This window comes from Boleophthalmus pectinirostris, unplaced genomic scaffold (genome assembly GCF_026225935.1).
Source record: "Boleophthalmus pectinirostris isolate CB_2022bp ecotype Guang Dong unplaced genomic scaffold, ASM2622593v1 HiC_scaffold_16, whole genome shotgun sequence".
Lineage (NCBI taxonomy): Eukaryota > Metazoa > Chordata > Actinopteri > Gobiiformes > Gobiidae > Boleophthalmus > Boleophthalmus pectinirostris.
The window spans coordinates 33,913,563-33,984,830 of NW_026571095.1; the positions used below are offsets into that span (position 1 = coordinate 33,913,563).

Here is a 71,268-nt window from a genome sequence, read left to right on the forward strand (position 1 = left end):
GACTCTGTAAATTTCTTCCCACACTGCTCACATTCAAATGGTTTCTCTGCTCTGTGGATTCTCATGTGTCGATAGAAGCTGCTAGAAACTCTAAATTCCTTCCCACACTGGTCACACTCATATGGCTTCTCTCCCGTGTGGATGCCCATGTGTGTTGCTAAGGAGCCCGACTGTGAAAAGGTCTTCTCACAAATGTCACATCTAAACGCTTTTTCCCCTGTGTGGACTCTCATGTGTCGTTTTGCAGGAACGAGATTCTGTAAATTTCTTCCCACACTGGTCACAACTGTTTCGGTCTTTCCCCCGTGTGAGTTCTGTAGTGTTGTTTCAGTCTGGCAGGTTTTGCATACACTTTTCCACACTGGTCACATGTGTGCGGCATTCTGTTGGTGGATCTTGTATCTCTGCATTAGAACAAAAGAAAGGAAGTGTCAAAATAATTATAATAAATACACATAAAATCACATCTAGTAAATCATTAGGGGGTGTAACGATATCCAAGTCTCATGATACGATATTTATTGCGATATTTTCTGGAGGCTAAACAGCTAAAACTGTTAATATGCTACTTTTTCCTCTTAAAATGCCTTAAAAAGACTTAATCCAAAGAATTAAGGCTTAAAAGTGCTTAGAACTGTTATTTCTTCTTGTAGTCTGCACTGAAGTGGAGCAATTTGGTATATGGCTACACATGATTTAGATTCATCAGCTGGTTTCACTTTGTGGAAACCGTCTGACCTCGCAGCAGGATTTAGGATTTGTTCGCTCAACGGTAGGCGGATACTTTTTTTTTTCACTGTTATTTGGTCGTGACGTATGTAATGCGCCAACTCCCGTAGGAAGAAGGGCAATAACATCTTTCCCCTTGATAAAATTCACCAAACACTCTCTTTGTTCCGGCTTTAAATCCTCGATCTCGGGAATCGTCGCCAACACAGAATGTCTGTCTTTGTCTACATCCATCTCGACGCTTTGTTTACTGTTGTGCTGTTCCACAAAAGGGACCCAGACAGGCGCGACGAGTTTGACGTCATGACTTCACAGCTCTTCACTGATTGGCTGGTGTGCGGTCTACAACTTCCGGGGTTTTTGCGAACTGTCTAGTGTATTCTGATTTCTGACCTAGTCACTGGAGAGAAATGAAATTGAGCAGAGGCACTAGATGGTGCCAGCCTGGTTAACACTCATTTCATCTATCCATGCTTTTACTCATATGGTTTATAATTCACTTCACTTAACATAAACTATGAACTATTTGTAGTTCTTTGCAAAGACTGAAGATTGAAAGCATTACAAGTCCTATATTGTTAATAATAATTACTCATGTCCTAAAACTTCTAATTAATGATTTAAATAAACTTTGTTTATACTGTACATATTTTGCTTCTTGTTTTGTTAACTAATGAGATTTAAAGTTAAGATATCACCGATCTCCCTTTGAATTGTTGAGGTTTATGTTTTTAAATGTGCCTCTACATCCCATTTGTGGAACTTGCTGTAAAAAGTGTTTTTTTTTTTTTTTTTTTGTGCAAATACTTTTTGTTATCTGGATACGTGCTTTTAGCTACATAACAACGAGCACTAATCACAAAAACAGTACACCGATACCTGCTCAGTAACTCACCGTTCAGGAAGATGCGGTTTGGAATCTGAAAAATCCACCAATTCACAGATTTGTCCCTCACGCTGAGCAGAATCTGAGCCACAGAGACGCGCAGGAGACAAATGACCCCCGAGTCTAAAGGAACACGAGGCCGCACGAGCAGGAAGTAGAACATCAAAATAAAAGCTTTATTTTGATTGATTTTTATTATTAATACTTCAGAACCCCAGATGCAAACAAACACAAAACACAACAAATGCACAGAAAAAAAAGTTCATGTACAAAGGGCCCTGATCAAAGAAACAAATCGAAATCATTCATAAAAGATACAAGAAACCTGGCCTCTTTTCATTCATCAAGTGATATATATATATATATATATATATATATATATATATATATATATATATATATATATATATATATATATATATATATATATATATATATATATATATATATATGGTCTGAAGGACAGCACAGAGGCTTTGATCCTGATCCTGGCTGCTCAGGAGCAGGCTCTGGGCACGCGAGCAATAGAGGCCCAGATCTACCACACCAGACAAGACCCACGGTGTAGACTGTGCAAAGAGGCTCCTGAGACAGTCCAGCACATAACTGCAGTAGTCCTGGTGTAGTCCTGTTTAGTCCTGGTTTAGTCCTGGTTTAGTCCTGGTTTAGTTCTGTGTAGTCCTGGTTTAGTCCTGGTTTAATCATTGTTTAGTCCTGGTTTAGTCCTGGTTAAGTCCAGGTTTAGTCCTGGTTTAATCCTGTTTTAATCCTGGTGTAGCCCTGGTTTAGTCCTGGTTTAGTCCTGGTTTAATCCTGTGTAGTCCTGGTGTAGCTCTGGTGTAGTCCTGGTTTAGTCCTGGTTTAGTCCTGGTGTAGCCCTGGTTTAGTCCTAGTTTAGTCCTGGTTTAGTCCTGGTGTAGTCCTAGTCCTTTTAGTCCTGGTTTAGTCCTGGTGTAGCCCTGGTTTTAGTCCTAGTTTAGTCCTGGTTTAGTCCTGGTGTCCTGGTGTAGTCCTGGTTTAGTCCAGGTTTAGTCCTGGTTTAATCCTGTTTTAGTCCTGGTGTAGTCCTGGTTTAGTCCTGGTGTAGCTCCTGTAGTCCTGGTTTAGTCCTGGTTTAGTCCAGGTTTAGTCCTGGTTTAATCCTGTTTTAGTCCTGGTGTAGTCCTGGTTTAGTCCTGGTGTAGCTCTGGTGTAGTCCTGGTTTAGTCCAGGTTTAGTCCTGGTTTAATCCTGTTTTAGTCCTGGTGTAGCCCTGGTTTAGTCCTAGTTTAGTCCTGGTTTAGTTCTGGTGTAGTCCTGGTTTAGTCCTGGTTTAGTCCTGGTGTAGTCCTGGTTTAGTTGTGAAAGCAAAAATGACAATAAAATGAGGCAGACTTGTATTTCGTGATCAGAGCCTGGTTTATGGTTCATGAAAGTTGCGTTGCCCTTATCAATCTGTAAGGAAAAATAATAATAACTGAGGTTTATCGAAGACTCTTAAGCCCTAAGAAAGTTCTAATCTCACACTTCTCCACACAATCTCCTTTTTACTGTTCTTTTTTGATTTGAACTGGTCGTCTGGTGGGGACACGGTCGTAGCCCTGCCTCTCTTCTGCGTGAGGGAGGAGTCATCGCGGCTCCAGCTCCACTCACACGAACAGAAGGAGGACAAGGCCAAACGGAGAGCATGGTCTCAACCTGCTGCACCAACATGGACCAGAGGAGGAACCAGAGGAGGAACCGGAGGAGGCGCAGGCAAAGGAACCAAGCCAGAGGTCTGTGCTAAAAAAAAAACAAAACAACAACTTCATATTACACTTTGATTTATTTTGTAAAATAATTTCGTGAACATTTTTCTGTTCTGTTTAATCGTCGTGTTAAATCATCTCGTCGACTGTGGGAAAAAAGAAAACACAATAGGTGATCTTAAATGATTTTCAAAAGTACGGTGTGTGATTCGGGAGGTCACGTGGAAAATATTTGGAACATTCTTGATGAAACTTTTATGCCGTACTGTGGAATATTATCGCCAAAAAAAAAAGATGAGGAGCATTTTTAGAGCAAAAAATTCACCAAAATGAAACAAACAAACTAAAAACTGGGGAAAAAAAAGAAAAGCGTTTATGTTTCCAATCCATTTTTTGGCTTAAAACGTACAAACTGTGGCTTACGGAATGTTTAAAAAGTGAAAACTTCATAAATAAAACATCAAATAATGTGGGTTTGGATCTAATAATCTAAAAAAAGAAAATAATCAAAACAAAAGAGTCAAATCTAGTTTAGACTAATGCTTTTGTTATCAGTTCGTGCAGTTTGAGAGCAGTTCTAGACCCGTGCTTTGACTTTGTCTCGGGGCAGTTGTCCTTTTTCTGTCGTGAGGAAGAGGAGGAGGACGTGTGTGTGAAAGCTGTGACAGACTGAAGCTCAGCGGGACCCACCACTTTAAACAACAGCCGTAATCACAGGCTCTTATGTGGATTAAACAATAGATCCATAATCCTAAAAGCCCCAGCAATTATCCCGCGAGCAGCCCGGAGTGTCCAGCGTGTGTCCAGTTGTGTGTCTTATGCAGCCTGTGGTCCAATGTGTGTCCATCATGTCCACAGTCCAGCCTCTGTCCAACCTGTACGTGTCCAAAGAGCATTTAGGCATGATTCTTTTGCTCTAAGGTTGATCAAGACAGTAGATAATGAAGGATAACTATTCTGCAGCTCAGGACAATGTTAAATAAATTGTATATGGTCTGTGTTCTTACAAATTACAAGGATGCCACCTCTTTTAATGTAAATAAAATGTTCACCCTACAAATGGCTTCAACCTGAAAATCCTGAAAATGATGTGGCAGGCTTGTCCATTTTGCCATTTTGTGCATGTTTGACAACGTTGTGGGACTCTCCCAATGAAACGATGGATGGTGTCTTGTGGGATGTCCTCCCAGTTCTGAGTAAGAGCATCACTGAGCTCCTGTAGAGTCTGAGGAGCAACCTGGCAGTGTCTGATGGACCCAAACATAATGTCCCAGAGGTGTTCTATCGGGTTTAAATCCGGTGATAGTGAGGACCATTCAGTCGTATCAGTTCCTTCATCCTCCAGGTTCTGCCTGGAGACTCTGTCCACGTGAGGCCAGGCATTGTCATGTATCAGGAGGAAACCAGGACCTACTGCACCAGTGCAGGGTCTGACAATGAGTTTCAGGATTTCATCCTGATACCTAATGGCGTCAGACAGGCATTTTTTTCTAGCTGGTAAAGGTCTGTGCATCCCTCCATGGATCTGCCTCCCCAGAACATCACTGACCCACCACCAAACTGTTCATGCTGAACCAGCAGTGTTCTCCTCGTCTTCTCCAGACTCTTCCACGTCTGTCACAGGAGCTCAGGGTGAAGCTGCTCTCATCTGTGAAAAGCACAGGGCACCAGTGGTGAACTTGCCAATTCTGGTGTGGTCTAGCAACATCAGTGGATCTCCACGGTGCCAGGCAGTGAGCACAGCGACCACTACAGGACATGGCGCCCTCAAGCCTCCCTCATGAAGTCTGTTTCTGATTGTTTGGGCAAAGACATTTACACCAGTGTCCTGCTGGAGGTCGTTCTGTACGACACAGGCAGAGCTCAACCTGTTCCTTTTGCACAGAGGAGCAAATATGGGTCCTGCTGATGGGTTGAGGACCTTCTATGGCCCTGTCCAGCTCTTCAAGAGGAACTGCCTGTCTCCTGAAATCTCCTCCATGTTCTGGAGATTGTGCTGAGAGACACATCCTGGAGAAGTTGGACAATCTGAGTAACTTCTGTTGGGTTAAAGAATGCTCTCATACTCCCAGTAATGATAATCACTCCAGTCAAAGCAGCACAAGTGGAAAACCAGCCAAACAAAACCAAGAGAGAGAAACTCTGGTGTTAAATATGACACAATTATATAACTGTACATGTAAAAATAAAACAAAAAAATATACCTTGTATCTGTGTCAGTTTGAAAGTCACCTGCTTAAATGTAAACCATAAAACAACAGGGAAAGAGTGTTTGTAACTGTATTTTTTATGCTTCCAGCCAGCAGCAGTTTCAAAGCGATGGACTTTTCGGGACCACACAGGTTTGAAACTCCACTTTTGACCAAGGCACATCCTCCTTTCTGGGGCATCAGACCGAGAACTGAATCCCTCCAAGGCAGTGAAGCTACAACGACAGCGAGTCCAAGGTGATTTTTAACTCTGTCACTTCCATTTACACTAGTAGTAGTTTCCCCAAATACTTAAGCCACTTTTTGGACCACAATTTTGTACTTGAGTAATATGATTTTGAAATTACGTTGAACATTATTCTTACTTCAGTACAATTTTTGTCTGCTCCAACCATCAATATCCAAACTAGAGCATCAATGGACTTCACCCGAGACCAGATCCTTCAAGATTCTCAAGAAAAAGACCAAAGAGGAGGTATTACCAGGACAAGGAGCGATGAGACCAGGACCGAGCCCGGTGGTCCTGCTGAGCCTGCGCCACCCCGGGCTGAGGTTTAGGTGTGAGCGTCCACACGGGGGCGCTGTGAGGGGCGTGGTGGCGCTGCTGGAGCTCGGGGGGAGGGTGTTTGAGGGCTGCGGGAGGAGCAGGGGCGCGGCCAAGGCTCGAGCTGCTGCCTGTGCTCTGCGTGCGCTCGGCAGTGTCGGCCCAGGGTCCAGTCCAGGGACCAGTCTATGGTCTCGTCCAGGGTCCAGTCTAGGGTCCAGTCTATGGTCCAGCTCAGGATCCAGTCTGAGGAGCAGCACCGGACAGCAGCTGCCACAGGTATCCTCCTGCTCACACTCACCCTGTATTTAGAATAGTTGGGGGGGGTGTAAAGCTCCATGATGGAAAATTCAACTGTTACCATGGCAACATAATGCACACAATCGCACAAATGCTCTCAAAAAGATCAAAGACCGTCTGAAAACACTAGAGAAAACACAAAGTATACTTACAAAAGCACATTTTCAGGATCCTGTGATCAATAGAACCTAAAGAAAAAAACGCTGAATTAGAAAGTGTTTCCAAACTTTTGACTGGTCCTGTATAAAAACTGGTGAATAGTTGTTACCAAATTATAAGAAAGGATCAAAACCTCACAGAATTTACACAATAATTATAATTTTGTGAAAAGTTTGGGTTTAGTTTAAGTTTAGACGAGAGATTATGGATAGGATCAAGTCAATAATGTCCTAACGTATTTCTTTATTTGTGTGTGTGTTTCTGTGTGCTTGTGTATGTGTTTGTGTGTGTGTTCATTTGTTTTTGTGTGTGTGCATGTGTGTTGTGTGTGTGTGTGTGTTGTTGTTGTGTGTGTGTGTGTGTTTGTGTGTATGTGTTTGTGTGTTTGTTGTGTGTGTTGTTTGTTTGTGTGTGCATATGTGTGTGTGTGTTTGTTGTTTGTTGTGTGTATTGTGTGTTTGTGTGTTGTGTTTGTTGTTTGTTTGTGTTGTGTGTGTGTTTGTTGTGTGTGTGTGTGTGTTTGTTTGTTTGTGTGTGCATATGTGTGTGTGTGTTTGTTGTTTGTTTGTGTGTTGTGTTGTGTGTTTTGTTGTGTTTGTTTGTTTGGTTGTTTGTTTGTGTGTGCGCATGTGTGTTTGTATGTGTGCATGTTTGGTTCTGTGTGTGTATCTGTGTGTATGTATTTATTTGTCTGTGTGTGTGTGTGTATGTGTGCATGTGTTTGTTTGCTTGTTTGTGTGTGTGTGTGTCTGTGTGTGTGTGTGTGTGTGTGTGTCAGCTGTTTGCAGAGTCCATCTGTGGGCTGGTGACAGAGAAATACAGAGAGCTGAGCCTGTCCTCTTCCTCCTCTCCTCATCCTCATCATCCTCCTGTCAAAGGGCTGGCCGGGATCGTCATGACCACAGGTGAGTGACACGTGAAAATGTGTTTTTTTAATTTAGGTTTCATAAATATTTCTACATAATTATATTGTATTAAGGCCTGTTTTTCTTGTCTTGGTTATATAGTTATAATCTATGTCACCTTTGGATCATTATGGTATAATTTTGACATTTTAAAATCACAATATTAATCTAAAAATACTTAGTACAAAGCACTGAGCAAGTTTGAGAGGGTAACTGAGAAGAGGAAATACAGTGTAACATGGTTAAAAGTCAATTTTGCACTCAGTCTGCTTTAATATAAAAATGGTGAGTGGATTTTCTCAAGGAACAATGGAATATTTTCACTGCGCCCAACAGCGGTAAAGTGCAAATAAATAATACATCTTATTTAAATTTTCACGTGACATAAAAACGGTGTCGGTGGCAAGTGGGGGCATTTGAGGGCCGTGCCCCCCCTAGCGGCCACTGGTGCCCCCCACCCAGCACAGGCCGTTATTATGACTATTTTAAAATGATTTTGATTGGCGCATTTCACTTCGGGCACAAACTTTACTGTGACACCAATGACGTCACAGTCTCTGTTTATTTCGTGTAGTGTGATTGGACAACTGTCCCGTCACGTCACGTCAACCTGCTGCGTCAACTCGAAGCAGCTTCACGATTAGCGGCAGCTGCTACTTCAGCCTAAACCTCCACACAGGAAATGGCGAGAACAGAGTCAAAGACACTGACAGACCCGCCGCCGGGACCCGGGGCTGTCGCTACCACTGCTGGGGCTGGGACATTCTTTGCCGGGACCCGGTGTAAAGGTTTCAAACTACCCCCGGCTTTAAACTACCGGGGGGTAGCTTGAAGCTGGTTTCAAATTACCCCCCGGTAATTTGATAACGGTTTCAAACTACCCCCCCCCCCCCTTAAACCCTAACCCTAACCCCCGATAATTTGGAACTGGTTTCAAATTACCCGGGGGTAATTTTTAAAGGGGGTAGTTTGAAAACGCTACACCAGGACAGTCGCTGCCGAGTCTGGGACAGTCGCTGCTGGGACCCGGGACAGTCCCCGCCGGAACACGAGACAGTCGCTGCCGGGACTGGGGCAGTCGCCACCGGGCCGGGGCTCTCGCTGCCGCCCCCGGGGCCACGGCAGTCGCTTGCTGCTCTATCCGCCTTTGCCCGCTCGTTTCTGGGTGTAAAAGTTTGACCTGAGCATCGCGCTCAGAGGCATAATTCTACCTGGTGTCCTGGTGCTGATATGGACTGACCGTAACTTTCAGATTTAAGTGGGAGGTGGGATTAAGACTAATTTTACAACCGCTCGTGCACTCGGCTCCTGGACCTCGCGTCACGGACCAGACTGGACCAGGATTTGGACCAGTTTGATCTCTTCATATTGGACAATAGACTTTTGGAGACAGAACCAATGGGACAGTGGACAGAGGAAACATTCTGCTTCAGTCTCTGGAGAAGGTAAGAGGCTGGTTTTCATTAGTTTGTGGCAAATCTGAACTTGGAGCCTCACAGGTAAATAGTGTTATAGTGTTAATAGTTAAATAGTGTTATAGTGTTAAGAGTTAAATAGTGTTATAGTGTTAATAGTTAAATAATGTTATAGTGTTAATAGTTAAATAGTGTTATAGTGTTAATAGTTAATAGTTCGTAAATGAGCTGGTGGGTGCGATGGAGCTGCTCTGGTTGTTCTGTCGTGTGCTGTAGGAGCAGCATCTGTGTTCATGTTGTGATCGTAGTCTCTTATTGTAGTTTTGCTGACGTTGTTGGGTCTGGGTGTGAGCGGCGTGTTACGTTGTGTTGTTGTGTAAAGTTTGCGCTTGGCTGTTCATTGTGCTCTGATCGATACTGTTCAGCCAATAGTAACCAAAATGTCTGTTTCTGGTATTTGTTATAATACTACAGCCTATATATATAATACATATATTATTCATAATATATATTTATAATTTTGGCATTGGTGCCCCTCCCAAAAATTATACCACCAGCCGCCACTGGTCCTGGTTTAGTCCTGGTTTAGTTCCGGTCCCTCAAGTCTCAGGTCTCTATAGGACAGGAATGGACGGCGTTACCCTCGTGTACCACGCCCACTACAGCCCTGATGCTGCCCGACGCGTGGCTATTTCTTGCCCGGTTGCTTCTTTCAGTGATGTTCTTCAGGGGTGTTTTTGACGAGAGGCTGTTGTTTAATGTTTACAACCAGTGGCCTTATGGTTTTTTAATAAACCTCAACCTTTTATTATTCTCTTGTGTGCGTATCGTCTACCACACAGCCTCAACAACTATTGCAGCTAATAATAATAATTTTAATACAGTAATGCTAATAATAACAACACATAATTAGCCCAATACTGTTAAAGAAAAACGTGTTTGATAACATTTCTGCTGTGTATGACTCCACCGCTTTAAAATATTTCTCAAATGGCAGTGCCCCCCCTGTTGGTGACCCACGCCCCTCCAGTAGATGTGCTCTCACGCCGACTCTGCATAAAAAAGCTAATGTCGACTTTTTGTGACCTGTCCTGACCTTCTGACCTCCTTGTGCCCAGACATGGACCTCAGCTCGGCGCAGGTGGTTGCCTTGGCAACAGGGACTAAATACAGGAGCCTGGACGATGGCGAGGAGGACGACGGGCTCAGAGTCGGGGACGGTCACGCTGAGGTTCTGTGTCGGAGGGCCCTGCTCCGCTTCTTCTATGACCAACTGGAACTCCTGCTCCAGTAACTCCAGTTTCAGTACTCTTTACAGCTCGTCTCCATGGAGATGATATTGCTTTGCATGTAATGTTCCGAAGTATGGCCTTTAAAAAAATCTATATTTTATATTTTTGCATTTGAACACCCATGAGTAAAACACATCAACTTTTTTTTTGCTATTAAACTGTGTATGTGATGTTCTGTTTCTTTTTTGTGGGACACTGGGAGGTCAGAAGTATAGATTCTCGACCTGCGCATGTGCAAAGATGATTCATAGAACCACAGTTACATACGTAGCTCTTGTTTTAACATGTCTTTTCTTTTTAAATTTCACTACACACACGGCTTGTATTTAGAGCTTTGTGTTAAAAAAGTCAAAGGCTGAGTATGTTCTGACTTCAGTGACTGCAATTTCAAGAGTTTAAACCCACTTTAAATGCAAGATAGAAAAGTTTAATGCCGCACTGTGGACCATTCTGTGCAAAGAAATCTGAGCCAAGTTGACTTCTACACTTTTAAAAACATTAGGGACAATTATGCAAAACATTACTGTCAGACTGTGATTTGTTTAGTGCTTTCTTGATAAGTTGGTCCTTACTAAGTGTGTGTGTGTTTCAGGAGCCCCTCGGATGCAGGGGCCCGGTCCGTGTTTGTCCCGGTGCCAGGAGGGGGCGCTGTGTTCCGCCTGCGGGACCACGTTCACCTGCACATGTTTCTCAGCTGCCCTCCGTGTGGGGATGCCCGCCTGCACTGGCCGTACCACAGCCCTGCCCACAAGAGTGCATATGAATCCTGTCTATATCCTCTATTCTCTATATCAGGGGTGTCAAACTCATTTTGGTCCGGGGGCCGTATCCAACCTACTTTGATCCCAAAGGGGCTGGATCAGAAAACTCATGGCATATATACCCCCAAAATAGCAATAAGTTCAAATATTTGAGCAGAGAAACGCAAATCTATTACAGAAATCTTTTTTAGTTGATGAACTCTTTCTTTTACAAAATATTATAATATTATGAACAACCTGAAACTTTAAGAAAAATGAAATTTCAACACAAAGTTTTAACTTGAACTTGTATGTAAATAAGAATAAGTCAAATTTTCTTGGAAAATCCTGCACTCGGCTCCACTTTTCTCATTTTTGACATTTTGTTGATGAGGGTGTCACGGTCAACAGTCAAAACGATCGTCCTTTAAGAGCGTTTGGAAAGAGACAAGTCTTCATTTGTGCTGCTCTGGTGGGAGGGGCCACGTACAGAGACGCTGGAGACGCTGCTGTGATAAACACCACAGAAAATTAACAAGATTTTAATAGAAAATATAATTAAAATATTTTAGTAGAAAATCAGCCGAGGGCCAGATTAAAGGTCTTGTAGGGCCGCATCTGGCCCCTGGGCCATATGTTTGACACCTGTGGTCTAGACGACAGGCACTTCCCATAAAATATTTTTGTTGTTTTTACTCACAAGCGTTCTTGTGTAAACAGGTCCTCAGTTTGTAATTTTTCTGACATTATGATTTCTACACTTCTTCTTCTTTTTTTTAACTATAGCTGTCATTTCAGTGCCGACCAAGAAGTGGCGCTGTGGAGTCCGGGTTAAGGTGCACGGGGGAGAGGGGACAGTGCCCTGTTCCGCACACCGGGACCGGCAGCACAAAGCCAGCGTGTCCTGCACTGACAAGATGGCAAAGTGAGTCGTTCTGCTTCTGTCCCACAAGATAAGCTTTTAACCAAGGTAGTGGCTATTTTCTGGCTCATCTCCAGCTTCATCTCCATTACCCAAAATCCCTTGACTTGTTTCACAGGTGGTGCGTAGTAGGCCTACAGGGGGCGCTCCTGTCTCACCTGGTGGAGCCCATTTACCTGCACAGCGTTACCATAGCGACCCAGAGCCACCCCGGGCACATGGACAGGGTCATGTGGCAGCGCCTGGCACCAGTCAAGCGGCTGCGGTTTCCATATCGACGGAGGCCATTCCTGCTCGGCTGTGAGTGCCGCCTGGAGCTCAGAAGGCTCATATGACCTGATTTAACTCACGCAGAGTCACAGTAACCTCTGTCCTGATTCAACCAAACCAATACAAACTTTTCAAAACAATCTTCTGCTGTGGAGGGAAAAGTGCAGAGTCTCGTTAACAGTTACAGAAATTGTTTGTTTGCAGAGTTTGCCTCAAAAGGTTGTGCAATAAAATATTAAGTAAAGGGTACCATCATTTTTGTCCAGGCCAGTTTCATTATTTTGTTTTTTCTAATGATTCTGTTGAACCACAGGTGAAAAGCAATGTTTGATTTAAGTAGAACCATTTTCAGTAAATGTTTATTTATTATTGCCTTTATCAGTTTAAAAAAGTTATTTCAGTGATGATTGTTTGTTCTGATCGTTTACTCTGTGCTTTGTGCTCAGGTGTGGGTCCCTGTCATCTTCTGGCAGGTGGACAGGGGGCGCACGTGAGCATGAGCTGGACCTATGGACAGGGCTCAGAGGTTATTAACATGAGAACTGGACTGCAGGCCCGGTCCGAGGCGCCGTCTCGACTGTGCCCACGTGCCATGCTCCTCCGCTGGGCACAGCTTTACTCACAGGTAAATCCAACTCAGCCGTGCACAAACCAGTTTGTGTACGGTCTACAACTTCCATGGTTTTTGCAAACCGTCTAGTCTATTCCGATTTCTGACCTAGTCGCTGGAGAGAAATGAAATTGAGCGGAGGTGGCGCCAGCCTGGATAGTATAAAACCTCTTCAGGCACGTTTTTGACAAGGAAACTGCTATAAAATGGCAGAACCCTCCAAAAAGTAAATATTGCATAATACCAGAATTTTCATTAGTGTCATTTAACAACTAGATAGATAGATAGATAGATAGATAGATGAAAAAGTGTATTTCCATTCCATTTTTCACATTGGCATATTTCCAGAGACTCTGAAAACTCTCTGATGATGTGTTTGTTGGGTAGATGCACATGGACCTTGGTTGTTGTGTGGATATAGTGTGTGTAGCAGGAGAAGCAACATTTGGCTTTGGAATAAGTGCTGCTGCATCTCTCCAGCTCTCACTGTGGCAGCTCGAGTCAGAGACCTGCACCAGGTCGGGCACCCACGGATTTAAGAGAGAGAAAACCTAACACGAGCACGCGGAGCAGGTGTCTGTAAAGTGCAATCGGGCGTTTAAAGGTTGTATAGAGGATTTTCCAAGGAACGAGAAATCCAGCGACTGTTTGTCCTTTTTCAAATGTTGCGCATGCGTGAAACCACCCCCCCTCCCCACAGCTCCCTACGTAGAAACGCCTCCTCCTGCCTCCTCTTTACGCCAGAAACAGGTTTGTTTACAGCCGGTGCGCTGCACATGACTTGTAAACAACTAACTACAGTGTTGGTTAGGCAAGACGGAGAAGTGAGGAGCGGGGGGAGCGGGTGCGCGGACATTTCGTGCGCGGACGAGAAGTAAGGAGCAGGGAGAAGAGCGGAGCAGGGAGAGGAGAGAGGAGAGAGGAGAGGGAGCGGTGCGCGGAGATTCCGTGCCCGGAGAAGTGAGGAGCAGGGGGAAGAGCGGATCGGGCAGCGGGGACAGGAGCAGGAAAGGGGTGCAGAGAAGAGTGCGCGGAGATTCAGTGCGAATGAACTAGCTACAACACGCAGCAGCAAGCGGACTCTTTCTTTGCATTGAAAATTACATTTTCAGACATAGGATATCGCTTTTGTTGTCCTGAAAAACGTTGTCTAGCTCTTGGAAATAAAGTACGTTTTCATAATAAGCAGAAGTGACCTGTCCAGGAGTAATTTGGCGACCAGTGCGTCAGTCTTTAGACCCTGCGTCTGCTTCAGTTGCGCCATCGCTGGAATGAATCTACAAGAATCACCTTAGTTTGGCTTCGCTGCTTTTCCCCTTGTCTTCTTCTTTCAGCGATCTCAAAAACGGACTTTCTTTTGCGGCTAACTGCTCCTGGATTCTTGTCGCCATTGCAACAAACTTTGTGCGAACTGAGAGGAAGATATAGGTCAAAAAAAGCCGCTAAGAACTGTTGCGTTGGTGGAGTAAACAGCGTCTGTGCATCTTGCGTCTGTGGACTGCGTGACAGGCGTACGTAAGCCACGTACCGGCGGCGCGCAGGCAAGTCAGTTACGCTAGAAACGTAGGGAGATTGATTGACAGCCTGTCAGCTCACAGATAACGAGGCAGTGTCGTTATCTATTGGCAAATGTTTAGCCCCACCACGTCCAGAGTTGATGAATTTTTATTCTCTTTTTTTTGGTCATCATAATTACAAGGCTACTGCATCTCTATAATGCTATCATTGACAATTTGAAACCAAAAAAAATCCTCCATACAACCTTTAAGTCCTTACTCCTGTCTCAGATTTCAGGTGAAGATGCTGCCTCCAGGATGAGCACAGAGCAGAAGGAGACACCCGTGTGGTACCAGCTCACCCTGGAGAAATACAGGAAGGGACTGCAGAAGGCGGGGCTACAGGAGGCGGGGCTACAGGAGGAGGGGCTACAGGAGGAGGGGCTACAGGACAGGAGGAGGGGCTACAGGAGGCGGAGCTACAGGAGGAGGGGCTGGCTTTGCAGGACAGGACTCCCTCCCTCAAAGATGGGGAACAGCCTCATACATGAAACTATTACAAGTTGGCAATACATGCATTCTGAATTTTGGACTTCCGGTCATTGCGCAATGCATACTGGGAAGGATCGTCCGAAAACGTGAGCATCAAATCACCATGTTTGTTTTCCCAGTGGGATGTGTCTATTGTCAAAGCTGATCTTTTGAAGTCTTTTGAACCATATCACTTTTGTTTCTGGTTCTGATATTGTCATATTTTAGTTTTGGGATTCAGACATCATAATTGTGTGATTGTTGGACCCTAACAGTGGAAAATGGGCTTTGGAACTTCGTGAACTCCATAAATGCAAAAGGGAATCAGATGTGTGTGGCTGGAAACCTTCGTTCAAACTGTTTTTCTTCCCAACGAAATTGAAAAATAGAGAAAGGCGAAGGGCAGGATTGATCCACAGGAAGAACCAAAAAGGAAACGTTTGGCTGCCTAAGAAATCTTCCCGAGTTTGCAGCAAACATTTTGTATGTGGAGCGACAACAAAAAAAATTCTGTTTGTTAAGCGAGAGGTGGAGAAGACAAACAGACTGAGCTCGCACTTTCTTGTTCAACTTTACAGCAACATCACGTCTTGGTCTCTTTGCAGTGGAAGGTGTTTCTTGGTGCCTTTCGCTTTGGCGTTGACTTTTTAAATTCATAATCAAGGCTGAGTGAGGGATCGGGGTAATGTTTTGTTGTCGCTCCACATACAAAATGTTCACTGCAAACTCAGGATGATTTCTTAGGCAGTCAAATGTTTCCTTTTTGGTCCTTCCCGTGGATCAGTCCTGCCCATCGCCTTCACCTTTCACTATTTTTCAGTTCCGTTGGGAAGAGAAACAGTTTGAACAGAGGTTTGCAGTCACACACATCTGATTCCCTTTTGCAGTTATGGAGTTTGCAAACTTCCGAAGCCCTTTTCCGCTGTTAGGATCCAACAACCACACAATTACAATGTCCGAATTCCAAAACTAAAATATGACAATATCAAAACCAGAAACAAAAGTGATATGGTTCAAAAGACTTGAAAAGATCGACTTTGACAATAGACGCATCCCACTGGGAAAACAAACATGGAGGTTTGATGTTCACTTTTTCGGAGGATCCTTCCCAGTATGTATTGCGCGATGACCAGAAGTCCGAAATTTGTGATGCATGTATTGTCAATGTCAATATCCTCATTGTGACCAAGTCTACAACTGACAAACATTTTATGTTGACAATATTGAATGATTTGAACATTTGTGTTTCATTCAGATATGATCATATTTTTTATATTTAAAATAGACCCACCAGATTGTGTGTGTGTTTATGTTTCTTATGATTCTCCTTCCAATTATATGAACTATATGAACATAAAAAATCTGATACAAATGTTCAAATGCACAGTAATTCCCCCAAATACCATTTTGCCATTGAGTAATTTCTTGGACCACTACCCACCTCTGATTTTACATGTCCGTCCTTTTCTTTTTGTTTTGCTTTTAAAAATAAATGTTAAATGAATGATTATGAACTGAACTATGTAATGACAGAACAAGGATGATAGAATTATACAACTTATTACTGTCAAAACAATCAAAAAATCGAATAAAGTGACGTATCGTTAAATAAAAATGACACGGTTTGTCTGCTCATCTCTTCAACATTGCCCTCACTAACACTAACCAAGGTAATTTAAAACATCTGTGTCTGTGGCACACACACATCTGTGTGTGCGCTGTGAATGTATTTTATGTAAAGGTGAACCAGATCCTACAGACAGCGGTGATGAGTTTGGTCTGGTTATGGTAGAATCTATTATATTTGCTGTAAACTGTAAAGAAAAACAGCGGTGATGCTGGATCTGATGATTTGACCAGTTGAGCTGCTCTGAGACTTTTGTTTGAGCTTAAGTGCTGCTGGTTTATAATTTGGCTTCTGCTAAATGATGCCTTGAGGACCAATAAGATCAGACCAATAAATCTGGTCTGAGTGAGGACATCATTTGGACATATGTAAATAAGTTTTATGGGGATTTTCAGCAGTTTTCCCAGATAGAACCAGAAGGTATATATATATATATATATATATATATATATATATATATATATATATATATATACATACACACACATATATACTTAAAAAAATTTTTTTATATATATATAAAAATGTGTTTCTCACCTTCCACGGTGGTAGGTCTCTCACCCTCATTCAGCTCGGGTCGTCTACCAAAGGCCTGGGAGCTTGAGAGTTCTGCGCAGTATCTTTGCTGTTCCCAGTACTGCACTTTTCTGGACTGAGATGTCCATTGTTTTTCCCGGTATCTGTTGAAGCCACTCTTCCAGTTTAAGGGGGTTACAGCCCCGAGTGCTCCGATCACCACAGGCACCACTGATGCCTTTACTTTCCAGGCTCTCTCCAGCTCTTCCTTGAGCCCCTGGTATTTCTCTAGCTTCTCGTGTTCCTTTTTCCTGATATTACCATCGCTTGGTATTGCGATGTCCACCACCACGGCTCTGCTCTGTTTCTTATCCACCACCACTATGTCTGGTTGGTTCGCCATCACCATTCTGTCAGTCTGTATCTGGAAGTCCCACAGGATCTTGGCTCGGTCATTCTCCACAACCTTTGGAGGTGTTTCCCATCTTGATCCTGGGGTTTCCATCCCGTACTCTGCACAGATGTTTCTGTACACAATGCCCGCCACTTGGTTATGTCGCTCCATGTATGCTTTCCCTGCCAGCATCTTACACCCTGCAGTTATGTGCTGGACTGTCTCAGGAGCCTCTTTGCACAGTCTACACCGTGGGTCTTGTCTGGTGTGGTAGATCTGGGCCTCTATTGCTCGAGTGCCCAGGGTCTGCTCCTGAGCAGCCAGGATCAGTGCCTCTGTGCTGTCCTTCAGACCAGCCCTCTCAAGCCATTGGTAGGATTTCTTGATATCAGCCACTTCAGTTATGTTCCGGTGGTACGCCCCATGTAGGGGTTTGTCCTGCCATGATGGTCCCTCCAGCTCCTCTTCCTCTGGACCCCACTGTCTGAGACATTCTCTGAGCACCTCATCTGCCGGGGCCTTGTCCTTGATGTACTCAAGGAGCTTGGATGTTTCATCCTGGACAGTGGTTCCCACACTCACTAGTCCTCGGCCCCCTTCCTTCCGGCCTGCGTACAGTCTCAGGGTGCTGGATTTGGGATGGAACCCTCCATGCATGGTCAGGAGTTTTCGTGTCTTAACATCTGTGGTCTGTATCTCCTCCTTTGGCCAGCTTACAATCCCTGCAGGGTATCTGATCACTGGCAGGGCGTAGCTGTTGATTGCCTGCACCTTGTTCTTGCCATTGAGCTGGCTTCTAAGGACTTGCCTCACTCTTTGCAGGTATTTGGCCGTAGCCGCTTTCCTTGTTGCCTCTTCGAGGTTGCCATTTGCTTGTGGGATACCAAGGTACTTGTAACTGTCCTCAACGTCTGCTATTGTTCCCTCTGGGAGTGACACCCCCTCTGTGTGGACTACCTTCCCTCTCTTTGTCACCATCCTGCTACATTTCTCAAGCCCGAATGACATCCCAATGTCTGTACTGTAGATCCTTGTGGTGTGGATCAGTGAGTCGATGTCTCGCTCACTCTTAGCGTACAGCTTGATGTCATCCATGTAGAGGAGGTGACTGATGGTGGCCCCGTTTCTGAGTCGGATAGCCAGTGCGGTCGATTATTTGGCTGAGGGGGTTATATATATATATATATATATATATATATATATATATATATTATATATATATATATATATATATATATATATAAATGTGTTTCTCACCTTCCACGGTGGTAGGTCTCTCTCACCCTCATTCAGCTCGGGTCGTCTACCAGAGGCCTGGGAGCTTGAGAGTTCTGCGCAGTATCTTTGCTGTTCCCAGTACTGCACTTTTCTGGACTGAGTTGTCCGTTGCTTTTCCCGGTATCTGTTGTCGTCTCTTCCAGTTTCAGGGTTACAGCCCCGAGTGTCTGATCACCACAGGCACCACTGTTGCCTTCACTTTCCAGGCTCTCTCCAGCTCCTCCTTGAGCCCCTGGTATTTCTCTAGTTTCTCGTGTTCCTTTTTCCTGATATTACCATCGCTTGGTATTGCGATGTCCACCACCATTCTCCAACACCTCAAAAGGTTGTTGAGAATATATATACATATACATATACATATAAATCATGCTCTGGCTGTGTCAATAAAAGTGTGAGCTAAGCTTCTCTACTGCAGTACCACGGACGACCAGTGGATGGCAGCAACACGCCACCGTGCTATATATATGTGCTATATAAGCTAGTTAGCTAGTTAAGTTAAGTTAGTACTAAAAACTCACTTTATTTTTGATGTGAAAGTGAACATTTTGTCAGTACAATCAGCTGAAGTCTCAGATTGGGCTAAAAGATCCAAACTAAACACGAACAGAAACAACAGTTGGTTTATTTTCAAGTTTGAAGCAGAACAGCAGCAGCGCGCGCGGACCGTTGGACACAAACATTTGACCAACCGCAGCTCTGATCCCCGCCCACGTACCGCCACCGGGACCCGAGGAGCAGAGCCGAGACACCGGTGAAAAAAACAACCAGACATGTCCGCAGGGTGGAGAGCGAGTGTGGAGGAGCGGCTCAGTGCGAGGGCCCAGGACATACGTGCGCTGTTTGAGGACACAGAAGCGGACTTTGAGGAGGAGCTGCGCCGCGTCAAACGGGAGAACCAGCGGTTACAGCGGCTCTTGGACTCGGCTCTGAGCGCCCTGAGCCCGAGGGTCCTGCTCGTCACGGCCGGTCAGTCTAAATATGGATCCTATTTTTTGTCCATGGTTGTTAAAAAAGTGTGAAAAACGCATCTGATGTAGAAAACAGCGCGTTAGAAACGTGCACCGTGGATATAACGGCAGAACCAGAACCAGTACGACTTCAAATATTGACGAAAACATATTTACAACTTCATGGACAGAAAAATTAACCATTAATCCATTTAGTAAACCAGGAAAAATACAAACCATGAGCTCCTTTAGCAGAGGAAACTCGGGAGGTTTAAAGAGCTACTAGATTCTCACAATTAAACCCCACATTAAAATCTTCTGCATAAATAAACTCAACTTTACAACATATAAACCATAACCAATATAGAGCCACATCAGCCCGTTTGATAATATAATTCAGCTCTGATCTCATTTGTTTACATTTTACAGAGACGAAACTAAGGTCTGCATGGCTAATTAGCATAAACTGTTAGCGGCGATAAAAACAGTTCGCTCCTTGTGCCGATGATGTGATTCAGCTTCTTTCGGACTAAAAGACACGACTCAGTGGATTATGTGTGTTCTTTTTGTGACAAAAGAGTCGCTAATGATTGTAAGTCTGTTCTGTGCGTGTATCGTGTTGGAGATAGTTCATGTTTTAGCTTTTCAGCGATCACACGAGTGCAGGTCGTACAAGTGCAGATTGTACATGTGCAGGTTTAGCGCAGCTCTTTATTTTACAGACATTTCACTCATGTATGGTCACTTTATTTATGTTGGTCAATTTATTTATGTTGGTCACTTTATTTATATTGGTCACTTTATTTATGTTGCTACTGTTGAGGTGAAAAGACTGGAAAGTGTTTGTCGTTTGGACACTTGCGCACTCAACTTTATGTTGCAGTAACCGGGATACTGCTTTTACATGCCACAGTATCCCGGTTACTATCAGAATATACCAGCTACAGTATCCCGGTTTCTAATAACCGAGATACTGCCATAACCGGGATACTGCGTTTTACATAACCGGAATAATGATGTGCATGTGTACGCACTCAATGTTCGTGCCACAAGACTGCATGTGTATATATAAGTGTGTATTCTCTTGTCTCCTGCAGCTGTCCAGCCCCCCTCTCTGAGCCCTGATGTGACTCCAAACATTAAACAAGAACAAAACATCAGACAGGAGGAGGAACAGCTGCAAGTGTGAGTCTCAGACACTTTCAAACTGCAATTTTTTATTTGGTTATTCTTTGATTCTTATTCATTTCTATTACAAATATTCAGATTGGGTCTAAAATATACAAATGTGTCTTATTTTTTCAGGTCTGTGCCAGAGTTTGGTGCTGTGAGTGTGAAGACAGAAGAGTCGTCGCAGCTTCAACAAAGAGAAACTGAGCAGAGAGAGGACGTCAAAGCAGAGCCACATGTCCACAGTGAGGACGCACAGAAGGAGGACATCAGACCAGAGACTGAAGGAGAGACTGAAGGAGAGACTGAAGGAGAGACTGAAGGAGAGACTGAAGGAGAGACTGAAGGAGAGACAGAGCACTCTTCTGACACTGACAGTGATGAAGACTGGAGAGCTCCACCCAGCCGTTCACACATGGACACAGGGTCTGACGAAGACGAGTCTGCGCCAGAGACCAGAGCCACCGTGAATACTGGAGACACGACAGGAACCGGAGAAGGAGCTGAGGGCAAGAAACACAAGTGTTCTGTTTGTAAAGAGAGATTTGGGTCTAAATATAAACTACAAATACACCGCAGAGTTCACACAGGAGAGGAACCTTTCAGCTGTTCAGTCTGTAAGAAAGAGTTTACTGTAAAACTTAGTCTCACACTGCATATGAGGACACACACAGGGGAGAAACCGTTCAGCTGTTCAGTCTGTAAAAAAGTGTGAAAAACGCATCTGATGTAGAAAACAGCGCGTTAGAAACGTGCACCGTGGATATAACGGCAGAACCAGAACCAGTACGACTTCAAATATTGACGAAAACATATTTACAACTTCATGGACAGAAAAATTAACCATTAATCCATTTAGTAAACCAGGAAAAATACAAACCATGAGCTCCTTTAGCAGAGGAAACTCGGGAGGTTTAAAGAGCTACTAGATTCTCACAATTAAACCCCACATTAAAATCTTCTGCATAAATAAACTCAACTTTACAACATATAAACCATAACCAATATAGAGCCACATCAGCCCGTTTGATAATATAATTCAGCTCTGATCTCAATTGTTTACATTTTACAGAGACGAAACTAAGGTCTGCATGGCTAATTAGCATAAACTGTTAGCGGCGATAAAAACAGTTCGCTCCTTGTGCCGATGATGTGATTCAGCTTCTTTCGGACTAAAAGACACGACTCGGTGGATTATGTGTGTTCTTTTTGTGACAGAAGAGTCGCTAATGATTGTAAGTCTGTTCTGTGCGTGTATCGTGTTGGAGATAGTTCATGTTTTAGCTTTTCAGCGATCACACGAGTGCAGGTCGTACAAGTGCAGATTGTACATGTGCAGGTTTAGCGCAGCTCTTTATTTTACAGACATTTCACTCATGTATGGTCACTTTATTTATGTTGGTCAATTTATTTATGTTGGTCACTTTATTTATATTGGTCACTTTATTTATGTTGCTACTGTTGAGGTGAAAAGACTGGAAAGTGTTTGTCGTTTGGACACTTGCGCACTCAACTTTATGTTGCAGTAACCGGGATACTGCTTTTACATGCCACAGTATCCCGGTTACTATCAGAATAAACCAGCTACAGTATCCCGGTTTCTAATAACCGAGATACTGCCATAACCGGGATACTGCGTTTTACATAACCGGAATAATGATGTGCATGTGTACGCACTCAATGTTCGTGCCACAAGACTGCATGTGTATATATAAGTGTGTATTCTCTTGTCTCCTGCAGCTGTCCAGCCCCCCTCTCTGAGCCCTGATGTGACTCCAAACATTAAACAAGAACAAAACATCAGACAGGAGGAGGAACAGCTGCAAGTGTGAGTCTCAGACACTTTCAAACTGCAATTTTTTATTTGGTTATTCTTTGATTCTTATTCATTTCTATTACAAATATTCAGATTGGGTCTAAAATATACAAATGTGTCTTATTTTTCAGGTCTGTGCCAGAGTTTGGTGCTGTGAGTGTGAAGACAGAAGAGTCGTCGCAGCTTCAACAAAGAGAAACTGAGCAGAGAGAGGACGTCAAAGCAGAGCCACATGTCCACAGTGAGGACGCACAGAAGGAGGACATCAGACCAGAGACTGAAGGAGAGACTGAAGGAGAGACTGAAGGAGAGACTGAAGGAGAGACTGAAGAGAGACAGAGCACTCTTCTGACACTGACAGTGATGAAGACTGGAGAGCTCCACCCAGCCGTTCACACATGGACACAGGGTCTGACGAAGACGAGTCTGCGCCAGAGACCAGAGCCACCGTGAATACTGGAGACACGACAGGAACCGGAGAAGGAGCTGAGGGCAAGAAACACAAGTGTTCTGTTTGTAAAGAGAGATTTGGGTCTAAATATAAACTACAAATACACCGCAGAGTTCACACAGGAGAGGAACCTTTCAGCTGTTCAGTCTGTAAGAAAGAGTTTACTGTAAAACTTAGTCTCACACTGCATATGAGGACACACACAGGGGGAGAAACCGTTCAGCTGTTCAGTCTGTAAAAAAGTGTGAAAAAACGCATCTGATGTAGAAAACAGCGCGTTAGAAACGTGCACCGTGGATATAACGGCAGAACCAGAACCAGTACGACTTCAAATATTGACGAAAACATATTTACAACTTCATGGACAGAAAAATTAACCATTAATCCATTTAGTAAACCAGGAAAAATACAAACCATGAGCTCCTTTAGCAGAGGAAACTCGGGAGGTTTAAAGAGCTACTAGATTCTCACAATTAAACCCCACATTAAAATCTTCTGCATAAATAAACTCAACTTTACAACATATAAACCATAACCAATATAGAGCCACATCAGCCCGTTTGATAATATAATTCAGCTCTGATCTCATTTGTTTACATTTTACAGAGACGAAACTAAGGTCTGCATGGCTAATTAGCATAAAACTGTTAGCGGCGATAAAAACAGTTCGCTCCTTGTGCCGATGATGTGATTCAGCTTCTTTCGGACTAAAAGACACGACTCGGTGGATTATGTGTGTTCTTTTTGTGACAAAGAGTCGCTAATGATTGTAAGTCTGTTCTGTGCGTGTATCGTGTTGGAGATAGTTCATGTTTTAGCTTTTCAGCGATCACACGAGTGCAGGTCGTACAAGTGCAGATTGTACATGTGCAGGTTTAGCGCAGCTCTTTATTTTACAGACATTTCACTCATGTATGGTCACTTTATTTATGTTGGTCAATTTATTTATGTTGGTCACTTTATTTATATTGGTCACTTTATTTATGTTGCTACTGTTGAGGTGAAAAGGACTGGAAAGTGTTTGTCGTTTGGACACTTGCGCACTCAACTTTATGTTGCAGTAACCGGGATACTGCTTTTACATGCCACAGTATCCCGGTTACTATCAGAATAAACCAGCTACAGTATCCCGGTTTCTAATAACCGAGATACTGCCATAACCGGGATACTGCGTTTTACATAACCGGAATAATGATGTGCATGTGTACGCACTCAATGTTCGTGCCACAAGACTGCATGTGTATATATAAGTGTGTGTATTCTCTTGTCTCCTGCAGCTGTCCAGCCCCCCTCTCTGAGCCCTGATGTGACTCCAAACATTAAACAAGAACAAAACATCAGACAGGAGGAGGAACAGCTGCAAGTGTGAGTCTCAGACACTTTCAAACTGCAATTTTTTATTTGGTTATTCTTTGATTCTTATTCATTTCTATTACAAATATTCAGATTGGGTCTAAAATATACAAATGTGTCTTATTTTTCAGGTCTGTGCCAGAGTTTGGTGCTGTGAGTGTGAAGACAGAAGAGTCGTCGCAGCTTCAACAAAGAGAAACTGAGCAGAGAGAGGACGTCAAAGCAGAGCCACATGTCCACAGTGAGGGACGCACAGAAGGAGGACATCAGACCAGAGACTGAAGGAGAGACTGAAGGAGAGACTGAAGGAGAGACTGAAGGAGAGACTGAAGGAGAGACTGAAGGAGAGACTGAAGGAGAGACTGAAGGAGAGACAGAGCACTCTTCTGACACTGACAGTGATGAAGACTGGAGAGCTCCACCCAGCCGTTCACACATGGACACAGGGTCTGACGAAGACGAGTCTGCGCCAGAGACCAGAGCCACCGTGAACACTGGAGACACGACAGGAACCGGAGAAGGAGCTGAGGGCAAGAAACACAAGTGTTCTGTTTGTAAAGAGAGATTTGGGTCTAAATATAAACTACAAATACACCGCAGAGTTCACACAGGAGAGGAACCTTTCAGCTGTTCAGTCTGTAAGAAAGAGTTTACTGTAAAACTTAGTCTCACACTGCATATGAGGACACACACAGGGGAGAAACCGTTTGGCTGTTCAGTCTGTAAGAAAGAGTTTGCTACAAAATGTAATCTCAAAACACACATGAGGACACACACAGGGGAGAAACCGTTCAGCTGTTCAGTCTGTAAAAAAGTGTGAAAAACGCATCTGATGTAGAAAACAGCGCGTTTAGAAACGTGCACCGTGAATAACGGCAGAAGACCAGTACGACTTCAGATATTGACGAAAAACATATTTACAACTTCATGGACAGAAAAATTTACTTAAATCCATTTAGAAACCAGGAAAAATACAAACCATGAGCTCCTTTAGCAGAGGAAACTCGGGAGTTTAAAGAGCTACTAGATTCCCACAATAAACCCCACATTAAATCTTCTGCATAANCGAAGACGAGTCTGCGCCAGAGACCAGAGCCACCGTGAATACTGGAGACACGACAGGAACCGGAGAAGGAGCTGAGGGCAAGAAACACAAGTGTTCTGTTTGTAAAGAGAGATTTGGGTCTAAATATAAACTACAAATACACCGCAGAGTTCACACAGGAGAGGAACCTTTCAGCTGTTCAGTCTGTAAGAAAGAGTTTACTGTAAAACTTAGTCTCACACTGCATATGAGGACACACACAGGGGAGAAACCGTTTGGCTGTTCAGTCTGTAAGAAAGAGTTTGCTACAAAATTTAATCTCAAAACACACATGAGGACACACACAGGGGAGAAACCGTTCGGCTGTTCAGTCTGTAAGAAAGCGTTTGCTGATAGTTCTAGGTTTAAAAAAACATAAAAGGACACACACAGGGGAGAAACCGTTCAGCTGTTCAGTCTGTAAGAAAGCGTTTGCTGATAGTTCTAGTTTAAAAAAACATAAAAGGACACACACAGGGGAGAAACCGTTTGGCTGTTCAGTCTGTAAGAAAGAGTTTGCTACAAAATGTAATCTCAAAACACACATGAGGACACACACAGGGGAGAAACCGTTCGGCTGTTCAGTCTGTAAGAAAGCGTTTGCTAAAGCCTCTCATCTCAAAACACACGTGAGGACACACACAGGGGAGAAACCGTTTGGCTGTTCAGTCTGTAAAAAAGTGTTTGCTACAAATCCTCTCATCTCAAAACACACATGAGGACACACACAGGGGAGAAACCGTTCAGCTGTTCAGTCTGTAAGAAAGCGTTTGCTAAAAAATGTAATCTCAAAACACACATGAGGACACACACAGGGGAGAAACCGTTCAGCTGTTCAGTCTGTAACAAAGCGTTTGCTGATAGTTCTAGTTTAAAAAAACATAAAAGGACACACACAGGGGAGAAACCGTTCAGCTGTTCAGTCTGTAACAAAGCGTTTGCTGATAGTTCTAGTTTAAAAAAACATAAAAGGACACACACAGGGGAGAAACCGTTCAGCTGTTCAGTCTGTAAAAAAGTGTTTGCTACATCCTCTCATCTCAAAACACACATGAGGACACACACAGGGGAGAAACCGTTCGGCTGTTCAGTCTGTAAAAAAGTGTTTGCTACATCCTCTCATCTCAAAACACACATGAGGACACACACAGGGGAGATACCATTCGGCTGTTCAGTCTGTAACAAAGCGTTTTCTCATAAATCGACTCTCAGACTGCATTTGAGGACACACAACAGACCGCATTTATAAATTGTCACAGCTCACGCTCTAGCCGCCGCGTTCCAAACAGGAAGTTCCCGTGCGGCTCGTCCGGCTCCTGCTGACCCCGGCTCCTGTTGATTTACGTTGGAATATTGGGGCCCCTGTCTCTGTACCTGCTGCTGTGAGCCTCATGATTTTGGTTTTAAAAAGTTCATATTAAGCCGCTTTACATGATTCTGCTGGTTTTCCACTATTTTGTTCATTAAAAAAAATCTAGATCCTGGCTTCAAATAATTTAACTTTGCTTTTTATTCATTGCAGTTTGTGTTTTTGCCACTTTATTTTACATTTTTAAGTTTTTGGAGTTAGGTTAGTGGCATGAATTAGTTTAAGTATTAGTTTATTGTCTATATTTTCTTCAAAAATATATTGTATTTTGAAATGTGTAATCCTGTTCATCTGTTCTGTTCATATTCTCTGTTACAAATCACATTTGTTGAATCACCTAATTGTTATTTTTTGTCTCCAAATTTGACTTCAATCTGTTTTTTTTAAAATTTATGTATGTAAATTGAATCTGTACATATGTAAGAAATAATAAACCTAATCAGTTCACCGGTGGTACCTTCTCTACAAGTGTTTTTCTACTAAACCTAATAAAAAAACAAAACAAAAAACCTGTTACTAAAAGGAAACGTGTCAAGTTTGATTCTAAATGATAATTGTTCATTACTGGACTTCCAACGATTTAAACACATTTGTACATGACATGTTTTGTATTATATGTTAGTAGTTAAAGGGCCCATCTCATGCAAAATAACTTTTCACATTGTATCTTCTGCACATAAACAAGCACAATTTGGGTTTTGGAACATCCATTACACAATAGTTATGAAATGTTACTGATTTCTTGGAGGCATCACAGACCAGGAACTATGAAAGTCCGACTATTGCTCATCCCCCCGCCACTGTTGGGCAAGTTACTTTAAAACTGTAATGCGTTATTTATTACTTAATACTGTCATTTGAAAGTAATTTGTTACATTACAATATTACTGCATTTAAAATGTAAGGCATTACATTACTATTGCATTACTTTACGTTACTCTCACCAAAATAACTGCGAAGATGCTGAACTTTTGCGCTGTATATGGACTGAACCAGTACTGAACCAGGACTAAACCCGATCGCTCTTTATGGACCCTGCTGCTCGGGCTCGCGGCCCTGATTTCAGCAACTATTTGCAGGTACAAGACTCTGTTACAGCGCGTAACTTCTACCTTCCTTCAGTGTGTCCAGAAGTCCAACTTTTTTGTGCGATGGTTGCATCTTCCTCTGTCTTTTGGGTGCGAGTGCAGGAGCCTTTGTCGGTGCAGAACGTTTCGTCGACGTTGTGGGTTTCGTCAGGGAGAAAACTTGCAACCGTACAGCACTTCAGAATCACACTGCTAGAGACTGAACATGTATTTAAATTTGGCAGCTGAACACATTCTGTACTGCACTGTACAGGAGACAGGAGTCCTTTGGCCAGTCAGGACGCAGCGGGAGGAACGCAATACGCATTCATACACTGTAAAAACAACAGGCTTGCAAAATTGCACAAAAATAATCTACGAAACAGCGAGACCGCGAAAAGTGAACTGCGATAGAGCGAGGGACAAGTGTAAACCAGGTCTAAACCAGAACTGACCCAGGTCTAAACCAGGTCTAAACAGCGTGGAGTTCTTTGTCGGTCCTTTCGCCCGCGGTTACCTGAAGATCTACGGGGGCGCACCTCCGGCGTTTCACCGCTGCTGATATCGAGGTGATTTTAGCGAATTTGTATGAAGAAAAAACACCACTTCAATCCAGGTTAAAAAAACATTGTGACGTTACTCACATTTGTACCGGGTAAAATATGACTATTTTTCCCCCCTGTAATGCCTTACATTACTGCGTTACAGCAAAAAGCAATGCATTACAGTAATTCGTTACTTTTATAACGCGTTACTCCAAACACTGCCCCCCGCCCCAGGTTTTCTGTATCGTTACTCACAAGAAAAAATTTAGTGCATGAATTTGAATGTTTATCTATTTATGCAAGTAAGATTTTTAATTTCAAATTAGGACACTTTTAGAAATGTTTCGGGGATTCAATCTTTGAAGAGCTAATAAGTGCAAAAAATGAAACAAACTACAACTAATGAAAATGGTGAGGGACATGTGGGTGGAGGTGCATCTGAAGACTCTTGTGGAACGAGAAAAAGAGAGGGGTAATACAGGAAGTGCGCCGCTGTGTTTTTAAACTCCATACACCTTTAATAGAATCGAATATTACAGCCCTGGAAATACCGAATATTACTGAAATTAAAGTAAAGAAAAACAGCTGTCAACTTAAACTCCCACTTGAAGGTGGAATAAGAACATTTTGAGCTTTCGAGATGTAGACAAATGAACAGATCAGGATTACTCAAACAAAAAACAATGAAGAATAAGATGGAGGAACTTCAACTAAACCCTCTTTCTGATAATAATAATAAAAAAATCTTTACATCTCATTTTAGGCTTAATTTTTGACATTACAAAGAGCTCAGTTCACAGTCTGGAGTCTCTGAAGCCTGATCTCTAACTTTTTGAGTCTGACTTTAGGCCCACACTGGTCAAAGCTGCAGCTTTTCTCTTGTTTCAGATGTTTCCTCATGGACTTCAAAGCCTTCCCTCCTTCACGGTCACCTGCTTCGTCTCCCGTGTGCGTTCGGTAGTGACCGGAGAGTTCCTGGGACGTTTTAAAGACCTTTCCACACTGGTCACACTCGTACAGTCTGTGCCAGTAGTGAGTTCTCATGTGTCTATTAAAACTTGCTAATTGAGAGAAAGCGTTCCCACACTTGTCACATCTGAACGGTTTCTCTCCTGTGTGGATTCTCCTGTGCGCTTCTAGGGTGCCCAACTGTGAAAATGCCCTGTCACACACATCACATCTGTACGATTTTTCCCCTGTGTGGATCTTCTCATGGTTACGACGAGCAGAGGAGTCGCAGAATGCCTTCCCACAGTGTTCACATTTAAACGGTTTCACTCCTGTGTGGATTCTCAAGTGCAGACGGAGATGACCAGACTCTGTAAATTTCTTCCCACACTGCTCACATTCAAATGGTTTCTCTGCTCTGTGGATTCTCATGTGTCGATAGAAGCTGCTAGAAACTCTAAATTCCTTCCCACACTGGTCACACTCATATGGCTTCTCTCCCGTGTGGATGCCCATGTGTGTTGCTAAGGAGCCCGACTGTGAAAAGGTCTTCTCACAAATGTCACATCTAAACGCTTTTTCCCCTGTGTGGACTCTCATGTGTCGTTTGCAGGAACGAGATTCTGTAAATTTCTTCCCACACTGGTCACAACTGTTCGGTCTTTCCCCCGTGTGAGTTCTGTAGTGTTGTTTCAGTCTGGCAGGTTTTGCATACACTTTTCCACACTGGTCACATGTGTGCGGCATTCTGTTGGTGGATCTTGTATCTCTGCATTAGAACAAAAGAAAGGAAGTGTCAAAATAATTATAATAAATACACATAAAATCACATCTAGTAAATCATTAGGGGTGTAACGATATCCAAGTCTCATGATACGATATTTATTGCGATATTTTCTGGAGGCTAAACAGCTAAAACTGTTAATATGCTACTTTTTCCTCTTAAAATGCCTTAAAAAGACTTAATCCAAAGAATTAAGGCTTAAAAGTGCTTAGAACTGTTATTTCTTCTTGTAGTCTGCACTGAAGTGGAGCAATTTGGTATATGGCTACACATGATTTAGATTCATCAGCTGGTTTCACTTTGTGGAAACCGTCTGACCTCGCAGCAGGATTTAGGATTTGTTCGCTCAACGGTAGGCGGATACTTTTTTTTTTCACTGTTATTTGGTCGTGACGTATGTAATGCGCCAACTCCCGTAGGAAGAAGGGCAATAACATCTTTCCCCTTGATAAAATTCACCAAACATTCTCTTTGTTCCGGCTTTAAATCCTCGATCTCGGGAATCGTCGCCAACACAGAATGTCTGTCTTTGTCTACATCCATCTCGACGCTTTGTTTACTGTTGTGCTGTTCCACAAAAGGGACCCAGACAGGCGCGACGAGTTTGACGTCATGACTTCACAGCTCTTCACTGATTGGCTGGTGTGCGGTCTACAACTTCCGGGGTTTTTTGCGAACTGTCTAGTGTATTCTGATTTCTGACCTAGTCACTGGAGAGAAATGAAATTGAGCAGAGGCACTAGATGGTGCCAGCCTGGTTAACACTCATTTCATCTATCCATGCTTTTACTCATATGGTTTATAATTCACTTCACTTAACATAAACTATGAACTATTTGTAGTTCTTTGCAAAGACTGAAGATTGAAAGCATTACAAGTCCTATATTGTTAATAATAATTACTCATGTCCTAAAACTTCTAATTAATGATTTAAATAAACTTTGTTTATACTGTACATATTTTGCTTCTTGTTTTGTTAACTAATGAGATTTAAAGTTAAGATATCACCGATCTCCCTTTGAATTGTTGAGGTTTATGTTTTTAAATGTGCCTCTACATCCCATTTGTGGAACTTGCTGTAAAAAGTGTTTTTTTTTTTTTTTTTTTTGTGCAAAATACTTTTTGTTATCTGGATACGTGCTTTTAGCTACATAACAACGAGCACTAATCACAAAAAACAGTACACCGATACCTGCTCAGTAACTCACCGTTCAGGAAGATGCGGTTTGGAATCTGAAAAAATCCACCAATTCACAGATTTGTCCCTCACGCTGAGCAGAATCTGAGCCACAGAGACGCGCAGGAGACAAATGACCCCCGAGTCTAAAGGAACACGAGGCCGCACGAGCAGGAAGTAGAACATCAAAATAAAAGCTTTATTTTGATTGATTTTTATTATTAATACTTCAGAACCCCAGATGCAAACAAACACAAAACACAACAAATGCACAGAAAAAAAAGTTCATGTACAAAGGGCCCTGATCAAAGAAACAAATCGAAATCATTCATAAAAGATACAAGAAACCTGGCCTCTTTTCATTCATCAAGTGAATATAATATATATATTATATATATTATATATATATATATATATATATATATATATATATATATATATATATATATATATATATATATATATATATATATATGGTCTGAAGGACAGCACAGAGGCTCTGATCCTGGCTGCTCAGGAGCAGGCTCTGGGCACGCGAGCAATAGAGGCCCAGATCTACCACACCAGACAAGACCCACGGTGTAGACTGTGCAAAGAGGCTCCTTGAGACAGTCCAGCACATAACTGCAGTAGTCCTGGTGTAGTCCTGGTTTACTCTTGGTTTAGTCCTAGTTTAGTCCTGGTTTAGTCCTGGTTTAGTTCTGTGTAGTCCTGGTTTAGTCCTGGTTTAATCATTGTTTAGTCCTGGTTAAGTCCAGGTTTAGTCCTGGTTTAATCATTGTTTAGTCCTGGTTTAGTCCTGGTTAAGTCCGGGTTTAGTCCTGGTTTAATCCTGTTTTAATCCTGGTGTAGCCCTGGTTTAGTCCTGGTTTAGTCCTGGTTTAATCCTGTGTAGTCCTGGTGTAGCTCTGGTGTAGTCCTGGTTTAGTCCTGGTTTAGTCCTGGTGTAGCCCTGGTTTAGTCCTAGTTTAGTCCTGGTTTAGTCCTGGTGTAGTCCTGGTTTAGTCCTGGTTTAGTCCTGGTGTAGCCCTGGTTTAGTCCTAGTTTAGTCCTGGTTTAGTCCTGGTGTAGTCCTGGTTTAGTCCTGGTTTAGTCCTGGTGTAGCCCTGGTGTAGTCCTGGTTTAGTCCAGGTTTAGTCCTGGTTTAATCCTGTTTTAGTCCTGGTGTAGCTCTGGTGTAGTCCTGGTTTAGTCCTGGTTTAGTCCTGGTGTAGTCCTAGTTTAGTCCTGGTGTAGTCCTGGTTTAGTCCTGGTTTAGTCCAGGTTTAGTCCTGGTTTAATCCTGTTTTAGTCCTGGTGTAGTCCTGGTTTAGTCCTGGTGTAGCTCTGGTGTAGTCCTGGTTTAGTCCAGGTTTAGTCCTGGTTTAATCCTGTTTTAGTCCTGGTGTAGTCCTGGTTTAGTCCTGGTGTAGCTCTGGTGTAGTCCTGGTTTAGTCCAGGTTTAGTCCTGGTTTAATCCTGTTTTAGTCCTGGTGTAGCCCTGGTTTAGTCCTAGTTTAGTCCTGGTTTAGTTCTGGTGTAGTCCTGGTTTAGTCCTGGTTTAGTCCTGGTGTAGTCCTGGTTTAGTTGTGAAAGCAAAATGACAATAAAATGAGGCAGACTTGTATTTCGTGATCAGAGCCTGGTTTATGGTTCATGAAGTTGCGTTGCCCTTATCAATCTGTAAGGAAAAATAATAATAACTGAGGTTTATCGAAGACTCTTAAGCCCTAAGAAAGTTCTAATCTCACACTTCTCCACACAATCTCCTTTTTACTGTTCTTTTTTGATTTGAACTGGTCGTCTGGTGGGGACACGGTCGTAGCCCTGCCTCTCTTCTGCGTGAGGGAGGAGTCATCGCGGCTCCAGCTCCACTCACACGAACAGAAGGAGGACAAGGCCAAACGGAGAGCATGGTCTCAACCTGCTGCACCAACATGGACCAGAGGAGGAACCAGAGGAGGAACCGGAGGAGGCGCAGGCGAAGGAACCAAGCCAGAGGTCTGTGCTAAAAAAAAAAAACAACAACTTCATATTACACTTTGATTTATTTTGTAAAATAATTTCGTGAACATTTTTCTGTTCTGTTTAATCGTCGTGTTAAATCATCTCGTCGACTGTGGGAAAAAAGAAAACACAATAGGTGATCTTAAATGATTTTCAAAAGTACGGTGTGTGATTCGGGAGGTCACGTGGAAAATATTTGGAACATTCTCGATGAAACTTTTATGCCGTACTGTGGAATATTATCGCCAAAAAAAAGATGAGGAGCATTTTTAGAGCAAAAAATTCACCAAAATGAAACAAACAAACTAAAAACTGGGGAAAAAAAAGAAAAGCGTTTATGTTTCCAATCCATTTTTTGGCTTAAAACGTACAAACTGTGGCTTACGGAATGTTTAAAAAGTGAAAACTTCATAAATAAAACATCAAATAATGTGGGTTTGGATCTAATAATCTAAAAAAAAGAAAATAATCAAAACAAAAGAGTCAAATCTAGTTTAGACTAATGCTTTTGTTATCAGTTCGTGCAGTTTGAGAGCAGTTCTAGACCCGTGCTTTTGACTTGGGCAGTTGTCCTTTTTCTGTCGTGAGGAAGAGGAGGAGGACGTGTGTGTGAAAGCTGTGACAGACTGAAGCTCAGCGGGACCCACCACTTTAAACAACAGCCGTAATCACAGGCTCTTATGTGGATTAAACAATAGATCCATAATCCTAAAAGCCCCAGCAATTATCCCGCGAGCAGCCCGGAGTGTCCAGCGTGTGTCCAGTTGTGTGTCTTATGCAGCCTGTGGTCCAATGTGTGTCCATCATGTCCACAGTCCAGCCTCTGTCCAACCTGTACGTGTGTCCAAAGAGCATTTAGGCATGATTCTTTTGCTCTAAGGTTGATCAAGACAGTAGATAATGAAGGATAACTATTCTGCAGCTCAGGACAATGTTAAATAAATTGTATATGGTCTGTGTTCTTACAAATTACAAGGATGCCACCTCTTTTAATGTAAATAAAATGTTCACCCTACAAATGGCTTCAACCTGAAAATCCTGAAAATGATGTGGCAGGCTTGTCCATTTTGCCATTTTGTGCATGTTTGACAACGTTGTGGGACTCTCCCAATGAAACGATGGATGGTGTCTTGTGGGATGTCCTCCCAGTTCTGAGTAAGAGCATCACTGAGCTCCTGTAGAGTCTGAGGAGCAACCTGGCAGTGTCTGATGGACCCAAACATAATGTCCCAGAGGTGTTCTATCGGGTTTAAATCCGGTGATAGTGAGGACCATTCAGTCGTATCAGTTCCTTCATCCTCCAGGTTCTGCCTGGAGACTCTGTCCACGTGAGGCCAGGCATTGTCATGTATCAGGAGGAAACCAGGACCTACTGCACCAGTGCAGGGTCTGACAATGAGTTTCAGGATTTCATCCTGATACCTAATGGCGTCAGACAGGCATTTTTTTCTAGCTGGTAAAGGTCTGTGCATCCCTCCATGGATCTGCCTCCCCAGAACATCACTGACCCACCACCAAACTGTTCATGCTGAACCAGCAGTGTTCTCCTCGTCTTCTCCAGACTCTTCCACGTCTGTCACAGGAGCTCAGGGTGAAGCTGCTCTCATCTGTGAAAAGCACAGGGCACCAGTGGTGAACTTGCCAATTCTGGTGTGGTCTAGCAACATCAGTGGATCTCCACGGTGCCAGGCAGTGAGCACAGCGACCACTACAGGACATGGCGCCCTCAAGCCTCCCTCATGAAGTCTGTTTCTGATTGTTTGGGCAAAGACATTTACACCAGTGTCCTGCTGGAGGTCGTTCTGTACGACACAGGCAGAGCTCAACCTGTTCCTTTTGCACAGAGGAGCAAATATGGGTCCTGCTGATGGGTTGAGGACCTTCTATGGCCCTGTCCAGCTCTTCAAGAGGAACTGCCTGTCTCCTGAAATCTCCTCCATGTTCTGGAGATTGTGCTGAGAGACACATCCTGGAGAAGTTGGACAATCTGAGTAACTTCTGTTGGGTTAAAGAATGCTCTCATACTCCCAGTAATGATAATCACTCCAGTCAAAGCAGCACAAGTGGAAAACCAGCCAAACAAAACCAAGAGAGAGAAACTCTGGTGTTAAATATGACACAATTATATAACTGTACATGTAAAAATAAAACAAAAAAAATATACCTTGTATCCTGTGTCAGTTTGAAAGTCACCTGCTTAAATGTAAACCATAAAACAACAGGGAAAGAGTGTTTGTAACTGTATTTTTTATGCTTCCAGCCAGCAGCAGTTTCAAAGCGATGGACTTTTCGGGACCACACAGGTTTGAAACTCCACTTTTGACCAAGGCACATCCTCCTTTCTGGGGCATCAGACCGAGAACTGAATCCCTCCAAGGCAGTGAAGCTACAACGACAGCGAGTCCAAGGTGATTTTTAACTCTGTCACTTCCATTTACACTAGTAGTAGTTTCCCCAAATACTTAAGCCACTTTTTGGACCACAATTTTGTACTTGAGTAATATGATTTTGAAATTACGTTGAACATTATTCTTACTTCAGTACAATTTTTGTCTGCTCCAACCATCAATATCCAAACTAGAGCATCAATGGACTTCACCCGAGACCAGATCCTTCAAGATTCTCAAGAAAAGACCAAAGAGGAGGTATTACCAGGACAAGGAGCGATGAGACCAGGACCGAGCCCGGTGGTCCTGCTGAGCCTGCGCCACCCCGGGCTGAGGTTTAGGTGTGAGCGTCCACACGGGGGCGCTGTGAGGGGCGTGGTGGCGCTGCTGGAGCTCGGGGGGAGGGTGTTTGAGGGCTGCGGGAGGAGCAGGGGCGCGGCCAAGGCTCGAGCTGCTGCCTGTGCTCTGCGTGCGCTCGGCAGTGTCGGCCCAGGGTCCAGTCCAGGGACCAGTCTATGGTCTCGTCCAGGGTCCAGTCTAGGGTCCAGTCTATGGTCCAGCTCAGGATCCAGTCTGAGGAGCAGCACCGGACAGCAGCTGCCACAGGTATCCTCCTGCTCACACTCACCCTGTATTTAGAATAGTTGGGGGGGGTGTAAAGCTCCATGATGGAAAATTCAACTGTTACCATGGCAACATAATGCACACAATCGCACAAATGCTCTCAAAAAGATCAAAGACCGTCTGAAAACTCTAGAGAAAACACAAAGTATACTTACAAAAGCACATTTTCAGGATCCTGTGATCAATAGAACCTAAAGAAAAAAACGCTGAATTAGAAAGTGTTTCCAAACTTTTGACTGGTCCTGTATAAAAACTGGTGAATAGTTGTTACCAAATTATAAGAAAGGATCAAAACCTCACAGAATTTACACAATAATTATAATTTTGTGAAAAGTTTGGGTTTAGTTTAAGTTTAGACGAGAGATTATGGATAGGATCAAGTCAATAATGTCCTAACGTATTTCTTTATTTGTGTGTGTGTTTCTGTGTGCTTGTGTATGTGTTTGTGTGTGTGTTCATTTGTTTTTGTGTGTGTGCATGTGTTTGTGTGTATGTGTGTGTGTGTTTGTTTGTGTGTGTTTGTTTGTTTGTGTGTGCATATGTGTGTGTGTGTTTGGTTGTTTGTTTGTGTGTGTTTGATTGTGTGTTTGTTTGTGTTTTTGTTTGTTTGGTTGTTTGTTTGTGTGTGCGCATGTGTGTTTGTATGTGTGCATGTTTGGTTCTGTGTGTGTATCTGTGTGTATGTATTTGTTTGTCTGTGTGTATGTTTGTTTGTTTGTGTGTGTGTATGTGTGCATGTGTTTGTTTGCTTGTTTTTGTGTGTTTGTGTGTGTGTGTGTGTGTGTGTGTGTGTGTGTGTGTGTGTGTCTGTGTGTGTGTGTGTGTGTGTGTCAGCTGTTTGCAGAGTCCATCTGTGGGCTGGTGACAGAGAAATACAGAGAGCTGAGCCTGTCCTCTTCCTCCTCTCCTCATCCTCATCATCCTCCTGTCAAAGGGCTGGCCGGGATCGTCATGACCACAGGTGAGTGACACGTGAAAATGTGTTTTTTTAATTTAGGTTTCATAAATATTTCTACATAATTATATTGTATTAAGGCCTGTTTTTCTTGTCTTGGTTATATAGTTATAATCTATGTCACCTTTGGATCATTATGGTATAATTTTGACATTTTAAAATCACAATATTAATCTAAAAATACTTAGTACAAAGCACTGAGCAAGTTTGAGAGGGTAACTGAGAAGAGGAAATACAGTGTAACATGGTTAAAAGTCAATTTTGCACTGCAGTCTCAGTCTGCTTTAATATAAAAATGGTGGTGAGTGGATTTTCTCAAGGAACAATGGAATATTTTCACTGCGCCCAACAGCGGTAAAGTGCAAATAAATAATACATCTTATTTAAATTTTCACGTGACATAAAAACGGTGTCGGTGGCAAGTGGGGGCATTTGAGGGCCGTGCCCCCCCTAGCGGCCACTGGTGCCCCCCACCCAGCACAGGCCGTTATTATGACTATTTTAAAATGATTTTGATTGGCGCATTTCACTTCGGGCACAAACTTTACTGTGACACCAATGACGTCACAGTCTCTGTTTATTTCGTGTAGTGTGATTGGACAACTGTCCCGTCACGTCACGTCACGTCAACCTGCTGCGTCAACTCGAAGCAGCTTCACGATTAGCGGCAGCTGCTACTTCAGCCTAAACCTCCACACAGGAAATGGCGAGAACAGAGTCAAAGACACTGACAGACCCGCCGCCGGGACCCGGGGCTGTCGCTACCACTGCTGGGGCTGGGACATTCTTTGCCGGGACCCGGTGTAAAGGTTTCAAACTACCCCCGGCTTTAAACTACCGGGGGGTAGCTTGAAGCTGGTTTCAAATTACCCCCCGGTAATTTGATAACGGTTTCAAACTACCCCCCTTAACCCTAACCCCTAACCCTAACCCCCGATAATTTGGAACTGGTTTCAAATTACCCGGGGGTAATTTTTGAAGGGGGTAGTTTGAAAACGCTACACCAGGACAGTCGCTGCCGGGTCTGGGACAGTCCCCGCCGGAACACGAGACAGTCGCTGCCGGGACTGGGGCAGTCGCCACCGGGCCGGGGCTCTTGCTGCCGCCGCCGGGGCCACGGCAGTCGCTTGCTGCTCTATCCGCCTTTGCCCGCTCGTTTCTGGGTGTAAAAGTTTGACCTGAGCATCGCGCTCAGAGGCATAATTCTACCTGGTGTCCTGGTGCTGATATGGACTGACCGTAACTTTCAGATTTAAGTGGGAGGTGGGATTAAGACTAATTTTACAACCGCTCGTGCACTCGGCTCCTGGACCTCGCGTCACGGACCAGACTGGACCAGGATTTGGACCAGTTTGATCTCTTCATATTGGACAATAGACTTTTGGAGACAGAACCAATGGGACAGTGGACAGAGGAAACATTCTGCTTCAGTCTCTGGAGAAGGTAAGAGGCTGGTTTTCATTAGTTTGCGGCAAATCTGAACTTGGAGCCTCACAGGTAAATAGTGTTATAGTGTTAATAGTTAAATAGTGTTATAGTGTTAAGAGTTAAATAGTGTTATAGTGTTAATAGTTAAATAATGTTATAGTGTTAATAGTTAAATAGTGTTATAGTGTTAATAGTTAAATAGTGCGTAAATGAGCTGGTGGGTGCGATGGAGCTGCTCTGGTTGTTCTGTCGTGTGCTGTAGGAGCGGCATCTGTGTTCATGTTGTGATCGTAGTCTCTTATTGTAGTTTTGCTGACGTTGTTGGGTCTGGGTGTGAGCGGCGTGTTACGTTGTGTTGTTGTGTAAAGTTTGCGCTTGGCTGTTCATTGTGCTCTGATCGATACTGTTCAGCCAATAGTAACCAAAATGTCTGTTTCTGGTATTTGTTATAATACTACAGCCTATATATATATAGTACATATATTATTCATAATATATATTTATAATTTTGGCATTGGTGCCCCTCCCAAAAATTATACCACCAGCCGCCACTGGTCCTGGTTTAGTCCTGGTTTAGTTCCGGTCCCTCAAGTCTCAGGTCTCTATAGGACAGGAATGGACGGCGTTACCCTCGTGTACCACGCCCACTACAGCCCTGATGCTGCCCGACGCGTGGCTATTTCTTGCCCGGTTGCTTCTTTCAGTGATGTTCTTCAGGGGTGTTTTTGACGAGAGGCTGTTGTTTAATGTTTACAACCAGTGGCCTTATGGTTTTTTAATAAACCTCAACCTTTTATTATTCTCTTGTGTGCGTATCGTCTACCACACAGCCTCAACAACTATTGCAGCTAATAATAATAATTTTAATACAGTAATGCTAATAATAACAACACATAATTAGCCCAATACTGTTAAAGAAAAACGTGTTTGATAACATTTCTGCTGTGTATGACTCCACCGCTTTAAAATATTTCTCAAATGGCAGTGCCCCCCCTGTTGGTGACCCACGCCCCTCCAGTAGATGTGCTCTCACGCCGACTCTGCATAAAAAAGCTAATGTCGACTTTTTGTGACCTGTCCTGACCTTCTGACCTCCTTGTGCCCAGACATGGACCTCAGCTCGGCGCAGGTGGTTGCCTTGGCAACAGGGACTAAATACAGGAGCCTGGACGATGGCGAGGACGACGGGCTCAGAGTCGGGGACGGTCACGCTGAGGTTCTGTGTCGGAGGGCCCTGCTCCGCTTCTTCTATGACCAACTGGAACTCCTGCTCCAGTAACTCCAGTTTCAGTACTCTTTACAGCTCGTCTCCATGGAGATGATATTGCTTTGCATGTAATGTTCCGAAGTATGGCCTTTAAAAAAATCTATATTTTATATTTTTGCATTTGAACACCCATGAGTAAAACACATCAACTTTTTTTTTGCTATTAAACTGTGTATGTGATGTTCTGTTTCTTTTTTGTGGGACACTGGGAGGTCAGAAGTATAGATTCTCGACCTGCGCATGTGCAAAGATGATTCATAGAACCACAGTTACATACGTAGCTCTTGTTTTAACATGTCTTTTCTTTTTAAATTTCACTACACACACGGCTTGTATTTAGAGCTTTGTGTTAAAAAAGTCAAAGGCTGAGTATGTTCTGACTTCAGTGACTGCAATTTCAAGAGTTTAAACCCACTTTAAATGCAAGATAGAAAAGTTTAATGCCGCACTGTGGACCATTCTGTGCAAAGAAATCTGAGCCAAGTTGACTTCTACACTTTTAAAAACATTAGGGACAATTATGCAAAACATTACTGTCAGACTGTGATTTGTTTAGTGCTTTCTTGATAAGTTGGTCCTTACTAAGTGTGTGTGTGTGTTTCAGGAGCCCCTCGGATGCAGGGGCCCGGTCCGTGTTTGTCCCGGTGCCAGGAGGGGGCGCTGTGTTCCGCCTGCGGGACCACGTTCACCTGCACATGTTTCTCAGCTGCCCTCCGTGTGGGGATGCCCGCCTGCACTGGCCGTACCACAGCCCTGCCCACAAGAGTGCATATGAATCCTGTCTATATCCTCTATTCTCTATATCAGGGGTGTCAAACTCATTTTGGTCCGGGGGCCGTATCCAACCTACTTTGATCCCAAAGGGGCTGGATCAGAAAACTCATGGCATATATACCCCCAAAATAGCAATAAGTTCAAATAATTGAGCAGAGAAACGCAAATCTATTACAGAAATCTTTTTTAGTTGATGAACTCTTTCTTTTACAAAATATTATAATATTATGAACAACCTGAAACTTTAAGAAAAATGAAATTTCAACACAAAGTTTTAACTTGAACTTGTATGTAAATAAGAATAAGTCAAATTTTCTTGGAAAATCCTGCACTCGGCTCCACTTTTCTCATTTTTGACATTTTGTTGATGAGGGTGTCACGGTCAACAGTCAAAACGATCGTCCTTTAAAAAGCGTTTGGAAAGAGACAAGTCTTCATTTGTGCTGCTCTGGTGGGAGGGGCCACGTACAGAGACGCTGGAGACGCTGATGTGATAAACACCACAGAAAATTAACAAGATTTTAATAGAAAATATAATTAAAATATTTTAGTAGAAAATCAGCCGAGGGCCAGATTAAAGGTCTTGTAGGGCCGCATCTGGCCCCTGGGCCGTATGTTTGACACCTGTGGTCTAGACGACAGGCACTTCCCATAAAATATTTTTGTTGTTTTTACTCACAAGCGTTCTTGTGTAAACAGGTCCTCAGTTTGTAATTTTTCTGACATTATGATTTCTACACTTCTTTTTTTTAACTATAGCTGTCATTTCAGTGCCGACCAAGAAGTGGCGCTGTGGAGTCCGGGTTAAGGTGCACGGGGGAGAGGGGACAGTGCCCTGTTCCGCACACCGGGACCGGCAGCACAAAGCCAGCGTGTCCTGCACTGACAAGATGGCAAAGTGAGTCGTTCTGCTTCTGTCCCACAAGATAATCTTTTAACCAAGGTAGTGGCTATTTTCTGGCTCATCTCCAGCTTCATCTCCATTACCCAAAATCCCTTGACTTGTTTCACAGGTGGTGCGTAGTAGGCCTACAGGGGGCGCTCCTGTCTCACCTGGTGGAGCCCATTTACCTGCACAGCGTTACCATAGCGACCCAGAGCCACCCCGGGCACATGGACAGGGTCATGTGGCAGCGCCTGGCACCAGTCAAGCGGCTGCGGTTTCCATATCGACGGAGGCCATTCCTGCTCGGCTGTGAGTGCCGCCTGGAGCTCAGAAGGCTCATATGACCTGATTTAACTCACGCAGAGTCACAGTAACCTCTGTCCTGATTCAACCAAACCAATACAAACTTTTCAAAACAATCTTCTGCTGTGGAGGGAAAAGTGCAGAGTCTCGTTAACAGTTACAGAAATTGTTTGTTTGCAGAGTTTGCCTCAAAAGGTTGTGCAATAAAATATTAAGTAAAGGGTACCATCATTTTTGTCCAGGCCAGTTTCATTATTTTGTTTTTTCTAATGATTCTGTTGAACCACAGGTGAAAAGCAATGTTTGATTTAAGTAGAACCATTTTCAGTAAATGTTTATTTATTATTGCCTTTATCAGTTTAAAAAAGTTATTTCAGTGATGATTGTTTGTTCTGATCGTTTACTCTGTGCTTTGTGCTCAGGTGTGGGTCCCTGTCATCTTCTGGCAGGTGGACAGGGGGCGCACGTGAGCATGAGCTGGACCTATGGACAGGGCTCAGAGGTTATTAACATGAGAACTGGACTGCAGGCCCGGTCCGAGGCGCCGTCTCGACTGTGCCCACGTGCCATGCTCCTCCGCTGGGCACAGCTTTACTCACAGGTAAATCCAACTCAGCCGTGCACAAACCAGTTTGTGTACGGTCTACAACTTCCATGGTTTTTGCAAACCGTCTAGTCTATTCCGATTCCTGACCTAGTCGCTGGAGAGAAATGAAATTGAGCGGAGGTGGCGCCAGCCTGGATAGTATAAAACCTCTTCAGGCACGTTTTTGACAAGGAAACTGCTATAAAATGGCAGAACGCTCCAAAAAGTCAATATTGCATAATACCAGAATTTTCATTAGTGTCATTTAACAACTAGATAGATAGATAGATAGATAGATAGATAGATGAAAAAGTGTATTTCCATTCCATTTTTCACATTGGCATATTTCCAGAGACTCTGAAAACTCTCTGATGATGTGTTTGTTGGGTAGATGCACATGGACCTTGGTTGTTGTGTGGATATAGTGTGTGTAGCAGGAGAAGCAACATTTGGCTTTGGAATAAGTGCTGCTGCATCTCTCCAGCTCTCACTGTGGCAGCTCGAGTCAGAGACCTGCACCAGGTCGGGCACCCACGGATTTAAGAGAGAGAAAACCTAACACGAGCACGCGGAGCAGGTGTCTGTAAAATGCAATCGGGCGTTTAAAGGTTGTATAGAGGATTTTCCAAGGAACGAGAAATCCAGCGACTGTTTGTCCTTTTTCAAATGTTGCGCATGCGTGAAACCACCCCCCCTCCCCTACAGCTCCCTACGTAGAAACGCCTCCTCCTGCCTCCTCTTTACGCCAGAAACAGGTTTGTTTACAGCCGGTGCGCTGCACATGACTTGTAAACAACTAACTACAGTGTTGGTTAGGCAAGACGGAGAAGTGAGGAGCGGGGGGAGCGGGTGTGCGGACATTTCGTGCGCGGACGAGAAGTAAGGAGCAGGGAGAAGAGCGGAGCAGGGAGAGGAGAGAGGAGAGGGGCGCGGAGATTCCGTGCCCGGAGAAGTGAGGAGCAGGGGGAAGAGCGGAACGGGCAGCGGGGACAGGAGCAGTAAAGGGGTGCAGAGAAGAGTGCGCGGAGATTCAGTACGAATGAACTAGCTACAACACGCAGCAGCAAGCGGACTCTTTCTTTGCATTGAAAATTACGTTTTCAGACATAGGATATCGCTTTCGTGTCCTGAAAAACGTTGTCTAGCTCTTGGAAATAAAGTACGTTTTCATAATAAGCAGAAGTGACCTGTCCAGGAGTAATTTGGCGACCAGTGCGTCAGTCTTTAGACCCTGCGTCTGCTTCAGTCGCGCCATCGCTGGAATGAATCTACAAGAATCACCTTAGTTTGGCTTCGCTGCTTTTCCCCTTGTCTTCTTCTTTCAGCGACCTCAAAAACAGACTTTCTTTTGCGGCTAACTGCTCCTGGATTCTTGTCGCCATTGCAACAAACTTTGTGCGAACTGAGAGGAAGATATAGGTCAAAAAAAGCCGCTAAGAACTGTTGCGTTGGTGGAGTAAACAGCGTCTGTGCGGCTTGCGTCTGTGGACTGCGTGACAGGCGTACGTAAGCCACGTACCGGCGGCGCAGGCAAGTCAGTTACGCTAGAAACGTAGGGAGATTGATTGACAGCCTGTCAGCTCACAGATAACGAGGCAGTGTCGTTATCTATTGGCAAATGTTTAGCCCCACCACGTCCAGAGTTGATGAATTTTTATTTTCTCTTTTTTTGGTCATCATAATTACAAGGCTACTGCATCTCTATAATGCTATCATTGACAATTTGAAACCAAAAAAAATCCTCCATACAACCTTTAAGTCCTTACTCCTGTCTCAGATTTCAGGTGAAGATGCTGCCTCCAGGATGAGCACAGAGCAGAAGGAGACACCCGTGTGGTACCAGCTCACCCTGGAGAAATACAGGAAGGGACTGCAGAAGGCGGGGCTACAGGAGGAGGGGCTACAGGAGGAGGGGCTACAGGAGGCGGAGCTACAGGAGGAGGGGCTGGCTTTGCAGGACAGGACTCCCTCCCTCAAAGATGGGGAACAGCCTCATACATGAAACTATTACAAGTTGGCAATACATGCATTCTGAATTTTGGACTTCCGGTCATTGCGCAATGCATACTGGGAAGGATCGTCCGAAAACGTGAGCATCAAATCACCATGTTTGTTTTCCCAGTGGGATGTGTCTATTGTCAAAGCTGATCTTTTGAAGTCTTTTGAACCATATCACTTTTGTTTCTGGTTCTGATATTGTCATATTTTAGTTTTGGGATTCAGACATCATAATTGTGTGATTGTTGTTGGACCCTAACAGTGGAAAATGGGCTTTGGAACTTCGTGAACTCCATAAATGCAAAAGGGAATCAGATGTGTGTGGCTGGAAACCTTCGTTCAAACTGTTTTTCTTCCCAACGAAATTGAAAAATAGAGAAAGGCGAAGGGCAGGATTGATCCACAGGAAGAACCAAAAAGGAAACGTTTGGCTGCCTAAGAAATCTTCCCGAGTTTGCAGCAAACATTTTGTATGTGGAGCGACAACAAAAAAATTCTGTTTGTTAAGCGAGAGGTGGAGAAGACAAACAGACTGAGCTCGCACTTTCTTGTTCAACTTTACAGCAACATCACGTCTTGGTCTCTTTGCAGTGGAAGGTGTTTCTTGGTGCCTTTCGCTTTGGCGTTGACTTTTTAAATTCATAATCAAGGCTGAGTGAGGGATCGGGGTAATGTTTTGTTGTCGCTCCACATACAAAATGTTCACTGCAAACTCAGGATGATTTCTTAGGCAGTCAAATGTTTCCTTTTTGGTCCTTCCCGTGGATCAGTCCTGCCCATCGCCTTCACCTTTCACTATTTTTCAGTTCCGTTGGGAAGAGAAACAGTTTGAACAGAGGTTTGCAGTCACACACATCTGATTCCCTTTTGCAGTTATGGAGTTTGCAAACTTCCGAAGCCCTTTTCCGCTGTTAGGATCCAACAACCACACAATTACAATGTCCGAATTCCAAAACTAAAATATGACAATATCAAAACCAGAAACAAAAGTGATATGGTTCAAAAGACTTGAAAAGATCGACTTTGACAATAGACGCATCCCACTGGGAAAACAAACATGGAGGTTTGATGTTCACTTTTTCGGAGGATCCTTCCCAGTATGTATTGCGCGATGACCAGAAGTCCGAAATTTGTGATGCATGTATTGTCAATGTCAATATCCTCATTGTGACCAAGTCTACAACTGACAAACATTTTATGTTGACAATATTGAATGATTTGAACATTTGTGTTTCATTCAGATATGATCATATTTTTATATTTAAAATAGACCCACCAGATTGTGTGTGTGTTTATGTTTCTTATGATTCTCCTTCCAATTATATGAACTATATGAACATAAAAAATCTGATACAAATGTTCAAATGCACAGTAATTCCCCCAAATACCATTTTGCCATTGAGTAATTTCTTGGACCACTACCCACCTCTGATTTTACATGTCCGTCCTTTTCTTTTTGTTTTGCTTTTAAAAAATAAATGTTAAATGAATGATTATGAACTGAACTATGTAATGACAGAACAAGGATGATAGAATTATACAACTTATTACTGTCAAAACAATCAAAAAATCGAATAAAGTGACGTATCGTTAAATAAAAATGACACGGTTTGTCTGCTCATCTCTTCAACATTGCCCTCACTAACACTAACCAAGGTAATTTAAAACATCTGTGTCTGTGGCACACACACATCTGTGTGTGCGCTGTGAATGTATTTTATGTAAAGGTGAACCAGATCCTACAGACAGCGGTGATGAGTTTGGTCTGGTTATGGTAGAATCTATTATATTTGCTGTAAACTGTAAAGAAAAACAGCGGTGATGCTGGATCTGATGATTTGACCAGTTGAGCTGCTCTGAGACTTTTGTTTGAGCTTAAGTGCTGCTGGTTTATAATTTGGCTTCTGCTAAATGATGCCTTGAGGACCAATAAGATCAGACCAATAAATCTGGTCTGAGTGAGGACATCATTTGGACATATGTAAATAAGTTTTATGGGGATTTTCAGCAGTTTTCCCAGATAGAACCAGAAGGTTATATATATATATATATATATATATATATATATATATATATATATATATATATATATATATATATATATATATATATATATATATATATACATATATATATATATAAATGTGTTTCTCACCTTCCACGGTGGTAGGTCTCTCTCACCCTCATTCAGCTCGGGTCGTCTACCAGAAGGCCTGGGAGCTTGAGAGTTCTGCGCGCAGTATCTTTGCTGTTCCCAGTACTGCACTTTTCTGGACTGAGTTGTCCGTTGCTTTTTCCCGGTATCTGTTGTCGTCTCTTCCAGTTTCAGGGTTACAGCCCCGAGTGTCCGATCACCACAGGCACCACTGTTGCCTTCACTTTCCAGGCTCTCTCCAGCTCCTCCTTGAGCCCCTGGTATTTCTCTAGTTTCTCGTGTTCCTTTTTCCTGATATTACCATCGCTTGGTATTGCGATGTCCACCACCATTCTCCAACACCTCAAAAGGTTGTTGAGAATATATATACATATACATATACATATACATATCATGCTCTGGCTGTGTCAATAAAAGTGTGAGCTAAGCTTCTCTACTGCAGTACCACGGACGACCAGTGGATGGATGTGCTATATAAGCTAGTTAGCTAGTTAAGTTAAGTTAGTACTAAAAACTCACTTTATTTTTGATGTGAAAGTGAACATTTTGTCAGTACAATCAGCTGAAGTCTCAGATTGGGCTAAAAGATCCAAACTAAACACGAACAGAAACAACAGTTGGTTTATTTTCAAGTTTGAAGCAGAACAGCAGCAGCGCGCGCGGACCGTTGGACACAAACATTTGACCAACCGCAGCTCTGATCCCCGCCCACGTACCGCCACCGGGACCCGAGGAGCAGAGCCGAGACACCGGTGAAAAAACAACCAGACATGTCCGCAGGGTGGAGAGCGAGTGTGGAGGAGCGGCTCAGTGCGAGGGCCCAGGACATACGTGCGCTGTTTGAGGACACAGTAGCGGACTTTGAGGAGGAGCTGCGCCGCGTCAAACGGGAGAACCAGCGGCTACAGCGGCTCTTGGACTCGGCTCTGAGCGCCCTGAGCCCGAGGGTCCTGCTCGTCACGGCCGGTCAGTCTAAATATGGATCCTATTTTTTGTCCATGGTTGTTAAAAAAGTGTGAAAAACGCATCTGATGTAGAAAACAGCGCGTTAGAAACGTGCACCGTGGATATAACGGCAGAAGAACCAGTACGACTTCAAATATTGACTAAAACATATTTCTTATAACTTCATGGACAGAAAAATTAACTTAAATCCATCTAGTAAACCAGGAAAAATACAAACCATGAGCTCCTTTAGCAGAGGAAACTCGGGAGGTTTAAAGAGCTACTAGATTCCCACAATTAAACCCCACATTAAAATCTTCTGCATAAATAAACTCAACTTTACAACATATAAACCATAACCAATATAGAGCCACATCAGCCCGTTTGATAATATAATTCAGCTCTGATCTCATTTGTTTACATTTTACAGAGACGAAACTAAGGTCTGCATGGCTAATTAGCATAAACTGTTAGCGGCGATAAAAACAGTTCGCTCCTTGTGCCGATGATGTGATTCAGCTTCTTTCGGACTAAAAGACACGACTCGGTGGATTATGTGTGTTCTTTTTGTGACAAAAGAGTCGCTAATGATTGTAAGTCTGTTCTGTGCGTGTATCGTGTTGGAGATAGTTCATGTTTTAGCTTTTCAGCGATCACACGAGTGCAGGTCGTACAAGTGCAGATTGTACATGTGCAGGTTTAGCGCAGCTCTTTATTTTACAGACATTTCACTCATGTATGGTCACTTTATTTATGTTGGTCAATTTATTTATGTTGGTCACTTTATTTATATTGGTCACTTTATTTATGTTGCTACTGTTGAGGTGAAAAGACTGGAAAGTGTTTGTCGTTTGGACACTTGCGCACTCAACTTTATGTTGCAGTAACCGGGATACTGCTTTTACATGCCACAGTATCCCGGTTACTATCAGAATAAACCAGCTACAGTATCCCGGTTTCTAATAACCGAGATACTGCCATAACCGGGATACTGCGTTTTACATAACCGGAATAATGATGTGCATGTGTACGCACTCAATGTTCGTGCCACAAGACTGCATGTGTATATATAAGTGTGTATTCTCTTGTCTCCTGCAGCTGTCCAGCCCCCCTCTCTGAGCCCTGATGTGACTCCAAACATTAAACAAGAACAAAACATCAGACAGGAGGAGGAACAGCTGCAAGTGTGAGTCTCAGACACTTTCAAACTGCAATTTTTTATTTGGTTATTCTTTGATTCTTATTCATTTCTATTACAAATATTCAGATTGGGTCTAAAATATACAAATGTGTCTTATTTTTCAGGTCTGTGCCAGAGTTTGGTGCTGTGAGTGTGAAGACAGAAGAGTCGTCGCAGCTTCAACAAAGAGAAACTGAGCAGAGAGAGGACGTCAAAGCAGAGCCACATGTCCACAGTGAGGACGCACAGAAGGAGGACATCAGACCAGAGACTGAAGGAGAGACTGAAGGAGAGACTGAAGGAGAGACAGAGCACTCTTCTGACACTGACAGTGATGAAGACTGGAGAGCTCCACCCAGCCGTTCACACATGGACACAGGGTCTGACGAAGACGAGTCTGCGCCAGAGACCAGAGCCACCGTGAATACTGGAGACACGACAGGAACCGGAGAAGGAGCTGAGGGCAAGAAACACAAGTGTTCTGTTTGTAAAGAGAGATTTGGGTCTAAATATAAACTACAAATACACCGCAGAGTTCACACAGGAGAGGAACCTTTCAGCTGTTCAGTCTGTAAGAAAGAGTTTGCTACAAAATGTAATCTCAAAACACACATGAGGACACACACAGGGGAGAAACCGTTCAGCTGTTCAGTCTGTAAAAAAGTGTGAAAAACGCATCTGATGTAGAAAACAGCGCGTTAGAAACGTGCACCGTGGATATAACGGCAGAAGAACCAGTACGACTTCAAATATTGACGAAAACATATTTACAACTTCATGGACAGAAAAATTAACCATTAATCCATTTAGTAAACCAGGAAAAATACAAACCATGAGCTCCTTTAGCAGAGGAAACTCGGGAGGTTTAAAGAGCTACTAGATTCTCACAATTAAACCCCACATTAAAATCTTCTGCATAAATAAACTCAACTTTACAACATATAAACCATAACCAATATAGAGCCACATCAGCCCGTTTGATAATATAATTCAGCTCTGATCTCATTTGTTTACATTTTACAGAGACGAAACTAAGGTCTGCATGGCTAATTAGCATAAACTGTTAGCGGCGATAAAAACAGTTCGCTCCTTGTGCCGATGATGTGATTCAGCTTCTTTCGGACTAAAAGACACGACTCGGTGGATTATGTGTGTTCTTTTTGTGACAAAAGAGTCGCTAATGATTGTAAGTCTGTTCTGTGCGTGTATCGTGTTGGAGATAGTTCATGTTTTAGCTTTTCAGCGATCACACGAGTGCAGGTCGTACAAGTGCAGATTGTACATGTGCAGGTTTAGCGCAGCTCTTTATTTTACAGACATTTCACTCATGTATGGTCACTTTATTTATGTTGGTCAATTTATTTATGTTGGTCACTTTATTTATATTGGTCACTTTATTTATGTTGCTACTGTTGAGGTGAAAAGACTGGAAAGTGTTTGTCGTTTGGACACTTGCGCACTCAACTTTATGTTGCAGTAACCGGGATACTGCTTTTACATGCCACAGTATCCCGGTTACTATCAGAATAAACCAGCTACAGTATCCCGGTTTCTAATAACCGAGATACTGCCATAACCGGGATACTGCGTTTTACATAACCGGAATAATGATGTGCATGTGTACGCACTCAATGTTCGTGCCACAAGACTGCATGTGTATATATAAGTGTGTATTCTCTTGTCTCCTGCAGCTGTCCAGCCCCCCTCTCTGAGCCCTGATGTGACTCCAAACATTAAACAAGAACAAAACATCAGACAGGAGGAGGAACAGCTGCAAGTGTGAGTCTCAGACACTTTCAAACTGCAATTTTTTATTTGGTTATTCTTTGATTCTTATTCATTTCTATTACAAATATTCAGATTGGGTCTAAAATATACAAATGTGTCTTATTTTTCAGGTCTGTGCCAGAGTTTGGTGCTGTGAGTGTGAAGACAGAAGAGTCGTCGCAGCTTCAACAAAGAGAAACTGAGCAGAGAGAGGACGTCAAAGCAGAGCCACATGTCCACAGTGAGGACGCACAGAAGGAGGACATCAGACCAGAGACTGAAGAGAGACTGAAGGAGAGACTGAAGGAGAGACTGAAGAGAGAGACTGAAGGAGAGACAGAGCACTCTTCTGACACTGACAGTGATGAAGACTGGAGAGCTCCACCCAGCCGTTCACACATGGACACAGGGTCTGACGAAGACGAGTCTGCGCCAGAGACCAGAGCCACCGTGAATACTGGAGACACGACAGGAACCGGAGAAGGAGCTGAGGGCAAGAAACACAAGTGTTCTGTTTGTAAAGAGAGATTTGGGTCTAAATATAAACTACAAATACACCGCAGAGTTCACACAGGAGAGGAACCTTTCAGCTGTTCAGTCTGTAAGAAAGAGTTTACTGTAAAACTTAGTCTCACACTGCATATGAGGACACACACAGGGGAGAAACCGTTTGGCTGTTCAGTCTGTAAGAAAGAGTTTGCTACAAAATGTAATCTCAAAACACACATGAGGACACACACAGGGGAGAAACCGTTCGGCTGTTCAGTCTGTAAGAAAGTGTTTGCTGATAGTTCTGGTTTAAAAAGTCATAAAAGGACACACACGGGGGAGAAACCGTTCGGCTGTTCAGTCTGTAAGAAAGCGTTTGCTAAAGCCTCTCATCTCAAAACACACATGAGGACACACACAGGGGAGAAACCGTTCAGCTGTTCAGTCTGTAAGAAAGAGTTTACTGCAAAATTTAGACTCACACTGCATATGAGGACACACACAGGGGAGAAACCGTTCAGCTGTTCAGTCTGTAACAAAGCGTTTGCTGATAGTTCTAGTTTAAAAAAACATAAAAGGACACACACGGGGAGAAACCGTTCGGCTGTTCAGTCTGTAAGAAAGCGTTTGCTGATAGTTCTTAGTTTAAAAAGTCATAAAAGGACACACACAGGGGGAGAAACCGTTCGGCTGTTCAGTCTGTAAGAAAGCGTTTGCTAAAGCCTCTCATCTCAAAACACACATGAGGACACACACAGGGGAGAAACCGTTCAGCTGTTCAGTCTGTAACAAAGCGTTTGCTGATAGTTCTAGTTTAAAAAAACATAAAAGGACACAACAGGGGAGAAAAACCGTTCAGGCTGTTCAGTCTGTAACAAAGCGTTTGCTGATAGTTCTAGTTTAAAAAAACATAAAAGGACACACACAGGGGAGAAACCGTTCAGCTGTTCAGTCTGTAACAAAGCGTTTGCTGATAGTTCTAGTTTAAAAAAACATAAAAGGACACACACAGGGGAGAAACCGTTCAGCTGTTCAGTCTGTAAAAAAGTGTTTGCTACAAGTCCTCTCATCTCAAAACACACATGAGGACACACACAGGGGAGAAACCGTTCAGCTGTTCAGTCTGTAACAAAGCGTTTGCTGATAGTTCTAGTTTAAAAAAACATAAAAGGACACACACAGGGGAGAAACCGTTCAGCTGTTCAGTCTGTAAAAAAGTGTTTGCTACATCCTCTCATCTCAAAACACACATGAGGACACACACAGGGGAGATACCATTCGGCTGTTCAGTCTGTAACAAAGCGTTTTCTCATAAATCGACTCTCAGACTGCATATGAGGACACACAACAGACCGCATTTATAAATTGTCACAGCTCACGCTCTAGCCGCCGCGTTCCAAACAGGAAGTTCCCGTGCGGCTCGTCCGGCTCCTGCTGACCCCGGCTCCTGTTGATTTACGTTGGAATATTGGGGCCCCTGTCTCTGTACCTGCTGCTGTGAGCCTCATGATTTTGGTTTTAAAAAGTTCATATTAAGCCGCTTTACATGATTCTGCTGGTTTTCCACTATTTTGTTCATTAAAAAAAAATCTAGATCCTGGCTTCAAATAATTTAACTTTGCTTTTTATTCATTGCAGTTTGTGTTTTTGCCACTTTATTTTACATTTTTAAGTTTTTGGAGTTAGGTTAGTGGCATGAATTAGTTTAAGTATTAGTTTATTGTCTATATTTTCTTCAAAAATATATTGTATTTTGAAATGTGTAATCCTGTTCATCTGTTCTGTTCATATTCTCTGTTACAAATCACATTTGTTGAATCACCTAATTGTTATTTTTTGTCTCCAAATTTGACTTCAATCTGTTTTGTTTTTTAAAATTTATGTATGTAAATTGAATCTGTACATATGTAAGAAATAATAAACCTAATCAGTTCACCGGTGGTACCTTCTCTACAAGTGTTTCTCTACTAAACCTAATAAAAAAACAAAAACAAAAAACCTGTTACTAAAAGGAAACGTGTCAAGTTTGATTCTAAATGATAATTGTTCATTACTGGACTTCCAACGATTTAAACACATTTGTACATGACATGTTTTGTATTATATGTTAGTAGTTAAAGGGCCCATCTCATGCAAAATAACTTTTCACATTGTATCTTCTGCACATAAACAAGCACAATTTGGGTTTTGGAACATCCATTACACAATAGTTATGAAATGTTACTGATTTCTTGGAGGCATCACAGACCAGGAACTATGAAAGTCCGACTATTGCTCATCCCCCCGCCACTGTTGGGCAAGTTACTTTAAAACTGTAATGCGTTATTTATTACTTAATACTGTCATTTGAAAGTAATTTGTTACATTACAATATTACTGCATTTAAAATGTAAGGCATTACATTACTATTGCATTACTTTACGTTACTCTCACCAAAAATAACTGCGAAGATGCTGAACTTTTGCGCTGTATATGGACTGAACCAGTACTGAACCAGGACTAAACCCGATCGCTCTTTATGGACACCCTGCTGCTCGGGCTCGCGCGGCCCTGATTTCAGCAACTATTTGCAGGTACAAGACTCTGTTACAGCGCGTAACTTCTACCTTCCTTCAGTGTGTCCAGAAGTCCAACTTTTTGTGCGATGGTTGCATCTTCCTCTGTCTTTTGGGTGCGAGTGCAGGAGACTTTGTCGGTGCAGAACGTTTCGTCGACGTTGTGGGTTTCGTCAGGGAGAAAACTTGCAACCGTACAGCACTTCAGAATCACACTGCTAGAGACTGAACATGTATTTAAATTTGGCATCTGAACACATTCTGCACTGTAGAGACAGGAGTCCCTTGGCCAGTCAGGACGCAGCGGGAGGAACGCAATACGCATTCATACACTGTAAAAACAACAAGGCATGCAAAATTGCACAAAAATAATCTACGAAACAGCGAGACCGCGAAAAGTGAACTGCGATAGAGCGAGGGACAAGTGTAAACCAGGTCTAAACCAGAACTGACCCAGGTCTAAACCAGGTCTAAACAGCGTGGAGTTCTTTGTCGGTCCTTTCGCCCGCGGTTACCTGAAGATCTACGGGGGCGCACCTCCGGCGTTTCACCGCTGCTGATATCGAGGTGATTTTAACGAATTTGTATGAAGAAAAAAACACCACTTCAATCCAGGTTAAAAAAACATTGTGACGTTACTCACATTTGTACCGGGTAAAATATGACTATTTTTTCCCCCTGTAATGCCTTACATTACTGCGTTACAGCAAAAAGCAAAGCATTACAGTAATTCGTTACTTTTATAACGCGTTACTCCAAACACTGCCCCCCGCCCCAGGTTTTCTGTATCGTTATTCACAAGAAAAAATTTAGTGCATGAATTTGAATGTTTATCTATTTATGCAAGTAAGATTTTTAATTTCAAATTAGGACACTTTTAGAAATGTTTCGGGGATTCAATCTTTGAAGAGCTAATAAGTGCAAAAAATGAAACAAACTACAACTAATGAAAATGGTGAGGGACATGTGGGTGGAGGTGCATCTGAAGACTCTTGTGGAACGAGAAAAAGAGAGGGGTAATACAGGAAGTGCGCCGCTGTGTTTTTAAACTCCATACACCTTTAATAGAATCGAATATGATCAGGCTTACTCAAACAAAAAACAATGAAGAATAAGATGGAGGAACTTCAACTAAACCCTCTTTCTGATAATAATAATAAAAAAATCTTTACATCTCATTTTAGGCTTAATTTTTGACATTACAAAGAGCTCAGTTCACAGTCTGGAGTCTCTGAAGCCTGATCTCTAACTTTCTGAGTCTGACTTTAGGCCCACACTGGTCAAAGCTGCAGCTTTTCTCTTGTTTCAGATGTTTCCTCATGGACTTCAAAGCCTTCCCTCCTTCACGGTCACCTGCTTCGTCTCCCGTGTGCGTTCGGTAGTGACCGGAGAGTTCCTGGGACGTTTTAAAGACCTTTCCACACTGGTCACACTCGTACAGTCTGTGCCAGTAGTGAGTTCTCATGTGTCTATTAAAACTTGCTAATTGAGAGAAAGCGTTCCCACACTTGTCACATCTGAACGGTTTCTCTCCTGTGTGGATTCTCCTGTGCGCTTCTAGGGTGCCCAACTGTGAAAATGCCCTGTCACACACATCACATCTGTACGATTTTTCCCCTGTGTGGATCTTCTCATGGTTACGACGAGCAGAGGAGTCGCAGAATGCCTTCCCACAGTGTTCACATTTAAACGGTTTCACTCCTGTGTGGATTCTCAAGTGCAGACGGAGATGACCAGACTCTGTAAATTTCTTCCCACACTGCTCACATTCAAATGGTTTCTCTGCTCTGTGGATTCTCATGTGTCGATAGAAGCTGCTAGAAACTCTAAATTCCTTCCCACACTGGTCACACTGATATGGCTTCTCTCCCGTGTGGATGCCCATGTGTGTTGCTAAGGAGCCCGACTGTGAAAAGGTCTTCTCACAAATGTCACATCTAAACGCTTTTTCCCCTGTGTGGACTCTCATGTGTCGTTTGCAGGAACGAGATTCTGTAAATTTCTTCCCACACTGGTCACAACTGTTCGGTCTTTCCCCCGTGTGAGTTCTGTAGTGTTGTTTCAGTCTGGCAGGTTTTGCATACACTTTTCCACACTGGTCACATGTGTGCGGCATTCTGTTGGTGGATCTTGTATCTCTGCATTAGAACAAAAGAAAGGAAGTGTCAAAATAATTATAATAAATACACATAAAATCACATCTAGTAAATCATTAGGGGTGTAACGATATCCAAGTCTCATGATACGATATTTATTGCGATATTTTCTGGAGGCTAAACAGCTAAAACTGTTAATATGCTACTTTTTCCTCTTAAAATGCCTTAAAAAGACTTAATCCAAAGAATTAAGGCTTAAAAGTGCTTAGAACTGTTATTTCTTCTTGTAGTCTGCACTGAAGTGGAGCAATTTGGTATATGGCTACACATGATTTAGATTCATCAGCTGGTTTCACTTTGTGGAAACCGTCTGACCTCGCAGCAGGATTTAGGATTTGGTCGCTCAACGGTAGGCGGACACTTTTTTTTTTCACTGTTATTTGGTCGTGACGTATGTAATGCGCCAACTCCCGTAGGAAGAAGGGCAATAACATCTTTCCCCTTGATAAAATTCACCAAACATTCTCTTTGTTCCGGCTTTAAATCCTCGATCTCGGGAATCGTCGCCAACACAGAATGTCTGTCTTTGTCTACATCCATCTCGACGCTTTGTTTACTGTTGTGCTGTTCCACAAAAGGGACCCAGACAGGCACGAGGAGTTTGACGTCATGACTTCACAGCTCTTCACTGATTGGCTGGTGTGCGGTCTACAACTTCCGGGGTTTTTGCGAACTGTCTAGTGTATTCTGATTTCTGACCTAGTCACTGGAGAGAAATGAAATTGAGCAGAGGCACTAGATGGTGCCAGCCTGGTTAACACTCATTTCATCTATCCATGCTTTTACTCATATGGTTTATAATTCACTTCACTTAACATAAACTATGAACTATTTGTAGTTCTTTGCAAAGACTGAAGATTGAAAGCATTACAAGTCCTATATTGTTAATAATAATTACTCATGTCCTAAAACTTCTAATGATTTAAATAAACTTTGTTTATACTGTACATATTTTGCTTCTTGTTTTGTTAACTAATGAGATTTAAAGTTAAGATATCACTGATCTCCCTTTGAATTGTTGAGGTTTATGTTTTTAAATGTGCCTCTACATCCCATTTGTGGAACTTGCTGTAAAAAGTGTTTTTTTTTTTTTTTTTTCATAGTGCAGTAATACATATTTTGTTATAACTGGATACGTGCTTTTAGCTACATAACAACGAGCACTAATCACAAAAACAGTACACCGATACCTGCTCAGTAACTCACCGTTCAGGAAGATGCGGTTTGGAATCAGAAAAATCCACCAATTCACAGATTGTCCCTCACGCTGAGCAGAATCTGAGACAGAGACGCGCAGGAGACAAATGACCCCCGAGTTGAACACGAGGCCGCACGAGCAGAAGTAGAACATCAAAATAAAAGCTTTATTTTGATTGATTTTTATTATTAATACTTCAGAACCCCAGATGCAAACACACACAAAACACAACAAATGCACAGAAAAAAAAGTTCATGTACAAAGGGCCCTGATCAAAGAAACAAATCGAAATCATTCATAAAAGATACAAGAAACCTGGCCTCTTTTCATTCATCAAGTGAGTTACTTTTGGATTAAAAAAAAAAAAAAAAAAATATATATATATATATATATATGTATATATATATATATATATNATATGGTCTGAAGGACAGCACAGAGGCTCTGATCCTGGCTGCTCAGGAGCAGACCCTGGGCACTCGAGCAATAGAGGCCCAGATCTACCACACCAGACAAGACCCACGGTGTAGACTGTGCAAAGAGGCTCTTGAGACAGTCCAGCACATAACTGCAGGTGTAAGATGCTGCAGGGAAACAAACACGGAGTGACATAACCAAGAGGAGGGCAGAGTGTACAGAAACATCTGTGCAGAGTACGGGCTGGAGACTCCAGGATCAAGGTGGGAAACACCTCCAAAGGTTGTGGAGAATGACCGAGCCAAGATCCTGTGGGACTTCCAGATACAGACTGACAGAATGGTGATGGACCAATCAGAGATAGTGGTGGTGGACAAGAAACAGAGCAGAGCCCTGGTGGTACATCACAATACCAAGCAATGGTAATATCAGGAAAAAGGAACACGAGAAACTAGAGAAATACCAGAGGCTCAAGGAGGAGCTGGAGAGAGCCTGGAAATGAAGGCATCAGTGGTGCCTGTGGTGATCGGACACTCGGGGCTGTAACCCCCAAACTAGAAGAGACTACTGCAGATACTGGGAAAAACATCAGACATCTCAGTCCAGAAAAGTGCAGTACTGGGAACAGCAAAGATACTGCACAAAACTCTCAGGCTCCCAGGCCTCTGGTAGACGACCCGAGCTGAATGAGGGTGAGACCAACCACCGTGGAAGGTGACAAACACAGACACACACACACACATATAAAGGAAAACACACACCACATATTTTCATATATTTTTATATTTTGTAGAATATGAGGCATTCTGAAAAAAATGACAACCATTTAATATTTATATTCATTGACGAGAGAGTCATCTTTCATGTTAGAATAAGGCAGAGAACCAGAAATCCAGACTCTCAACCAGGCCTGTCACAACATCGTATACATTTGTTTTGTCATGGACCATTTTTTGCGGACATATTTTCATTTTGTGATCGTCTTACACGAGGACAACAATAAATTGCTGTAGAAGCACATATAAAGACCTTCTAGCTGTTTAGTCTGCAGTGTTCCAGGCCAACTCCTGCAGCAGACTTTTCCTTTCTGCTCACGCACACACAGTTCACAGGCGTCCATAGATGTTCTCAGGTGTCGAGGTGGGGTTTATCTGCGGTCCGTGCTGCCAGACTTCCTCTTCCCGGCGAGCAGGTGTTTGGGTTTGAGGTCAAACACGTGTCGGTCGGACTCGCCCTTCTTTCCCTGTCGGTTCATGCCCTTCTGAGAGTTCTTCATCATGGTCTTGGCCTTCTTCATCATCTGAGGTAAACACACAAAGGTTGTTTATTTTAAAGGGGAAACTAATTTGGCGTAGAGTGACAGATAAACAAGAAGAACCAACTCTCATGACATACTGCTGCACTGATTTTAGTGGAATCGTCCATTAAAAAGGAGAAAACTGTGCAATAAAAACAAGAACTGTAAGAATGTTTCTGTTTTTTTTAATAGGTGTGCAATGATATTCCCGTGTTGCCATTTATTTTGGTGGGAAAGGGAAACGGTTATCATGGCGTCCTCCCCAGATGCAGCAGGTGAACAGTTCCAAAGAAACTCACAGCTGAAATATTCTAACGGAGGAGGGTTTTATCTTTCAGTAACTTGTTTTTAATGAGAAAAAAAAACAAAAAACGGCTAACAACCGTTTTCGTGACTTAAACTATGATGCCGGACTTTTGCGCTGCATACGGACTAAACCAGGAGTAAAACAGGACTAAAACGGGACTAAAACGGGACGAAACCAGAACTGTACCAGGACTGAACCAGGACTAAGCCAGGACTAAGCCAGGACTAAGCCAGGACTAAGCCAGGACTAAGCCAGGACTAAGCCAGGACTAAGCCAGGACTAAACCAGAACTGACCCAGGTTTAAACCTTGAGTACACCTGGACTGAACCTGGACTGAACCTGGACTGAACCAGGACTGAACCAGGACTGAACCAGGACTGAACCAGAACTAAACCGCTCTGGTCCCGGTCCCCGTGCTAACTGGTCCCGATCTCAGTCCCGGGCCTGGAGCCAGCTAGTCCGGTCTCAGCCCCAGTCTCAGCCCCGGTCTCAGCCCCGGTCTCAGCCCCGGTCTCAGCCCCGGTCTCAGCCCCGGTCTCAGCCCCGGTCCTGGAGCCAACTAGTCCCGTCTCAGTCCCAGTCCTGGAGTCAACTAGTCCTGGTCTCAGTCTCGGTCTCAGGCTGTACATGGCGCAAAAGTCCGGCATCGCAGTTTAAGTCACAGAAACAGGAAACGTTATCAGTTTTTTCCATTTTTATTTAAACACAAAATCTAAACTAAAAAAACAAATCGTTATCGTTTTTTTTTTCATTTTGGTTTTGGAGACAAATAATGAAGAAAATGTTTTTTAGTTTTCTTATTTTCGGTTTTATTTTGAAAAACAAATTATATGCGGATTAAAAAAATGTTGAAAATATAATTTAGCAATAATTGAAAGCGTGATTTTAAATGTGATTCATTGCACAGACTTAACCTGACCCTCTTTAGGTCTAATAAAACCCTTGTGCTGTTTGAGTGTTTGCAGTGAGTTACCTTGGGATCTCTGAGTCCAGACTTGTCCCGTGGAGGTCTGGACGCGCTCTGGCTGCGGGTTCTGGAGGTGGGGGGAGCGGAGGCCTCGCGTTTGCGTTTCTTCACCAGACTGCGAGAGCGTCGGGCCTGCTGCGCGTAGTGACTCTGAAAAACAGACAGAAAACACACGAGGGTCACGCGCGGTCTTCTCATGAGATCAACTGGACTCACACGTGGAACTCTAAACGTACGTCGTCCTTATCGTCCATGTCCAGACCCAGAGAGCCCATCTCCTTCTCCAGCTGCTTCCTCTCCACCTGGAACAAGAGACACAAGGGACCGGGTCAGAGCTCAGGTTCATCTCTGGGCGCCTTGACGTAGACCAGAGTGAAGTCTACAAGTCTTATATAAATTAGTGTAGATTTCACTCTGTAATACAAAATTATGCTTCAAAAAATAACAAATCACTGATCATGTCTCACAATACATGCATCCCCTATTTCAGACTTCTGGTCATCGCACAATTCATACTGGGAAGGATCCTCTAAAAAAGTGAGCATCAAACCTTCATGTTTGTTTTCCCAGTGGGATGCGTCTATTGTCAAAGTCGATCTTTTCAAGTCTTTTGAACCATATCACTTTTGTTTTTGGTTCTGATATTGTCATATTTTAGTTTTGGGATTTGGACATCGTAATTGTGTGGTTGTTGTGTTGTTCCAACAGTGGAAAACGGGCTTCGGAAGTTTGCGAACTCCGTAAGTGCAAAAGTGAATCAGATGTGTGTGACTGCAAACCTCCGTTCAAACTGTTTCTCTTCCCAACGGAATTGAAAAATAGTGAAAGGTGAAGGCGATGGGCAGGACTGATCCACAGGAAGAACCAAAAAGGAAACCTTTGTCTGCCTAAGAAATCATCCCGAGTTTGCAGCGAACATTTTGTATGTGGAGCAACAACAAAACAAAATTATTTTTGTCAACTGATAGATACAAAAGACAAACAGACTGAGCTGCACTTTCTTGTTCGACTTTACAGCAACATCACGTCTCTTTGCAGTGGAAGGTGTTTCTTGGTGAACAGCTGGTGCCTTTCACTTTAGTGTTGACTCTTTAAATTTGTAAGTGAGGTTGAGCGAGGGATCAGGATTTTACTTTATTGGCGCTCCACATACAAAATGTTTGCAGAGAACTCGGGATGATTTCTTAGGCACTTTGGCCGCACGTGACCAACGTGACCTGACCCACAGTCCTACACGGGTCCATTTTTAGAGACCTGCACCTGCCCGGACCTGTTAACATTCCACCCATTACCGCCCGTGCCCGTGATAACCCAGGAGTAACCCAGGACCAAGGTGCGCCCGAACAGACCTTCGGGTGACCGCAGGCGAAAGGACCGGCGTCGAGCTCTGCACCGCACAGAGTTAAGAGCGGCCGTCGCCCGATCGCGCTTTGCGGACACCTGCTCCACGTGCTCAAGCACAGTGACAGCTGGAGAGATGCAGTGACGCTTGTTCCAAAGCCAAATGTTACTTCTCCCACACTACACACGATATATCCACAAGACAACCAACGTACATGTGCCTCTACAAAAAGTGCATAATCGGAGAGAGTTTTCAGTTCCGCTGGAAATATTTATAACTCCGGGGGATGGGGGGTGCGATATCATTGCATACCGCGCTGTTGAGCCGCTATACTGCACTGTAGGAAAAAATCCCTAACCCTGACAGTCCTACTCTGTCCTACAGACTCAAGTCATTTCACACAAGGGTTTTGGTCCTGAGCCGAGTTGCAACAAACACAAACACCAGGGCCTAATCGTGCCAGATTCCACTGGAAGGCAGTGCCTCCAGTGGACAACTTGGGACACCTAAAAAGGGCTTGTATAGGCTTTTGCACTAGGCTCTCCGTCTTATGGACATGTGGGATATGTTTTACCTCGGGGACAGTGCGGGGACAATGTTGGGACAGTGCAGGGGCATGTTTCACCTTGGTGGCTGTGCGGGGCATGCGGGGCCCGTGCTTGTCCTTCTCCTTGGACTCCAGGACCATCAACTGTTTCTTGTCTTTGATCTGCTTGGCCAGGACGCGGATCTCCTGCATTTCCTCGTCCTCACTGTCCTCGTCCGAGTCGTACTCTCCGGCGCGCTCTCGCAGCTCCTCCTCCCGCTCCAGATCCTCCAGTTTCTGAACAAAACAGCACAAGAACGACCGTCTTAATTAGATATTGTACATTTTAATCTTGTATAATATTCCACTAAAGCTCAAGAACTAAGTGAGCATCTCCAGAATCGTACCTTCATGATATCTGGGTCGATGTAGTCTGCGATGTTGTGTCCCTCCCACACCTCGGGGATCTTGTCCTGCTTCTCCTCGCTGTTCATCAGGTCCCAGTACTCTGCGCAACAGAAGGGAGGTCAGAGGTCACGAGAAACCAACGACCAAGGCAATGGAAAACAAGACTCAAACTACTATGACCTCAACCACGTGATATAAGACAAAAACAGGAGGAAATAAAGTTAACGGACCACCCTCTCTGACGTTTTTAGAATAGTCCACACCGCCTGGTTCAGATTTTAACATTTGCCCCCATTCGGCAAAATAAAAACATTTCTGAAGTCTGTAGACAGCTCAGACCAATGGCTGTTTTATACCGAGGAATACTAGCCAATATCTTAACTTATAGCTCGACTTTGTATGCTTCCCTAATCTATGCAGGATTTGTGACTGTTGTGGGCCTAAATTTTTGGTGCATTGTTCTCCAGCAGAATGTTAGATTTAAACAGGGGGCATTGATTAATTACCCATACAACATATTTAGATCGCAATGTTTATTATTTTTAAAAAGCTCTATTCGCTGAAAACAACATACTGACATGTTTTACAAGTTTCATTTTTAAAGTCAAGCGACAAGGTCTGGGGAGAGTTCACAAAATTACTCAAACATGCATAGACGACACCTTCAACCTCTTCAGATATGTTTTTGAAGAGGGAACACATAGACACAGACACGTTTATTATGTGATCCGTGTTATATGTGCTCATTTTGGAATAGTCTAACCCTGGGGTCTTCAACGTTTTTCAGACCAGGGACCCCCAAACTGATGAAGAGCTAGAGCGGGGACCCCCTACTATATATATATGGCATATAATTGTTTTTTTTTTATATTAAATTGGGCCTAGTGTCATGTATAAACAGCTACTCTGTTATTGTAGATTCAACACCAGAGGGTATTTCATCAAACTCAATTAACAAGTACATTCTTAATCCTGAGCTGAAACTATCTCCATGTCCAGCTTAAGCCTCAAACCGGTCAAAGACAGAAATAAACCTGAGTCTGACCAAAGCTAATTCAGCCCTGAAGTTTAAGCTGCTCTTTGCGCTCAAGGTGACTCCAACAAGGCCAGAGCAACGACATCACAGAAAATGTTATTAGGTTCTTTTATTCAGACCTAGAGTGTCATTTCATACCTGACAGTTTCGACTGCTCACTAACGTCTTCCTCAGAGTCACGTGATGTTGCTGTGACGTGTCTGGTCAGCTGATTTAAACAAGTTTATATCTCTATATGTGTCAATATCAACACACCAGTGAAACCGTACAGAAAACTCAGACAACTACCCGTCCACCCGAAAGACAAAATAGAACCGGAGCATAAATGTAATGTAATATACGAAATACCCTGCATGTCCTGCAATAAAACATACATCGGGGAAACGGGGAGGGCGTTCAGTACACGAAAAAAAGGAACATAGAACAGAATGCGAGAAGGAAACAGCGAAGGCGAAACACGAGCAACAAAAACACAAAGCAGAACAGGAACAACTCAAATCGGCCATTTCTGACCATTGTAAAAGACAGAACCACGTTATGGATTGGGATGGAGCAAACATCATTGGGACAGAGGAAAACAAACATCGCCGCTGGATTAAAGAAGCAATCGAAATACAGAAACGTGCCCACAGGACTGTAAACCGGGACGAGGGGGCTTTTACACTCTCACACACCTGGGATGCTGTCCCGAGGAAGTCGGACTGCAGATGGCGCTGTCGTCCTGCCTCCACCGGTAGGAAGACAGCGCCAAAATCTGTTTAAATCAGCTGACCAGACACGTTCACAGCAACATCACGTGACTCTGAGGAAGACGCTAGTGAGCAGTCGAAACTGTCAGGTATGAAATAACACTCTAGGTCTGAAAAAAAGAACCTAATAACACAGAATATTGGAAGATCAAATGAATCTCATTGGACTATCACAGAAAATGGGCTCAAACTGTGACTTTTTTAATGATCAGATCAGATTAAACGAGAGAGGAGCCACAGCGCACGGACAAGAGCTTGATTAGGGCCATGGAACTTTTCTCGTCATTCTGACCTGAGGACCGAGAGGAAAGACGTGACTCCCCCCTCCTCTCCTGTTCGCTCTCTGGACAGAGGAGTAGCCTGACCCCCTTCCCGATGCGCGGTAGTACGCTGTGTGTAAAAGTTAAGCCGTAACGGAAGTCTTCACATGTACCTTAACAAGAAACAATAAAATCTGCGCCGACATGTTTGCAGTTTGACAGGGAGTGAGAGACGAGGGAATGAAGAGAGAGAGAGACGTGATGAAGGAGTGAATAGACAGAACCCACTGAAAACTAGTTCATCCTTCAAAAATGACGTATAAAAAAAAAAAAAAAAAGACTTCGTGACCCCCCCTGCAGTACCAAACAGACAGAGGGAAACTTACTCTGCAGATCCAGAACGTAGTCGTCTCCCATCTCCAGCTCCAAGTCGCGCTCCTGCAAAATCACAAAAACATGCACTTTCATGAAGAAACACAAACTGTCTACATCTCCTAAAAGAGCCCTGCCACAAATCCTGTCACATGTGAAACTGTAGAGGAGTGAACATGACCACAGGCAGAGAGCAGAAGAAGCCTGAGCCAGGTTTGGTCATACAACACAAAGTTATTTAAACTGAAGTGAAAACCAGCGCAGGTCAGGATGTAGAAAGAGTCTGTACCGTTTTGCGTTTGGGTTGGTCCACCTCCATGGCCTTCTTCCTCTGGAGCGCCCCCTCTGGGATGAACGGAGGTCTTTCCTGAAAAAATAGGCCTCAGCTTTAGAGAGCATATTTGACACAAGACTGAAATATCAAAATGAACTAATAAACGGAATTTTAGAACAGTGATTTTGATTCCAATATCTAGTGCAGTTCTTGTGGGGCCTGACCTTCTCGTCCCTCTTGTTGGGCATGGCCAGGTGCAGGCGGTTCAGCACGTCATGGACCTTCTTCGTCTTCATCTTTGCGTCGACTCGGTGAGCCAGGAGCCGGTCACACGCCTGTGGTCAGCGACACAACCACGACAAAGTTACAGAAACCAGATTGTGGATCCATGGAGGAAGTGAGAAGGTTCTGACAATAGATTCAGTAGGAAATAATTCAGAATAAAGTGAAAGTGGGTCACCTCAGTCTTGACCTGCATGACGCCCTCTTCTGTCAGAGTGCTGCTCTCGATCACAGGAATCCCATCAGACACCAGGTCAGAAAAGATTTTCTGTTCAAACAAAACTAATTAATAAGTACACATTTGGTGACGATTTATGACCGGCTCTTCAGAATCAAACCAAGACTTTTCACTGACAAAAACCAGAAGTTTACTTCATATCAAGCCATGTGACTGACCTGGTTTTCCTCTGTCAGCTCACTGATCTTCTTCACATCACATTTGTTGGCCACAACAATGAGAGGCTGAAAATACAAATTCCATTAAAAAAGAAGTGTCATACAAACCCCACTATTCCTTTTCACATTTTAAAGCAGGGGCCACCAAACTTTTTTCTCTGGCTGTCACATTATTGCTCCTAACTGTGATGGGAGCCGGGGTTGGGTTGGCCGTATAACAGTATGACCCAGACCAAAATGACACCAGCAGGCCTCAGCGTGTAGAAGAAATTACACAATACAATATCAGCACATAATTCCTGGCACATATTTGTTTATCTTTACTGGTGGTTTGCAAAAGTAGTAAGTACTTTGTTTGTTTTAATTTGAAATATCACAGATATTCCATTTATTGCACTATCTGCACTACAGAACTTTGTGCGTGACTGTCTCTTTTTGAGCTTGTCAGGTGATGAAAATTTGGTGGCACATATAAATACGTCATATAATTATTTAAATATACATTCATATTATTATATATACATATAAATACATAAACATATAGTTTTTTTTATTTAAAAAAATACAAGATGCACATGTGTTATTAAACAGACCATGACAAATCTTGAGGATTGCCTCACAGGGCCAGTTCAAGTAGTGGGGGGAGAGGGGCTGGGGACCGGTCAAAGGGGTGTGGCGGGCCGGAGTTGACCCACGGGCCTTAGTTTGCTGACCCCTGTTTTAAAGGAACTGTGTCAACTTTTGATTTTAGATTTCATAAACATGAGCTGTGTCCCTAGATATGAGTTTACATGGCACAAATCAAACACAGCTTTTACTGAGAACAATCTAAAGCTGTTGATTCATTCTTAGTTACAAAAACAATATAATGTCCAATTATTATTATTATTTGTGTTACAATTAGGCCGATTACCCAATCAGAAAACAGAATGAGCCTCACATGAGTCTCATTTAGGTTGCACTGCTGAAATACAGTAGGTTTAAACCTATAAGGACTCTGATCTGAACGGTCACTCCCTAAACCCCATCCATAAATCCTCTGCAGCTCAGGGAGGGAATTCTGGAGGTTCTGAGCTTTAACACAGGCCAGAGAATGAGGAAACTAGTATATATACTCTATCTGCAGACAATGGCACTTGGAACACAGGTTCAGGTGTAACTGTAATACCTTTTATAAAACAGTAAGAGCACAGGATACATGCTGTTCTTTTGTGTTCCATGCGTAAAGTGTGTGAAAGTGATCACTTAGTTTTGATGTGGGTTTGTACCTTGTTGGCAAAGAGCGGGCGGATGTTGTTGAAGAGCTCCACCTGCTGGCTGAGTGTGTGTCCGCACTGCTCGGACAGATCCATCACGTAGAGCACAGCGGCGCGCAGGTGAGCCAGGGCAGTGATGGCCTGCATCTCGATGGTGTTCCTCTCCTCCAGAGGGTGGTCCAGGATCCCCGGGGTGTCCACTACCTGAACACACAGAGGACACGCACAAACAAACATCACAAACATTCTCCTCGTGCTGGGGGAGTTAGACATGGTGCAGAGACGGTGAAGTTACCTGCCAGCGCAGATATCTGTAGTCCATGTGACCTACAAAAAGAGACTTAGTGGTGAAGGCGTACGGCTGCACATCCACATCTGCCCTGGTCACCTGCAAAACACACAGATGTTCACATTCACAGTGTTAACACTTTTTTTCACTGACAAAATGTCATAACTTTTCCATGACTTTTTCATGACTTTACGGCACCTGCATGTGTAGAATTGGTCAGACTTTGTCAGACTTTTAGGGCTAAATATGAAATGTTAACTCTTTCCACTCACCTTATGGTTTGGGATTATAGTTTTTTAACATTCAAAATCCTGTCAGTGCATTTACTGTTGTCTCTTTTCAACAAAAGGTGCATAAGTTTGGAAATAATGATAACAGCCTCATGAGAACTTAACAGAACACTGGAGTTGTGTGAAAGAGATACTAAAATTCCATGACATTTCCAGGACTGGAAAATGACATTTTCAATTTCGATGACTTTTCCAGGATTTCCATGACTGTGGGAACCCTGCATTCAAATGAACAGTCAGCTTTCAACTTTTGCTTAGTAGATTGGCAATTCCAGACATCCTAGTGAAGGTGTATGGAGTTTAAAGGTTGTATAGAGGATTTTCCAAGGAACGAGAAATCCAGCGACTGTTTGTCCTTTTCAAATGTGCGCAGCGTGAAACCCCCCCCCCCCAACCTGTCAGCTCACAGATAACGAGGCAGTGTCGTTATCTATTGGCAAATGTTTAGCCCCACCACGTCCAGAGTTGATGAATTTTTATTCTCTTTTTTTTGGTCATCATAATTACAAGGCTACTGCACCTCTATAATCTATCATTGACAACTTGAAACAAAAAAAAACAAAAAAATCCTCCATACAACCTTTAAGAATAATTTAAAGGTCCTGTTGGTGCGTCACTCGTGGTCATACTTGGTCTCGTATCTGTTTTTGTTCTGTGGTGTTTGTTTATGTTGTGTTGTCCTGTTTTTTGATGAAGCATGTTACCCGCTGTCCCAAGACAAATTTCTCCCATGGGACACAATAAAGGATTATCTTATGTTAACACGGTATGCGGAGACACTGGTGTGGTTGTCTTTTAAAAACGTAAATGTTTATCATTTTGTTTTGTCACTCTCCTTCTCCGTTTTAAAAATGGGCCATGAGTTCGGAATAAAGATGAACTGAACTGAAGTATGTGCACAGCAAATAAATACATGCAAAAGGCACATTCATCTGTACAAACCTTTATTCATTTAAGGCTGCTAGAATGGAGCGTTTTCATTATAATTTTCCCTTTAATACTTTGATAAATGTCTTTATTGTGTTTGTACTTTATCTAATACCCATGTTCGACCAAACTAACGTAAACTAATAAGATAAAGGTAATAAATTCTTCTTATTAAGTCCACAAAAACATCAGCGTGTAAGTTTAAACACTGAAATCAATTAATATTCAGGCTCTGTTTTTACTTATTTTTAATCAGAATTTTGATCTGGCCGCCGCGTTTCCCGTGGCAACAGGACCCATGTTTTATCTCGACCTTAAAACCTATCAGAGAGTGCATTTGCAATTTCCTCACAATCTGATACGAGAGCCCCGCGATCGGACCACATTTAAAGTCACCTACAGGGAACAAGTCTGCAGGTTCTGTCCTTGTGGGAAAACGTTCAAGGATAATAATTAAATATCCAAGTCTCACGATACGATATTGTCACGGTATGAACCTCACGTTATGATATTTATTGCGATATCGTGGGAAAGAGCACAATTAGGGATGTAACAATATCCAAATCTCTCGGTACGATATTTATTGCGATATTTTGTGGAGATTTTTTCCTCTTAAAACGCCTTGACAAGACTTAATCCAAAGAACTAAGACTTAAAAGTGTCAGAACTGTTATTTCTTCTTGTAGTCTGCACTGAAATGGAGCAAAGGATCATGGTCTATGTAGTTCCCTCTGTCTTTTTTTTTAGCTACGGCTGCGCCATAACTCTTAATTTAAGCAAAGAAACTTGTAATTCGATATATTGTGATGGTCCACGATATTATTATGAGACTTTTGACGATATGATATCACGATATTTTGGTTACTGTTGCACCTCTAATAATATTTAGACTCAATCTGGGCTAAAACAAATGGGAATTGGGGGGCACACAGTGTGATGTTACTGGCGTTATATTGGGTTATATTATTAAAAGTGAAATCCAGAATCATTTTGGGCCAATTCAAGTATAAAACTAATAAAATTATCTTGCAAGTCGTGGCTTGGACTCGAGTCAGATTTGAGTCACTTTTTGCAGGGACTTAAGACTTGATAAAATGGACTAGGACTTCGGAACTCGAAGGTCAATGACTTCGGACTTGAGCAATGTGACTTGAAAAGGCTTGATTCTCCTAAAAAATTATGTTTTTAGTTGATAAGTTGATAAATGTGGTACTTAATTTTAAAGGAAAAAACAGAAACATGTCGCTCCTACTTCTGTTTGTTACTTTGGATGGAAATTAAGTACTGTGATGTGGTATCCTCAAAAGTACTACAGTAGTCTTTGAACAGAAAATTACCGCTACTGGAAAATGTAGGAATGGGCAAAGTACAAACCTGAGGCACTCCGACTGAATATATTAAAAGTCCTTTACTTTGCCGCTCTTTTAACCCTGTTAGAGCACCTGCACTGTTGTTTTTTACTCTTTTAAGACCCAGTGAATCTCTCTACCTTTTTTTTCATCTGTACTACGGTAATTTACAGTACAATGCAGTATTATCCAGTACAATACAGTAAAACAGGGAACAACATAAAACATGATCCTTCCATTTCAGTGCAGAGTACATGACAAAATAACTGTTATTAAGCACTTTTAAATCTGAATTCTTTCTATTCTGACCATAATCATTTAAAGACATTTAACACCAAAGACATTTAAAAAGGAAACATGAGCATTTCTACAACTCTTATACAAATATATTACAACTTTTTAAGTACAGTTTAGAGTAAAAATCATATAAACTGCAAAAATCTAAGCTGTACTTGGTTCTTTGGTTTAAAGACTTGAAATGACTTGAAGCTCAAAGCAGACGACTTGGACTTGACTTGGACTTATGGACCAGTGACTCGAGACTCGACTTGGACTTGACTTGGACTTATGGACCAGTGACTCGAGGACTGACTTGGACTTATGGACAGTGACTCGAGACTCGACTTGGACTTGACTTGGACTTATGGACCAGTGACTCGAGACTCTTGACTTGGACTTATGGACCAGTGACTCGAGACTCGACTTGGACTTGACTTGGACTTATGGACCAGTGACTCGAGACTCAACTTGGACTTGCCTGGATTTGACTTGGGACTTGAGGTCAAAGACTTGAGACTTACTTGAGACTTGCAAAACAACGCCTTGGTCCCACCTCTGCTGCTTTAAGACTTTTTGTTCAAAAGCGTGGAGCCCGTGTGCGTCTGAACAGAATGACAGAGCACTGAATGACTGAGTATTGTTTGTGTTGTGTCATGAAGACGTGACCCTGTGGCCCCACATGGCTGACATGTCTGACATGTCTGAGCTCTGGCCCTCAGAATGCCCCGCGCACGTCCACAGAGGAGCCATTGTCCCGCACACAGAGCCACACTGGGCCGCGGAGTCCTTCAGGCACAGTGCAAATGTAGGCTAATGCAACACAACAGGGGCAGGGTAATTCTGCACCAGCTCACAGACACTGGTGCATGGTCACGTGCTGCTATAACGACACATTTCTGACATTTAGACATTGACGTGTAATTGTCGGAGTAGCGGCATGAACATTATTTTTCAAGCTTCCCAATACTCTGACATTTTTTTCATTTTCATTGTCGAACTTTTATTTTTCGAACAATCCGCTTTTCCGAACTAAATTATATTAAGGTGATATCCTATCATCAGAGCTGCAGCCTGCCATCAGGGCGCCCTACACACAGATGGAGAGGGGGAGGGATCTGTGCCAGCACCAGAGAGGAGCAGGCGGTGATTCCGGAGACGCCTGTGACGAACATTCGTTTTTGCGAGGATTCATGTGGTGCCCCCGCAAACACCTACATACATACCTAACTAACTATCTAACTATAGGTAACATGCTACCTACCTACTCGGGTTGGGCAGTATCCAAATTTTTATACTATTAAACTTTCTCAGGATTTAACCGGAGCATATGTTTACATTACAGT

At 43.0% G+C, this 71,268-nt stretch overlaps 6 protein-coding genes across 6 annotated transcripts; 3 read left to right on the top strand and 3 right to left on the bottom strand.

Moving 5' to 3' along the window:
• The first annotated feature begins 19,321 nt into the window (after positions 1-19,321).
• LOC129408251 (retinitis pigmentosa 1-like 1 protein) lies at positions 19,322-24,570 on the top strand. Its single transcript, XM_055151391.1, has 7 exons — positions 19,322-19,517; positions 20,596-20,683; positions 20,804-21,285; positions 22,409-22,496; positions 22,616-22,893; positions 24,213-24,300; positions 24,420-24,570. Exons 1-7 carry the CDS (start codon positions 19,322-19,324, stop codon positions 24,568-24,570), a joined length of 1,371 nt encoding a protein of 456 aa, XP_055007366.1.
• A 1,347-nt stretch (positions 24,571-25,917) lies between these two features.
• LOC129408301 (gastrula zinc finger protein XlCGF17.1-like) lies at positions 25,918-26,693 on the top strand. The gene is given in 2 exon segments (XM_055151488.1): positions 25,918-26,058; positions 26,061-26,693. Coding segments are annotated over 2 exon segments (702 nt in total). The 3' UTR covers positions 26,622-26,693.
• Positions 26,694-29,142: 2,449 nt separating this feature from the next.
• On the bottom strand, positions 29,143-29,948 carry LOC129408252 (zinc finger protein 239-like). Its single transcript, XM_055151392.1, has one exon. It carries the CDS (start codon positions 29,899-29,901, stop codon positions 29,143-29,145), a length of 759 nt encoding a protein of 252 aa, XP_055007367.1. The 5' UTR covers positions 29,902-29,948.
• A 20,892-nt stretch (positions 29,949-50,840) lies between these two features.
• On the top strand, positions 50,841-52,430 carry LOC129408298 (gastrula zinc finger protein XlCGF17.1-like). The gene is given in 3 exon segments (XM_055151475.1): positions 50,841-51,428; positions 51,852-52,051; positions 52,054-52,430. Coding segments are annotated over 3 exon segments (1,029 nt in total). The 5' UTR covers positions 50,841-50,902; the 3' UTR covers positions 52,357-52,430.
• A 2,327-nt stretch (positions 52,431-54,757) lies between these two features.
• Positions 54,758-55,663, bottom strand: LOC129408253 (gastrula zinc finger protein XlCGF8.2DB-like). The gene has a single exon (XM_055151393.1). It carries the CDS (start codon positions 55,661-55,663, stop codon positions 54,758-54,760), a length of 906 nt encoding a protein of 301 aa, XP_055007368.1.
• Positions 55,664-58,083: 2,420 nt separating this feature from the next.
• On the bottom strand, positions 58,084-67,228 carry LOC129408297 (GTP-binding protein 4-like). Its single transcript, XM_055151469.1, has 12 exons — positions 67,087-67,228; positions 66,804-66,995; positions 65,536-65,601; positions 65,318-65,407; positions 65,082-65,192; positions 64,873-64,950; positions 64,598-64,649; positions 62,166-62,266; positions 61,858-62,055; positions 60,127-60,192; positions 59,897-60,040; positions 58,084-58,618 (listed from the first exon to the last, which is right to left on the bottom strand). The coding sequence occupies exons 1-12, from the start codon at positions 67,111-67,113 to the stop codon at positions 58,466-58,468; spliced, it is 1,278 nt and encodes a 425-aa protein (XP_055007444.1). The 5' UTR covers positions 67,114-67,228; the 3' UTR covers positions 58,084-58,465.
• Positions 67,229-71,268: the final 4,040 nt, after the last annotated feature.

Excerpts from the sequence above, each read along its gene's own strand:
- LOC129408253 (XM_055151393.1), bottom strand. The coding sequence starts at position 55,663 with ATGCCGCACACATGTGACCAGTGTGGAAAAGTGTATGCAAAACCTGCC.
- LOC129408251 (XM_055151391.1), top strand. The coding sequence starts at position 19,322 with ATGTCCGCAGGGTGGAGAGCGAGTGTGGAGGAGCGGCTCAGTGCGAGG. Across the intron at positions 22,894-24,212 it reads CGTTCACACATGGACACAGG|CTGTCCAGCCCCCCTCTCTG; the intron begins GTCTGACGAAGA and ends TGTCTCCTGCAG. Across the intron at positions 24,301-24,419 it reads GAGGAGGAACAGCTGCAAGT|GTCTGTGCCAGAGTTTGGTG; the intron begins GTGAGTCTCAGA and ends CTTATTTTTCAG.
- LOC129408252 (XM_055151392.1), bottom strand. The coding sequence starts at position 29,901 with ATGAGAGTCCACACAGGGGAAAAAGCGTTTAGATGTGACATTTGTGAG.
- LOC129408297 (XM_055151469.1), bottom strand. The coding sequence starts at position 67,113 with ATGGACTACAGATATCTGCGCTGGCAG. Across the intron at positions 66,996-67,086 it reads ACAGATATCTGCGCTGGCAG|GTAGTGGACACCCCGGGGAT; the intron begins GTAACTTCACCG and ends CTGTGTGTTCAG. Across the intron at positions 64,650-64,872 it reads ACCAACCCAAACGCAAAACG|GAGCGCGACTTGGAGCTGGA; the intron begins GTACAGACTCTT and ends GTGATTTTGCAG.